This window comes from Arvicanthis niloticus, chromosome 17 (genome assembly GCF_011762505.2).
Source record: "Arvicanthis niloticus isolate mArvNil1 chromosome 17, mArvNil1.pat.X, whole genome shotgun sequence".
In the NCBI taxonomy this organism is placed as follows: domain Eukaryota; kingdom Metazoa; phylum Chordata; class Mammalia; order Rodentia; family Muridae; genus Arvicanthis; species Arvicanthis niloticus.
This window is the reverse complement of record NC_047674.1, coordinates 25,172,698-25,244,786: the sequence shown is the minus strand read 5'-3', so window position 1 is coordinate 25,244,786 and position 72,089 is coordinate 25,172,698. Positions and strand designations below refer to the sequence as shown.

Below are 72,089 nucleotides of genomic sequence, written 5' to 3'. Positions count from 1 at the left end.
ATTTTAACAGGAAGGGTGATGTGTAGGAGGAGCTAAGGTAGGAGGAGTACTGAGAGGAAGAAAAGGAGTAAGAAGAGAAGAAGAAGGAGAGGAGAAGCTAGGTGATGAAAGAGAGGAAGAGGGGAGAGACAGGGAGGCAGATATTCATGTATCTCCACCAGTCAAAGATAGTTGTTATATCTAGGTTGGTCAGTGGGTTACACCTCTGATTGAACAATTCCAAACTTATAACGCTTATGATTAACATTATTTTTAAAAATGTATAAATGCAAAAAGGAAAAGGGGGCATGGGATAGGGGTTTTCTAAGGGGGGGGAATGGGGAAAGGGGATGGCATCTGAAGTGTAAATAAAATATCTAATGAGAAAAAAACAAAAAACCAAAACAAAACAAAAAAAAAAAACACAGTGTTCTACCCCTTATGTATCTTAAGTTTGGCTGTATAAATTTTCAGATCTGAAGCTTCAACACTAACCATGTATTGTCATTTAAAAAAATACAAACCCATGCTTGAGAATCCTCTCTGCTTATAGACTACTAATTCTTTTAAAGACCCTGAACTATTTATGCAACAAATACTGCATCGTCTACTTATAAATCTCTAGGATCCGCCCCTGGGAAAGCTCCCTTCAAACTGAAGGTCCCTTTTATGATAGTGGAAGAGCCAGGAATTTTTACTGCTGAGGGTAATTTGTAGTTTCCTTTATGTCCTCAAAGGATTTTAGTTTGAAGTTTATCCTTATAATTACGAAAAAATTATACATTCAAATAAAGTACTTACAGTATACAGGGAGAAAGAAAGATTGCCCATCTTTACACCTCACTAAACAATTATCAGTAGTACTTGGGTGTTTACTTGAAGAATTTTAGGAGGCTTTTGAGCATAACAGTGACTAAAATACCTAAGTTCTTGTTTCCCATGTGTGCTCAGAAAGCTAAAGAGTGAAGCAACTAGGTCCCTTCCACTTTATGTCTGGGGATCTCCATCTGGTCTAGTACAAGAGCTTTATAGTGTATTATATAAAACCAGCACCCACTTCAGTGAGCCAGAACCCTGGATTTGTGTGTGTAACCCACATATTAATTCTCCATATCTTGCTCATGAACAACAGAGACAAACAAAAGTGAAGTTAGTTCTAGACAACATTCTAACTTATTTAACAGCAAGGATATCAGTACACTTAAAGCCAGCTAATAGAGAGCCAGACTCTAGTCAGTCCTCTTTGGACACTTAGCAAGCTTCCTGAGAGCAGCTTCCTGATAGTCAAACTTCTGTGACGAAGGGAATTTTCAATGGAAATGTGTGCATTTGATGAATGCTAATGACATGGTTCCAAATCTTTTTTAGCCAATCCATTTGCAGCTGTTACCGGAGTTATTTATGAAATGTCTGAAACAGCTGTCAACATTCTGTGAGGGAAGCTCTTCAATCAATGAATTGACAGAAATGCAATACTTGGAATATTCAGAGCAGAAGGCAAGAGAACATAATATACATCTATTGAATGATGTACCCAGCAATGAAAGGGAGGAATTGATATTGTCAGTGGATTTGGAAGCACTGAAAAGAATTCCATGCTCGTGGGTATAGACAAGGGAGTAGAGCGTAGTTCTTGGGTGGGAGACTGGAAAAGTCAAATGAGGTGTTCCAGTGTCCTAAGGATATGAACGATGTTATTTTCTATCAATAAGAATGCTTGTAGTGGGGCAAAGTAGCCTTGTAAATCATATTTTAATTAAAATTTTAGTGCTTGTTGATGTTATTTTTATTGTCTCAATAAAACATTTTTTTTAACAGATGACATCTGGACATTTTGTTTTAAGTCCCTCTCTCTTCTCTATAAAATTCTTCAGTAAATTTAATTGTCAAGAAAGTCATCAGACTGACAACTGGAAAATGGAACCTTTTATTCAGTATAATAGTTTGGGTTTTGAATGTCCCCCAAGGCACGTGTGTTAAAGACTCGATAAGCAGGTGGTGTTATTGGAAGATGGTGGAACCCTTGAGATGTAAGGCCTAGAGGGAGGTCCTTAGGCCAGTAGGGTCATGTCTTAAAATGAGGTCATAGGATCCTGGACCTGAATATTTCATTTCTTCCTAGCCATCAGATGATTGGTTTTACGACACACACACCCCTCCCCCATGCACACACCAAATACTCTTTGTGAGTTGACTACCTTGGGTATTTGTTATAGTGATGGAGACACAAGGTATGAGTCCAACCTCCCTGTTTAGAAAAGAATGGCTCTTGTAATGTTATGGACCTCCCTTCTCAGAAGGGATCACTACTTCAGAGAAGTCTTAGGTCAGTTTTAACTCACTGTAGTGTTTGCTTCCTGGCTGGGTATATATAACCCTAAGTGGCAAACAGCCATCCTTTAGAGCATGCTTTTCAGATCTTCGTAACAGGGATTAAATTGAACCAACCATGTCAGGATCTCCCAGGGGTAGCTACTTAGGAAACCTGGAGTCCATTGAAGGTCTCAAGCTTCCAGAAAATTATGATTAGTCTTTGGTCAATTTCAGCTTTCAATAGTATTAGCTCAGACTGCGTAGCTGTGTGTATGCTGGCTGTGCATGCATTTTTCAAAAGCCTGAATGAGACATAAGGATCTCTCTTTCAAGCACAGAGGCTCTGCTTCTGATTGCCACTTCTGATCCTGGAGGAACAGGCACAGAAAGCATGCAGCCATCCTTGTAGGATTGTGTGTCAGCTCTCCTCCCTTCAGTCTGAAATAGCTTCTGAGAGTGTAAAGGGCCAGTGACTTTTACATTTCTTTTATCTTTTCTTTTTCTGTGCTTTCCTCTTCAGCCAGATATTGAAGACTAAAACATTTATAAGTCACAGTATTTATGAGGAAGTCAGAAAGTGGTCATGTATGCTCAGGGGACAGTGCTGCTAAGAAAAGCCTTGAGGAATAATGATGACATGCCTAACTACAGAGAAGCTGCTGGGATCCATAGCCCACAGCCGTGACATGCAACTGGTAATGGGCAATTTAAAAAGCTAATAGTCTGGCCAGGTGTGGTGGCCCACGCCTTTAAGCCTAGGACTCTGGAGACAGAAGGAAGTGGAACTCCTAGTTCTAGACCATCGTGATCTACAAAAAGAGTTTCAGAATAACAAGGTTACATAGAGAAACCTTGTCTCTCAAAAATAAAAGACAGAAAGGCAGACAGAAAGAAGGACAGACAAAAAGAAAGGCTAATAATCTTTGCCACATGTTTATGCCTATTTTCCCTACATAACTGAAGATTCATACTTAAAAACTAATTATGAAACTAAAGTCAATATTATCATAGCTGTCATTGGTATCTCCACGCTTTGTTTTCTGCATAATTTAAGAAATCAATGAATAAAACACAACAAATATGTTTTTGGGTTTTGGATCTACAATGTAAAAAGTTATAACTTTATGATATTAATAAATGCAATACGGTTAAGGGAGAAGAGTTTTATATCTTATTGACAATTTTAGCAATTAGATGTAATTCTCTTGGCAACAACAAAGAACATATTTATAGAATGTACAAGGAAGGAAAGATGGAATTAAGATGTTTTATTGCAAATAATAAAAATCAGCCAAACAAAAATATAGGAAATGGGCAGAAAACTGTAAAGACATGTAGAAAATAGAATTATTTTGAATGTAACTAAATTAAAATCTCCATTAAGAGCAAACCAACAAAACAGTGTAAATATATATCCTCTTTAAGAGATTTTGGATCTAGAAGTACAAGTAGGTTGAGAATGAGCTTGGAAAAAAAATCTTCCACGTGAACAGTAGCCATGTTGCATTATTATTTACAAGTGAGAACACGGAGCAAGCAAGTACCCATCAACAGATAGACAGACAAGAAAGTCAGGGCAATAGAAGTACACCTTTGTTTGGTTTTTAGTTTTTGGTGCTGGGATTGAACCCAGGACCTTGGGCACTCTGGAAAATTTCTCTACCAAGGAGCTACACTCAGACGACATGTAACCTGTACAGTCTTTAAAATAAAGGAAATCCTGTCACAGCAGAGATGAACTCCAAGGACATTATGCTAAGTGAAATAAACAAACCAGTCACAATTACACAGAATTGGTTTCACTTTTTAAAAGTACTATTATCTATCTATCTATCTATCTATCTATCTATCCATCCATCTATCTATCATCTATCTATTGATCTATCTGAATATATGTGTGTATACCTACATGCCTGTATGTGTACCACATATGTATAGTGCCTGCAGAGGCTAGAAGAGTGCATTGGATCTGAAGTGCATTTACAGTCAGGTGTAAGATACTCAATATAGGTGTTAGAAAACAAGCCTGGGTCTTCTGCAAGAGCAGCAAATGCTCTTCACAGCTAAGCCACCTCTCCAGTCCCTGTATTCCTTTTTTTGAGGGAACCTAGTCACATTCATAAGGACAAAAAGTAGAGGTTGCCAGGGGTTCAGGGAAAAGCAATGGAGTGCCAATGGACTGAAAAGGTGGTCCAGTTGAAAGAAGTGCTTGCTTTGCAAGCATGGGAACACGTAGTCCATCCCCAGCACGTATAGGAAAATCTACACATGGTTGGATGCATTTGTAATCACAGCATTTGGGGAGAGCAAAAGGGAAGCATAGATGAGTGCCGGCCAGATTAGCCTAATCAGTGAGAGACACTGTCTTAAAAACAAACAAACAAACAAACAAACAAAGATGAAGAGCTTCTATGGAAGAATACCCAAGGCTTTCCTCTGGTCTTCATAAGCATGTGTGCATACATGTACATACACATACACATACACACACACACACACACACACACACGTGTTACAGGTTCTGGATACTGCTGGGGAAAATGACCTATACTAGAGCAGCAAGCAAAATAGTTCAACAGTTACTTCTTTTATTTTGCAAACATGAAAGTCCAGAGCTCCAGATGTGATCCGGTGTCTGCTCTCGGAAGCACTCCGATGCAGTTGGAAACTGTAGCTGAGTTCAGTGTTTGAGAGTAGGTGGGCTCAGCTCAATTATCCCCGCCAAGGGAAAAGGCAACGAAGGTGCCGGGCTGGGAGGCGCTCCCAAAGTTCAACGGTGGCTAGGGCCACCTTCCCCTTTAATGATCATGCAAGGTAGTGAACACATGGGTGGCAGTATTTTCCTTTCCACTGCAACTAGTTAGAGCTGTTTCTGCTGCCTCCAACTGGCCACACAAATGGATGCAAGGTGTTTTTAAAAATGGCCACACCCATCATTGAACAAGACCCCCTTTCTGCTACTAGCAAGGCATGCATCTGTAACATTTGTTTCCATTTTTATTTAATATTTGTGTGTGTGAGTGTGTGTGGGGGGGGAGGGGAGCGTTCGCATGTGCACTCCTAGGTTACAATGTGGATATCGACATAAGAGGACAACTTTAGGAAGTTAGTTTTCTCTTTCTAAAAAATATTTCCAGGAACTGAACTCAGATCATCCGGCTTAGAGGCAAGGGCCTTTACCCACTGAGCAATCCCACCAGCCCTCATTATCATTCTTGTTATTACCATATGCACAAATAGAATGTCAAAGGCTAAAATTCCATTATGTTTCTCAAGGTCCTTCTTTTCTACAATAGGCCAAATGTGTACATTTTTGTTTTTAAAATGTAGAACCCATACAAATTCATGTTATCAGTTTGATCACCCTACAAACAGTATGGGCATACCAGTTTGTAATTGAAATTTTGGTTTATAAAACACAAACATCCCGAATGAAAATGGAATGACAAAGAATATAATTATTTGACAGCTGCTTGCCCTGAGGTCAGCCATGTATATTTACTGTATGTTCAATATATAATTAGGATGACAGGAAACATGGAGTTTTTATATAAATATAAGTATGTCTAAGCTTCAAGGGTCATTAAGAATGTATCCCTAACCAGCTTGGTTGAAAAATGATATGCTTATTTCCAGAAATCCATATTTCTCAGGATAAAGTGTTCCTTAAAGACAGTCTAAAGTCAAAATAGCATCATGCAGGTGTTTACAATTTAATCACAGCAAAACCTATTCATAAAGAGTTTAATCACATGCTAGGCAGTGATACGATCTTTGAAATTGGACACAATTTCAGATACCAGATCTGATTCTTAATTTTGGAAAAACACTTCGAAAATGGCTGGGAATGTTCTTCAGTGGAAATGGGAAAGGTGGCATGCAAATGTTGAAGAGTCATTTAAGGATATTGAAGGGTAATTTTTAATCACATGATTTGATGAATTGAGACAGAAAATTCTACTTTGTAGGTATAAAAACGGGATAGTTGAATCACTCTTGGGAAGTTTAGAATTAGTTCTGCACCGAAGTAGAGAAATGAATTAGACAGTTTCTTTATTTTGATTTGCAGCTCTGTAAAACGTTTAGGAAACAAAGCCATCTTGATCCATTTGGCAGGAAGCAATGTTTTCCTTCTTGCCTTCTTAAATTACTTTGCAATTCTTTCATGATTCTATCACAGTTTCTCTAGAATTATATTTATGTGAATACACTCCCCCCCCAAGGTTATAAGCCTCTGAAAGTCAGGTTTCATCTCACTACCCAGATGGTTCCTGTCACCAGAGCCTCTCAAAAATATATTTCAATACATATTGATAAAGATTAAATAGACCTTGTGCAGATTAACCTCTGACCTCAATTTTTGAAATACCCAACTTCTACTTGGCAGCTGGGCAGCCAGATCAGCAGGAATGTTGAACAGGCTATCCCATATCTTCAGATCATGAAATAATCGGTTTCTTGGAGGACCTCTCTAGAATCCTTTGGACTTCGGAATTCCAATTCTTTTGGAGAAAGCCAAGTGTGAGCAGTCCTGAGGCTCACATTTATAGAGAGAAGAACTTGGGAAGTGAGTGTGTTGCCACTCGATGTAGGCCACAGAAAACAAGGGTGAAACCCGAACTTGAGGGCAACCTGATACAGGACACCAGGGAGGAAAACGGGAAGGCCATGGTTGAAGTGGTATATGGTCAGCTGAAAGCACTCACATATATCCAAACACTGCCTGACAAAGAAGACATAAAACAGGAGGTCAGTTTTTGACCACTGCAAAGCCAGCCAGCTAAACATAATGTCCTAGGTAGACACTAAGGAGGATTCTGACAGTACTTGACACAGGAGAGTAAGACTGAATACAGAAACAGAGGTGAACTTGGTCCCTGTAAGGAAGGTACTGATTTGCAGTTGCTATAAGGAAGCGCACCATATTTGGCATTAAGCAGGATTGGTTTGATTGTAGGTGCTCCGGATCCCAGATACATGTCACTAGGCCCCATACCTTCTAACGTGAACATTTCCATGCCTCAGCTACTGACAAAACTTTCTTCATAGGGAAAATATTAGAACCACATGGTATAAAACCATTAAGAAATTTAGAACAGTGTTCAGTAAATGCTGCAGAATGCCGTTTTAAAAATACTTATTTTCTTTTATCTGTATTATTTCCTTTGCATGTGTGTATATATCTTTGTACGTATATCATGTACATGCCTGGTGTCCAAAGAGGCCAGAACATTGTATCAGATCCCCTGGGACTCGACTTAAAAGATAGTTATAAATTGAAGTGTGCTTTTGGGAATTGAACCCAGGTCCTCTGCAGAAAATGCGAGTGCTCTTAATCATTGAGCATTCTTTCCAGTCCTTATCTAATGTTCCTTATGTTTACACTGATACACACACACACACACACACACACACACACACACACACACACACACGATACATAGATAGATAGATAGATAGATAGATAGATCTGATATATATATATACACATTAGATAGATAGATAGATAGATAGATAGATAGATAGATAGATAGATCTGATATATATATATATATATTGTCGTTAGGTTCATATATTTCTTTTTCACATGTCTCATAACTATCCCGACAGTCCAACTGAATCCCTATCCTATTTCTGAAGAAGACGCATGATCCCTCTTGCCTTTGTCTGTACTTCCTTTAAAGGCTGACAAAAGTCACACTTGAGAATGTTTCTTACTGTGCAGGCCTGGGTTGCTGCCTCCTTCCCCTTATTTACATTTTCAGGTGCCATCATGTCTCATGAGCAGTGCACTCTTTAAGTCACCTTCCCTGCTGTGTAAAGTGGTACCTCCTCCATTTGTCCTGAAATAGTCTCTTTTATGCCTCAAGGGGTTTCACTATAGGTTCTGGTTTTCTGGAATTTTACTATCAAGTCTATTTTTGCCAAGTCTTTTGTGATTTTACTGATTTCAATTATAATCGTTTCTCTTTTGGTTTGTAAAAGTCCCAGCACCCTAAATATTCTAGTGAACAGTATTGGTCATGTACCTCTTTTTTACCGGCTCTTCCTTGTGTCCGTTCAGCATCAATCACAGTCATAGGGGAGTTTGGTACCCAGTCTAAAGCCATGCTCAAGGATAGAATAAAGAGATATCTATTTGAGGCTGTGGTGTAATTCAGTGACAGAACATTGTCTAGAATGAATGGGGTTCTGAGTTAAATCTGCAGTGTGTTTCTCTCTCTCTCTCTCTCTCTCTCTCTCTCTCTCTCTCTCTCTCTCTCTCTCTGTGTGTGTGTGTGTGTGTGTGTGAGAGAGAGAGAGAGAGAGAGAGAGAGAGAGAGAGAGAGAGAGAGAGAGAGAATCAGGATGCCATGCATTTTAGCCAGTAGAGGAATTACTCATGCATGTGATGTGCACAGGAGCCTGAGGAATATCTTGGATATCACACCTCCAAATCCATCTACTTTATTTTTCATTACACGATTCCTTATTAGTATTTGAGATTCACTGGTTCAGCTAGGCTGGCTGACCAGTGAGGCCCACGGTCCTCCTGTCTTCACCTCCCCAAAGCTAGGACTACATGTATGCACAACTATGCCTGGCTATTTGTGTAAGCACTGGAGAGCAAACTCAGGTCCTCAAGTTTGCATGTCAAGCACTCTACGTAACGATCTATGCACCTCAGCTCTGAAACTTTAAAACCCATCCCCTGATTGTCATAGCTTCTTTCAGCATTAACATGCTTTTGTATGGGGTGGGAGTGGGGTGGGGAGATATACTATTAAGAATCAAACACTAGTCCTTGTACATGCTAGGCAAACATCCAAACGCATCTTTCATAATGACAAAGCCTGTCCAAAGGAAGCAGACATGGTTAAGGAATCATTGGGTCCAAGCACATCAACTCCGAGCTTGTGCACACTGAAGGTATTTTGTCACACAGCGAAATGGCATGTTTGGTTCCCCTGTTTGTACGTGATTTGTTTTATTTTTGATAACTGCGTCTGGAGAAACGATGCTGGAAGCATCACAACAGTGTTGAATGACAGCTCCCTGTGTGTGTTGTGTCTTTCATAGCAAACAGAATTGACAGCTCACAGGTAAAGAGCACAAGTGGATGGATTTGAGCCACACTGTGAATAAAACCAAAGAATATAAATAAAAGTAAAAATAGAGCAACTGTCTCCTACTTTCAATCTATCAAAATTCAATTAATATGGCAATAGGCATGCATCTTGTGAGAACAGATTCAAAAGCTCCGACAAGATTTCATTCTTTAAACTATTATAGAAACTTGACATACAGCCTTTCTGTACTGAAATTGCTTCCTAAATATTTTACCATTTCAGGGAAATTTACATTGCACATTTTCTTATCCTACACATACTGTTTATTTTGCTGGGAGGGATGTAGATGAGAGTCTTTTCTATTTTTTAACTTATTTTTATTGCATATTATATTTACATTTCAGATTTTATCCCCTTACTTCCCTCCCCCCCACCACCCAGGAACCTCCTATCCCATCCCCCCTCCTCATGCTTCTATGAGGATATGCCCCCACCTACCCTCCCACTCCTACCTTCCCACTCTCGAATTCCCCCACACACTTGGTGTTCATCCTTCATGGGACCAAGAATCTCCTCTCCCACCTATGCCCAACAAGGCATCCTCCCCTTCATGTACAGATGGAGTCATGGGTCCCTCCCTATGTGCTCCCAGGCTGGTGGTTTAGACCCTGGGGAGCTCTGGTTGATTGGTATTGTTGCTCTTCTCATGAGGCTACAAAGCCTTTCTGCTCCTTCAGTCTTCTCTCTAACTTCTCCATTGGGAAACCCTTGATCAGATCAGTGGTTAGCTGTGAACATCCACCTCTGAATGTGTTAGCCTCTGGCAGACCTCTAAGGAGACAGCTATATCAGGCAATGAGAGACTTTTCATGTTGTTGATTTAAATAGAATGTAGAGTTTCTTTTCTAGGCATTGCCTGTGTTGATAGAAGTTTTAAAAATAATCTATTCATATTAAAAAACAAAAATTCTTCAATTGTATTACTAGGTATATATTCAAAGGAATTAAAATCTGGAGCCAAAATAGATATTTGTAAATAATGTATCCACATCCACAGCAGAATTATTTATAATATCAAAAAACTAACAAGAATCTAAATGTCTGTCCGTTTACCATCAGGCAAACAAAATACATCTGCACAAAGGGACATTATCCAGAGTTAAAAACAGAAAATCTGGTATATTCTACAAAGTGGCTGAAGTATTAGCTCATTGTGCTTCCTTTATATGAAGTAAGACAGTCATAAAAAGACAGACATTGCACGATTCCATTTATATAAGGTCCCTAAAATGGCCAGATTCATACAGAGGAAAGAATGGGAGTCTCAAAGGGTCTGGGGATGTAATGAATGAGAGCCGATGTCCCCAGTGCCTGATGGGGACAGAGGTGAAAACGGGAACATGGTGGTGGCAGTTGCACAGTAAAGAGACTATGTCTAATGCCATTGAATTATACACAGAGAATGGATAAGATAATAACGTTTGTGTTTTATAATGCTTAATAATAAACAACATGATGGAATCTGAAAATAACTGTAAATGAATATACTGTAAATGAATAGATCAGTCCTGAGTTTTGTGAGGGAGACTGAAGAATTTGCATTTTAAACCATGTCCCAGGTTGATGAGTTATCTATTACTACATAAAAATTATGTACTATTTTAGTGGTCTAAAATATTACCTCACAGTGATGTCACCCAAATAGTCTATAGTTCTGGCTCAGGATGGCCCCTGATGTGGCTAGATGCTATGGACATAGGAAGGCTTGATGGGAGGGGTCAGTTCTGGGATGGATATTAGTGGAAATCTTTTGTTTCTTGCTAGTTAGGTCTCTGAAAATAGAAAGCTATCTCAGGAAGCTATATCCCAAAATATCTCTGAGGAGAAAAAGAGGAGATGGGAAACCAAAGAATCAGTTGTGACTAGACCAAGAAGTTCTATGCCAGAACTTCCATGCTGTGGTGTTCTTCAGAGGAAGATAATTTGATCCAGCTGATCCTTAAAGGAAGGGTTCTACCTGTTAATCAAAGGGGCGCCAGATACCGAAAGACAGTTTAGTTACCAACACATTAGTTGTTTTGCCGTGACTTGTATAATAAAGTACCATAAATTGAATGGTTTCAACCATATAAATGTATCCCTTTTTATTCCTTAATGCTGGAAATTCAGTATGTCAGTAAAATTGACAAACCTTCCCCAGGCTCCTTCTCTAGTTTCTTGTTCAGTTTTTGTTTCTGTTTCTGTCTCTCTCTGTCTCTCTCCATCTCTGTGTGTATGTGTCTCTGTCTGTCTGTATGTCTCTGTGTCTCTCTCTCATGTGTGTATCTGTCTCTGTCTCTCTTCATCTCTATCTCTGTCTCTGTCTCTCTCTTGTGTGTGTGTGTCTGTCTGCCTGTGTCTGTCTGTCTTTCTCCATCTCTGCCTATCTTTGTGTCTCTGTCTCTCTCAATCTCTGCGTGTGTGTTCTTCTATAATCAATGATACCCTTTGTCTTTATGTAGTTTTTTTCTCTGCTTCAGTCTCTGTGTTCTGCTTTCATTTTTATTTTTTCATATTTTGTGTATAGGAAGGCTATAGATTTTTGTGAGTTAATTTTATATCCAGCTGGTATCCTGAAAGTGTTTATCAGGTATAGGAGTTTCCTGGTGGAATTTTTTTCAGGTCACTTACATATACTATCGTATTATTTGCAAATAAAGATACTTTGACTTCTTCCTTTCCAGTTTGCATCCTCCTGATCTCTTTCAGCCCCACCTAGGGCTCCAAGTACTATATTGCCTAGGTATCAAAAGAGTGTACAACCATGTCTTGTTCCTGATTTTCGTGGAATTGCTTTGAGCTTCTCTACATTTAAGTTGATGCTGGACATGGGCTTGCTCTAAACAGCCTTTATTATGTTGAGGCATGTCCTTTGTATCCCTAATTTCTCCGTAACTTTTATCATGAAGGTGTGTTGGATTGTGCCAAAGGCCTGCATCAGGAACATAATGAGATGTTCCTGTAGTTTTATAGCTTTCAGTTTGTTTATATGGTGGATTACATTTATTCATTTACATACATTGAACTATCCCTGGGGTTAAGCTTGCTTGATCATGATGGATGAATTTTTTTTTGATGTGTCCTTGGATTTGGTTTGCAGGTATTATTTTATTGAGTATTTTTTACATTTATGTTTATAAGGAATTTGGTTTGCAAGTATTTTATTGAGTATTTTTACATTTATGTTCCCTAAGGGAAACTGGGAATTATAATTAACTGGCCTGTAATTATCTTTTTTGTTGTATCTTTATGTGGTGTGGGTATCAGTGTAACTGTGGGCTTCCACAATGAATTGAGCAATATACTTTCTGTTTCTATTTTGTGGAATAATTTGAGGAGTATTGGCATCAACTCTTCTTGAAAATCTGGTAGAATTCTATGATTAAACCATGTGGCCCTAGGTTTTTTTTGTTTGTTTGTTTTGTTTTTTTGGCACAGGGTGCAAGATGTTGCTTCTATATCAATAGAGATTATGGGTATTTAAATTGCTTATCTGATCTCAATTTAACTTTGGCAAATGGTATGTCTCAAGGGAATTATCCATTTTAAATTTAATGCTCCAGTTTAGTGGAGCACAAATTTTAAAAATATGTCCTTATGATTCTCTGATTTCTTTGATTTCTGTTATGTCTGCTTTTTCATCCCTAATTTTGTTATTTTCAATTTTCTCACCTTTTAATTAGTTTGGATAAAGACCTGTCAATCTAATTTATTGTTCTCAAACAATCAACTTTCTTTCATTGATACTTTGTATTGCTTCTGTTTGTTTCTGTTTTTATTAACTTTGGCCCCTAGTTTGATTGCTTTTTGCCATCTACTTCTTTTAGATGTAATTCCTTTCTTTTTTTCCTAGAGTTTTCAGGCATGCTGTAAGTTATTAGTATGGGATCTCTACATTTTTTTAATGTAGGTACTTGGTACTGTGAACTTGCCTATTACAGCCTCTTTCATTGTGCACCATGAGTCTGGGCATGAGGCATATTCATTTTCATTCTATTCTAGAAAGTCTTTCATTTCTGTCTTGATCTATTTTTCATTCAATCTTGAGTTGTTTGGTTTCCATGTAACCAAACATTGTAAGCTTTCTGTTGTATCTGTTGTTGATATGCAGCTTGAATCTGTGGTGGCCAGATAGGATAGGGTGTAATTTCAATTTTCTTGTATCTGTTGAGACTTTGTATATGAATATGTGGTCAGTTTTAGAGAAAATCCCATGAAGTGCTAAGAAAAAAAGTATATTCTTCTGTATTTGGGTAAAATATCCTGTGGGACCCATTTGGCTTATAAAGTCAGTGAGCTAAAGCATTTCTGTTTAGCTATTGGCAAGAGCTGAGTATCTAAGTCTCATACTATCAATGTGTGATGGTCAATATGTGGTTTAAACTATCATAGTGTTTATGAACTTCGGCACACTTAGGTTTGAGGCATAAATGTTAGGAATAGAAATGTCCTCTCGGATGTTTCCTTTGATGACTATGTAGTGTTCTTTCCTATCTCTTCTGACTAGGTTTAGTTTAAAATCCATTTTGTCAGATATTAAAATGACTACATTTGTTTGCTTTTTAGGTCCATTTGCTTGTAGTATCTTTTTCCAATACTTTTTCTGAGGCGATGTTTATCCTTGGTGTTAAGATGTGTTTCTTAGATGCATAGAAGGATGGAGTCTGTTTTCAGATTCATTCTGTTAGTTTGTATCTTTTTATTTAGCAAATAGAATAAGACATTCTGTGATTAAAAAAAAATCCAAGCACTGTCTATCTACAAATCCATTCCTGTAGAAAATGCTAGATGGAAAACCTTAACCAGAAGAGGTTAACCACACCCAAGAAACATAAAAATCAAGGAATAATAATCCTAGACCATCAACTCAAAAGAAACACAGATACAGATACTATAAAATCAAAGTAATATGTCTCACTGGTATTAACTGGTCAACAATAAATGTTAATAATTATTTTATATTAATATTTATTATTTCATTGATAATTATTAATTGAAATAATTATTAAATCAAATAATTCTATTGTGAGTGAATGTCTTGATGGATATACTAATCTGAAATGACATCTGTGTTCTTTTAGAGTTTGTAGAACATGAACCTAGCCTGTTTAACTTTTAACATCTGCATAGAGAAATCAGGTGTAATTCTAACTGTCCTGCCTTTATATGTTACTTAATTTTCTACCCTTATAGCTTTTAATACTCTGTCTTTATTCTGTACATTTAGTATTTTGATTATTATGTACTGAAGGGAATTTCTTTTCTGGCCCAGTCTGTTCTGTGTTCAGTAAGTGACTTGTTCTTTGATAGGTAACTCCTTCTTTTGGTTAGAAAACTTTTCTTTTATGACTTCATTGAACGTATTTTCTGTGCCTTTGACCTGGGTTTCTTCGCATTCCTCTATTCCTATTATTTTTAGATTTAGTCTTTCCACAGTGTCCCAGCTTTCTGGATGTTTGGTGTCAGAATTTTTTTTTTTTTTTTAGATTTAACATTTTCTTTGACAGAGGCATTATCCTCTTTATGGTATCTTCAACGCCTGAGATTCTCACTTCTACTGCTTATATTTTGTTTGTGAGGCTTGCCTCTGTCTGAGCTTCTTGTTTGAGTCCCTAAAATTTTATTTCCAGATTTCTCTTCAGTTTAGGTTTTCTTTATTGATCCTATTGTTTCTTTCAGATCTTGGACTGTTTTATTGATTTCCTTCCACCTTTTGTATTTTCAGGTTTCTTTTAGGGGTTTATTAATTTCCTCTTTAAGTATCTCTATCATACTCATGAAGGTTATTATAAAGTCTTTTCATGAAGTATCATAAAGTCTTTGCCTTCAACTACATTTCAATTCTTAGGGCCTATTGCTGGGATATAATGGAGACACGTTGACTTGGCTGTTTTTTTTTTTTTTTTTTTTAATTGTGTTTTTATGATGGCATCAATGCATCTGTGTTTGGGGATGTTTGTAATTCTAGGTACTGATATCTGGTCTTGCCTTTGTTGGGTGGGTGTTCTTTTCCTTAGCTTCTGCTGTTTTCTCTGGTTCTTAGGAGGCTGTGGTGGCTGTGTGTTGCCTGGTAGGAATGCTTCAGAAATCTAGCTAGTTGTGGCCACTGGGGGGTTCCAGGTACAATGTGTTGCTTGATATTGAAAGCTGACATTTAGGAATGAAGATGGGCTGGGGGTAGGTGAGGAGGGTCTGCAGAGGGAGGGAAGCAGGGTGTTCTACGGGGGGTCTGTTTAGTCCCCTGGGAATGGGGTCAGAGTGAGAAGAGGCCACAGCAGGTCTTCTACTGAGCAGGAAATAAGACTGAAGGATTGGATTTGGAGGAACAAAGGGAGAGGCAAAAGTCTGCAGCTAACCTGCCTGCTTTCCTGGCCAGCACTGCCTCGCCTCTAACTTATTCTTGTTCTCCAAATACTAGTCCTTGACTTCTGCCACTGACTAAAGAGATTTTCACTAATGTAAAAGGTAACAAACAAAGGAAAAAAATAGTGATTTTCTCCCTTTACTACAAGCATCCTATTTGGAGTTTTTTTTTTCTGTTTTTTTTTTTTTCCCGAAATTATGCAATTTCTATTTCCCTAGAGCTGTTTTGTGAGCTGACAACTGTATAATGCCCGCACTTACTTCATAACTTAAGAAACAGATTTCTATTTTATATAGATAAATGTTTTGCTTGCATGTATACGTGTCTGTACACCACAGACATGGCTGGTGCCCTTGAAACACAGAGAAGGCTTCGGATTGCCTAGAGCTGTAATTACAGACAGATGTGATCTGCCACATGAGTGCTGGAGACTAAACCCAGGTCCACTGAAAGAACATCAAGTGCTCTTAAACGTCCCAGCCTCTTACTTGGTCACTTTGATCTCATTTTCTGTGTATGTTTTAAACTTCTATCGATCGTTTCAACATGTTTGGAAAACCGCTTAAGAGTGGTTTATTCAATCACATAACTTGTACCTGGTAGAGATGACCCTGGGACTTACTGTTAGGAGATACAAGTTTCAGAAGGTAAAGTCAATTCGTGTTTCTGCAGCTACTCTTAATGGTTTTAAGGCTCAGAGGTAATGCCATAGGGAGAGTTGTGAAGCTGAGCAGAGAAGTGATTGTCTTCAGCCTGAGTCCGACAGCTAAGAGTCAACAAAAGAGTGGGTTGGAAGCCAGAGTGGTTTGCCAGTTCCTGGAGGAAGAAGGTCTTGACATAGACCTTGAAAACTGGCAAATTCAAGAGGAGAAGGCCCTTCCGGGAGGGCAGGCGGACACAATAGCCAGCTTGTAAATTCGTGGAGTGAGAAAATGTGTGCGGAAGGCTTGCCTGAGTGTGGGTACCACGAACTCAGGACTAAGCTGAAAGCTACATGCAAGTCAACTTGCTGCCAAAGCCCCGCGTACCCAATCAGCGGTGAGGGGCCGGACTGCAGGGCACCGCCCCTAGTTGCAATTGCTAAGGAAGCGCTTTCGCCTGTGTGGCCTGCGCCTGCGCAGTCTCTAGGCTCCGCCTCTTTCCCCCTCCCTCCAGGATCTTTCTTACGGCCAACATGGCTGCCCCCTGTATGTCTTGTGGCCGAGTGCTTTCCCTTCGGCTCGGTCACACGATTAGGGGTACCCTCTGCCAGAGGCCCGGGTACTGGACATCCTCGGCGTTTGGCTGGCAGACGGGGTCCAGGGCTCAGGTAAGATCCTAGGAGCTGGAGATGGCGGTCCTTGTGGTAGGGTGACGTGAAGCCGGCCCACCTTCCAGGGCTGCCACTGCCCTCAGGTAGAGGTCGGAGGTCACGCGTGGGAATCGCGGGGTCGGCCGCGGACGAATCCTCTGCAGCCTCTCCCTGGGCCTTGAGCAGCATGGCTAGGCAAAGGGTTCCGCAGATGGAGCTGGGTGGCTGCCTGGGTCTGGTGATCGGTCCCGGGTAGAAGGGGAGCCGAACTCTGCAGCGACCCGGAAATTGTCGTGGGTCGAGCCAGACTGTGGAGTGAACAGAGACTTTTTTTACAAGTGCCCCGCGTTTGTGGAATTTCAGTTTTCGTAATTTTCCATGAGACTTTCTTGTGACAGAAGGCAGGATTTGTCTGCTTCACTCAATCCTGAGGGCAGTATGAAGCTGGGATTTCTAGCTAGCCTTTGCTTGTCACCCGCTTATATGAGTCACTAAAAGAAGGAGAAGACAAGTTTAGTTTTGGCTGTAATTTGCATTCAAGGTGTCCGTGGCATATTCCACCGGGCATTTCCAGTAGATCCTTCGGTGGGTGTGCCTTTGACACAGGGGGAGACCTAACTTTGAAGTCCTGTTACCTTGTAGGTTCTAACAAAAACTCAGCGCGCAGAGCGTGTACAGTGCATTAGTAGGCAGAAGATCAGGACAAAAGAGAGATCTCAAGAGATGGTGAATGCGTGGTCAAACAAGTGGGGGTTGGAAAACAGAACAGTCTGAATAGAAAGAGTACGGAATGCTGGGTAAAGCAATACTAGCAACCAGATATTGCCGAGAAGATAAATACTGGATCTTAGAACCGTTTTGCAAAATGACTGGCCATCTTTTTGTTATTTGGTGTTGTAGCATAAACCAATCTGTCCATTGATCTGTTAAACATCTGGGTTTCTTGGTTTTGAAGATTGGAAAATGTGCTGGACGTTTTTATTTCTTCTATATGCCTCTTTGACACACATAATTGCACATGAGAGGAACTGTAGCATACAAAATATTATTGTTGGTAATGTTTATATGGGGCCGGTGGCTCTCTCTCCCTCTCCTACATTCTGAACCTAGTGTCTACCCTTCTGTCTTTCTCCTTATTCTTATAATTATGTGTAAACAAGCACACGATTAAAAGTGGGCCTTGCTGGGTCACATCCCTCTTACTTTTTTAACTTAAAAGGGAAATACCCGTGTCTTTACGTCTAAAGCACATTCTAATTACTCACTACTTTCTTTCCACCGATGCTCCAGGTAACCATCTTGCTCTGGTTCTGTGCTTCATTCCTGTGGGGGAGACTTTTTAAAGTAAGGTTATAGCTGCAAATGATGTATACATTCTAAACTCACTGTTTCATATCACCATCCCCAAAGGCTGTGCACAATTCTAATTTCATCATTAAGGTAGAGTGTTCCTTTTTCTACCTTCATCAGGATTTGCTTATTTATGTTGTAAGATGGCTAAACACTGGTCTTTGCTAATATTTATTTCCTTATCCACTTTTGAAATGACTCTTCACCCAACCCAATATGCCAGTTGTTTACTGAGCACTTCTGTTGAGCCGGATACTCTGTTAGACAGATGCCTACGAGAGTTCACCCTTAGCATTCTCAAGGAATGATTCTCTTGGGGTTGATCTAAATTCCCTAATACCACAACAACATAACGTTTTGCCACATGAAGTCCATCTTAAATAAGAACTGAAAAATTTAAATGGCTTTGGATCCTTATTCATTGCATGCATACACATTATCTTAGTTACTTTTCTGTTGCTTCGAGAAGACACCGAACAAGGCAGTTTATAAAAGGAAACATTTAATTGGGAGCTTGCTTACAGTTAGTAAGTAACGGTTAGTCATGATCGTTATGGTGAGAGGCATGGAGACAGACAGGTATGGCAGTGGGGTAGAAGCTCAGAGCTACCACTCCGATCCACAAGCAGCAGCAGAGAGAGATGGAGAGGAGGAAGAGGAGGGAGAAGGACATGGGGGAGGGAGAGACTGGGATTGGCACAGGTTTTTGAAATCTTAAAAGCCCAGCCATACCCCCCCCCCGTGACATATCTTCTCCAACGAGCCCCTCCATCTCTTTCTCACACACGCAGTACATGCACGCACACAGCGCACAGCACACACGTGTGTATGTACACACAAAGACATTTAGAAAGCTTTTTTTTTTTGTACAGTGCCTGTCTGAAATACTGATGTTTCTTAATGTTCATATTAAAAACTACTTATCCACTTCTGCATACAACATTAATAGCTGTATTTCTCTTGGGCCCATGTTTTATAAAAAAAAAAAAATTAATGACTTTATGAGCAAATAAAACACTATCCAACTAACTCTTTTCCTCATTTCATATTTGGGTCATGTCCCATTAATTATGGAATCTCTTCAAAGGTCGTAAACGGCTTGAAAGGAGAAGAGGTAATAGAATAATAAAATGCATTTTATAAAGTGTTTTCATGTTTTGTTTACAGTGGCAAGTGTATACTAGGGAGTGATATCAACAGAAACTGGGTGACAGTAAAAAATTTTTGCAAACACTAATGCCACTAACAAAAGGAAGCAAGCTTTACTTGGGTGTGACTCCTGGTTCTCAGGACTCTTGCTAGCTGGCTTCCTCTGCTGTTCTTACAGTATTTATGGGTTCTTACACATTTCATATTATGCCTCAACACAACCACAAACTCTGAACATCACAAGTTATAGATAGCAGTCACATATGTGAGTTACCAAACTTTTCATAAAGTATACCCACACATATTAGGAATCTATAATGTGATGTGAGAGATTTACAGAGATAATACAGAAGAACTACAGAAGGGTATTTACCTGATTTAGTCTAGAGTCAATAGAGACTTACAGAGGTGATTACAGGCAGCCTGCCAGGGGATGTGACAGTAAAGTGGATGCTTCAGCAACAATTAGTCACTTCATATATATGAATGTACTTGCATGAGCTATTTATATATTACCTATAAATATTTTGTACTTATTATGATCTAGAAAGATAGAATTGCACAACAAAGGGGTACATTATAATCAGAGTAGGCTCTAGCAACAACAGGTAATTGGTTAGAGCTTAGGGACTGAGTCAGAGATTGGAGTTACCAAACCAGCCACATTGTCCCTGAAACAATGCATTTTGAGGAAAAGATTTGTTCACCTTTCAGAGCAGTGGACACAGGAGAGCAAGTTTCAACCCTGCTTCCCTGTGGTTGGACTTTATAGTATTTATGAGATAAAGAGTACAGTTGTCTGGAGTGTAAGAAAGGTACTCAGAGGTGGGTGCCTCCATAGTGGTGGTTTGTCATGTATACTCAGCTTCCTGGGTCTTCACACAAAGTATTTTCTTTGTATTGCTGATTAAAAACCCATGACCAAAAGCAAATTGGGCTAGGAAAGGGTCTGTTGAGATTAGAAGTTACAGTCCATCATCAAGGAGGGAAAGTCAAGGAGCCCCAGCCTTACAACATCAGTCAAGAAAATGTCCCACAAGCCAATCTGATGGAGGCGGTTCCTCATTTGAGGGTCTCTTTTTCCAGATGACCATAGCTTATGACAGTCTGACAAAAACTAACCAGCACATTGGCCACGTCAGTATGAAGTCCAAAGGTCACTTGTTATTGGACAAAGAAAGAACTGCCTTTTACAAGATTTGAGTTCTTTACCAGTTCTTGAAAAGCAGCAGTAATCTTGTGATTACTTGTCGTTAGTGGTGTAATGTATAAGCAATGGCATCAGGGGTTGGATGTTTCCTTAAGTGTCGGTGTGTGCTCTGCTCTTTCAGGTAGTGAAGGAGTTTGGGTTTTTTTGTTTGGTTGGTTTTGGTTTTTTTTTTTTTTTAAACTTGTCACATAGTGTTGGCATTATTATGAACAGTTCCCTTTTATGGTGCTCTGGAAAAACTACCCATGAGTTTAAAAACCCTCTTTGATGATAGTTTAATAGAGAGGGAATGCTATTTGGCTTTTTATATATCTATAGCTTTTTAAGTAAGAGTAGTAAACCCACTGCTATTTTGAAAACTGTCGCTGCAAAAATTTGATGAGATATGTTTTAATTTTTTGTTTTCTATTAAACATTTTATTTAGTACCTAGTTCCTTACTCTTCACCAAACCCAACTCGATGCCGTTGCTGATTTGGATGGTCTCCCAGAGAAGGAGCATCACTGGCCTAACCTTCTGGGTTATGATTTCATAATAAACTCTTTCTTGTGTCTGTGTAAGATACCTGTCCATTTTATTCTTCATGAACTCCCAACAATTGTAACTTCCTATGTTTAGCATATTTCCATGCTGGTCTAAGTAAGGGCTTTATAAAAAAAAAATTATATTTTAATTAATTGCCAAAGGTGCTTTGAATGTTGCATTCTAAAGTTGACTTGCATTGTAACAGACATATATTCAGTTTTGTAAATTGTTTATCTTCCTTAGATAATTTTTGAATGTTAGTATTATACATACACATATATCAAAAGTACATAGATCAAACTCTGGGCCTTGTGCATGCTACTCAGATATTCTGCCCAGTCCTTGAGTGTATATTTTTAACTGTAGTTTTTTGGTAGTGGGAAAGATAGTCTCTTTTGCAAGGTGTGTGTTCCCTTTAAGTTGTGTTCCTGTCCTAGATAAACTTTAGTGCATCTCTTATTGCCTTAATTATAAAAGTACCTGTTCACTAAAATTGATGTTTTCCTTATGTAGCCATTTTAAAATTTATTTTAAGAAAGCTTGTTAATAGATGCTACTATCATCCACATCTCCTTATCTTGTCTTTCTCTTTTTCTACCTTCCACCCGCTCCGCCTCCCCGGGGTGGTTAGTGTACATCCAGACATTCTGTTATCCGACATACGTCTCTAAATAGTCCATCTCTAACAGAATCAGCGTGTTTTTCTCCTTTAAACATAGTTCCCATACAACAACTGTAGCTACAGTGAATAACGATTTTCTCACAGCATTGCTTATCCTTGTCATAGTCACATTTCCCTGACGGTTGCACTCATAACTTTTGATTGTTATTGGGTTGTTTTAATCATTATTCAGATATGGTCTGTATGTTTTATTTGATTGGTAAGTGTGCTGAGTGTCTTAATAGAGGTGATTGTGGAATGAAAATGAGTGGTGAAGTTTTTGTTGACAGTCTAGAAAACTGCAAGCAGCAGTCGTTTCTCCTTCATGGGAGCACCTCTAGAGGAACCCAGTGTTTGGGGGTTTTGTTGTTGTTGTTTGTTTGTTTTTGAATTTGTTCCAGAAGAACTGTAACCTGACCCAGCTTAGCATTCCTAGGTAATATCTCTTGAGATCTTGAACATAAGAGACAAGATAGTTGGTGTCCCAGTTAATCTTTTTCTTTTTTAAGGGTTTTTTTTGTTTGGGGTTTTGGTTTTTTGGGTTTTTTTTTTTTTTCTTGTTGTTGTTTATTTGTTTTTTTAATGTATATGAGTACATTGTCACTGTCTTCTGACACACCAGAAGAGGGCATCAGATCCCATTACAGATGGTTTTGAGCCACGATATGGTTGCTGGGAATTGAACTCAGGACCTATGGAAGAGCAGTCAGTGCTCTTAACCACTGAGCCATCTCTCCAGCCCTATCTCATTTAATCTTAATGACCGAATTCTAATTATATTGAACCTGCTGTGGATCATTGGGCTTTTTGTTTTTTCCTTGTCAGAGAACTCCTCAGCCCTTGTCTGTTTTTACATGTTATTGTATAGTCTCTTTTTCATTAACTTTTTTTTTTTTTTTTTAATAGAGTGGGAGAAATGGCTCAGGGATTAAGAGCGTGTGCTGCTTTTGCAATGGAACCGAATTCAGCTTCCAGCCCACATGCCAAATGAGCACAACTGCCTATAACTCCAGTTCCAGGAGATCCAGTGCCCTCTTCTGGCCATGAACACCTGTATGCATGCGGTGCATATACAGACAAGCCAACATGCAGACACATTTTTAAAAAGCTATTAAAAACCATGAAAGTAAAATGCTCATTAGTCTATGTTATGTAAGATAGGATTCATTATCACATCTTCATCCATATTACTAGTGAACATTGAGCGTCCTCCGTGCCCCACCCTTGTCGGCCCCCACTTGTCTCTTCCTCATCTCATCTAGCTGTCCTTTTATACTTCGTTGGTTTTCTATTTTTTTCTGGTTTTATGAACCAGGGAGTTTCATTAGGGTTGTTTACAGGAACATGGGCACCTTTTACCTAGTTAAATCAAACAGCTTTCTTTTGCCTACATCCAGAAGCTTCTAATTGATACAACTGTACATATATTCAAAAAGGATACTCATAATTCCTCTATTGGAGCCCCTATACAATTTCTTTCCATTCACCTTTTTTTTCTAATGTAAATTCAAACTTTACCTTTTTAAAAATTCCTAAAAAGAAATTTTAAAGGTATTTTTCTACCTTTCCTATTTAGATTAGCACCACAGTCTTCTCTGTTTCCTCTTTAGCCAATTAAAATAAAAAGAAACCACATAATAGTGCTATAATACCATTAAAGTAATGTTGACACTGGCATTTGGCCAAATTTGGGACATCATAGGTGTCAGGATGTGTCTATCTCTTTGGCAGCCAGCTTGATTGAAATTATAGTTGTCTGACCCACTGATTATCTTTAAAAAGAAACAAATTTGTTACATTGTCTCTATACTATTCCTTGAACAAAAGACTGATGAAAATTCTGGCATTATCACTCTGCATTTGGGGAAGGAACCTATAGCTGATTCTGTCAGGATTGTTTCTTAGTGGCAAAGAAATTTTCTTCTGGAATTATGTTTGGCTAAAGAGCTGCTTTTCTGCTTTGTTTTTCATTTGGCCTCACCTTAATGGACTGTACCAAAGAGTAGTGGGCTCTGGTGTGTGTGTGTGTGTGTGTGTGTGTGTGTGTGTGTGAATTCATTGCTGGAATAATTCAGATCTTTAAGAAGAAATGTATTCATTGGGCTATTTCTTATGGTATAAGAAGTATTATAAATTTCAGGGTGTTGTATTTTTATGTGTTTATGGAAAGATCCTAAAGAGCTTTTATGAAAAATGTTCCAAATTAGAGCCATCTCCAAAACTCTACTTAAGTGAACAGTAAAAACTTTACAGTTTGTAAATATATTTAGGCATCACTTATGTTAAAATTAGGAAAGCTGTCATCTCGTGTCACAAACTCCAGAGAATATGATTGACAAGCGAAGAAACAAGTCAAGTAAGGAAACAAACCTTCAAATCAACAATCAACTCTTTCACTTCAGAAGATGCTAAAATGTGGGAACCAAAGAAGTAAGGGAACAGTGGCCCGGATAGACAATGAGCCTGTAAACGGATGCTTTCTCAGTAGAATGGAAGCAATACCTACGGCAGGCCTGCAATAGAAGCTCACTCAGCAGAGTGGAAGCACCTACAGCAGGCCTGCAATAGAAGCTCACTCAGCAGAGTGGAAGCACCTACAAACAGATTCTCTCTCAGTAGAGTGGAAGCACCTACAGCAGGCCTGCAATAGAAGCTCACTGGGCAGAGTGGAAGCACCTACAGCAGGCCTGCAATAGAAGCTCACTGGGCAGAGTGGAAGCACCTACAGCAGGCCTTCTCTTTTGCACTTTCTATTCTGTGTGCTCCCAGCGTATTTGCCTTGACTTTCAATAGACCACATTTATAGAATTTTTTCTGTCATGGTATATAGCTAGACTTGTCCATGTTATTATGAATTACTGTTGGTAATCTACTGTGTCTGTATGGAAATTATAATAGATAGGAGCTGTCTGGGGTTTCAGTTACCCCTGGGGGCTTGGAATGTTCCTCTCACATAAGAGGTAACAACAACAAAACAAAATGCCCCCCACCCCAAAAAAAAACCAACCAAAATACCCCTCTTATTTTTACCACAGTCATTTTACATGCTCAAGGACATTCCTAATAAGTTTGGGTGAGGGAGGGCTCTGTGAGTTGGGGCATGACAGGCGATGCTTAAGGGAATGGAATTTGAAGATAGACCAGCAACAGAGCTAAAAATGGAGAGATGCTGCAGAAAGTGGGGAGGACTGCAGAAACGAAAGTTTAAGAGCTGTACAGAAGGCAAAAACCAAGACCAGGAAAAAAAATAGACCAGGAAAATTTATATATGGAGAAATGATCGTTGCCATGACTGCAGTGCAAACTGTCGGGAAAATCGAGGGTATTATTTAATTTACAAAGTTGATAGAAAACTTAAAAACTGTGAACATGAATGATAAGATAGCAGCTATTAAAACCAATGTAAACAGGATTATTATTATCATGTATTAAAAACTCAAGTTATACACATATGTCCACACATACACACACTAGGGAGTGGCTAGAATTTAAATGGAAAGTACAGACATTGCTATTCCAGGGCAGCATAAGTAGGAGGCTACCAGGGTTGCATCATGAGCCTACTGTTAAAGTCAAGGTGAAGTGCTTCATAAGGTAGGCGAGGTTTTAGTGCTACAGGGTACTGCGTGCTAGCATGCAGCCTTCTTCAGCTACTGCATCCAGTATAGCACCGTAGCATATCAGTTGATGGGAAAAGAAAACTGACAGAGAAAGTATTGCAGACATGCTATAGCTGGACCTCTGGTTCACACCATTATGAAATGCTTTTTTGCAGTTTCTCCATTTGTACTTTAAACTGTATTACTGCCTTCTGAATGGGAAGTATTTGGTGCATTACCCCCCCCCCCCACTCCTCTCTTAATCACCGCAGACTATCTCACCCACTCCATAAGGAAGACAGTAGTGATCTGTTGGCTGTAAGCTGTCTTTTTACATGGTAGACTTATCGTACTGGTAATTCATGTTTGCCATTTCCCATACTCCAAGTTGTAAGCATTATTTGTCAAGCAGTTGTGACCTTTTTTAAAAAAAAAAAAAAAAGATTTATTTTTATGTGTCTCTGTCAGTATATGCCATGTATGTGGGTACCTGAGGAGGCTAGAGAGGGTGTCAGTCCCCTGGAGCCAGAGCTATATTTAGCTGTATGCTGCTTGATGTGTTAGGACCAGCAGGCTGTTCTTCAGTGATAGGGTTCTGACAGAGAACCAGGAGATCAAAAAATAAGGGGATAGAAAAGTTTGGGATCAGGAGGTCTTGCATAAGCTATGTCTTATGCCCAGCAAGCTTATTAAGAAGAACAGCTTCTTATAGTTTTGCAGGGGGAAAAAGAGGACAGAGTCAGCAAAAAGCTGACAGTGGGTCAAAGGTCAGTGGGGAGCTAATTGAAGACTGTTGCACTAGAAGAACGAGGACTTCTGACTGCTAGCAAGTAGCCCTTTAGGGTAGGAAGAGCTGAGATTTCAGGATCTCAGCTTCTCTAAGGCCCTGGCCCCAGGCTATTACTGACTCTGCAGACTATATTCCTGGTTTTAGAGAAAGAGCTATGTTCTCCATACATCAGAGCCTCAGGGAAAGCATAGTATTAGCCTAGCCCTCAACAGTCTGGAAGAGCAAGTTCTCTTAACCACTGAATCATCTCTCCAACCCAAGTTGTTTGTTTGTGTGTTTGAGATAGGCCCAGGCTTACCTCTGACTTGGCATATAGCAGTTAAAGTTGTGTGTTGTCATGTCCAATTTCAAGTAGATTTGAACAGACACACACCTCTATCACAGATCTCTCCTGTGCCATCCACAGAACCATCTACTTTCTGGGATGTTCATCAGACGTCTCAACCTCAGCTCTCCTGCAGTTGGACTAGAACTTCACACCTGATTGTGCCTCTCCTCTAGAGTCCCTTACTGCAGAGCATGGACTCTAGTTCACCTGAGGCTCAGATCTGGAGCCTGTGATGGATGGCTGCTGGGAAGTGTAGGGGTAGTAACCTGAGAGACTGGCTTCTGGGTTGCTGTAAACCTCGGGTTCATTCAACTGCATTTGATTGAACTCTCCTCACCATGGCCAGAATATCTGTTTGTACTGTGTGTGGATCTTCCTGGTATTTATTGAGACAGTTTAAATAGTAATCTATTGTATTGCCTTTGCCCCAAAATTCATCCTTTTGCCTGGATTTTTGAAGCAGAAAAACATTTTTTATTGCCTACATAATAAGATTCTTCATTGTTGAAATTAGACCTAGAATCATAAAAACAACCAGCTGAAAGAATATGTAAGATATTAAACATCTTACATGGTAAAATTCCTAGATTGGAGAAATGGGTACACTAGACTGCAAGCAAAGCAATTAAAGTAGGCTCTGTCTCTAAAACAGGTTGGCTCTGTCAGCCTCCCTCCCTATGAGGGGATGCGCTCACCGAGCTCTCTTCATGCCCATGCCCAGCTCTGCATATGCTGTGCTTTCCCAGTTACATATCTATGATAAGGCTTACCCTAGAGCTTAGCAAGCATAACTAATAACAAAGGACAGCAGTTACAGATAGCAGTATGTAAGTTAGGTGGATACATCTCTCTCCATCAGAGAGTAAACGTGTCATGCTCATTCTCTCATCCTCAGGTAACTGAAACCAGGAAAGACAAAGCTAGGCAGGAGAGACTGCTGGGACCTGAGCTCCTGGGGTCTTGTTTTTACTCATTAATGGTAACACCATGCAAAGTATTGTATGAGAATATAATTGTTGAGTAATTATATTTTTCAAAGGTAAAGCTCTGCTCTCTTAAGCAAAAATAAACTAAGGTTTTATGGAATTTTAAATTGCTGTTTCTTGCCCATTAAAGAGTGGGTTAAAATAGTTTTCACTCAATTAATCCAGGGGCTATTCAGAATGTAAGTTTTACTGTTAATTGGGTATTGTAATATTTTCTGTTTTTTTTTTTCTTTTTTGTTGCAACTGTAATGGCAAATTATTGTAGAGTGTTCTGAATTTAGGATTCTCAGAAAGGAAGGAGAAACATATAGGAAGGATGGGCCCTGTGTGTGTGAAGGAGATTTTTAATGTGTATGAGGTAGGAAGTAAGAGTATTACTGAGATTGTGACTCTGAAATCTGAGTATTATTAGCAATGTTTGAAGTTGCTGGGGCAGAGACAAACTAGTATAGTTCATATTTTAAGAGAAGACTAGAAATGTATGTCTTAATATTTGACACTGTTCACTGAAGGTGAAGGTGAAGGTGAAGTGCTACTGCCTTGGAAGGAATTTCCTTGCATTGTAGCATAGGAGAACCAACAACAGCAAGTGTGTGATTACTGCTTCGTCAAGAAAGAGAAAAACAAAGGACAGAAAGCCTTCATTTGCACAGAGAACATGTTGAGCCAGGTTTACCAGAAATCTAACATTATATTTGTTTTTATAGCTGTATGATACATACGAGAGAGGAGAAAGGAGAGAGGGAAGAGGGAAGAGGGAGAGGGAGAGGGAAAGAGAGAGAGAGAGAGAGAGAGAGAGAGAAAGAGAGAGAGAGAGAGAGAGAGAGAGAGAGAGAGAGAGAGAATATAAAGTCCTAAGTCACACTTTTGTGTTTCTCCTTCAAACAAGGGAGTACCCACAAGGCGACAATACTCAACCCTCTCTCTTATCTGCTTGAGTCATACATTTGCCTGTTTGTATTTTGAGAGGTCTGTTCTGGAAAACTTGTTCCGTAGACCAGGTTGGTCTCATACTTAGGGATACACTCCGCCCCCCAGCACCTTTGCCTTCTGAGTGCTGGGTAAAGTAGCTGGTTTTGTAGGTTTGTTTGCTTTAAGTGGTGATTTCTCCTTATTCCTTATGTATCCAGCATTGCAGCTCACTGTCATCACCAAACAGGACCAGATGCGTACTTACAGTCAAGAGGCACAGCATACTGCTTGCAGGACTTTTTACTCAGACATGTTGAGATGCTACTGAATTAATAATGTACTTACAAGGTTTTGAGCAGAGGTTAGTTCTTGGTTAGGTGCTAGACCTCTTTTTGTTGTTTCTGAACACCTGTTAACTAAGGATGACAAATTATACTTTGTTTTATTTAGAGACAATGGCCTATTAATTCACTGTTTAATTTCAAATACTTTCTTTTTTTTTTCCATTTATGTCCCTTAGCTATTAAAGCAAATACATACTACAGTTGTAACAACAAAGAAAAATGCCCAGGCCTCAAGACAGGAATCATATACAGAGGATTTTATTAAAAAGCAGATTGAAGAATTCAACATAGGGAAGAGGCACTTAGCCAACATGATGGGAGAAGACCCGGAAACGTTTACAGAGGAAGACATTGATGTGAGTACAGCTAACTCCAGTGGGAAGTGATTCTATAGGGTTGTGGTTCTGGACAGCACTGCTTTTAGCGTAAACTCCTTGGCTCTGCAAAATTTACATCAGGTTAACAGAGTAGGGGAAGACACCTCTATGTGACAAATTGGAAGCGTATCTTTTTCTTTTTTCTTTCTTTTTCAGACTTCACGTTGTTTTAGCAATTTTTAAAATGAATTCTGCTTTGATAAATTTACTTTGGCTTATTTCCTATTTGTTTTTATTTTCTGTCTTCACCGTGCCCTTCCCCTTGGCTAGAGAAAAATAAGTAAACAACTGAATATTCAGAACCATAATTTCAAAGAGATATGCCACTCTATTTGAAGTTAAGTTTTCTATCCAGAAATGAGTTTTCTTGATTTTTTGATTGAAGGCCATAGACGCCTCTGTAAGTGCTTGTACAGTATTTGGGAATGTTACTTTGTTGTGTAGTTTAGATGATTATGTGTGTTGTAATAGAAGTAGAGACAAGGAAAATCTCATAAGTAAGTCTTTGCCAATGTGTTTATTAAGTATATATTTGAATTTTCAAAATGAGGATGTGTTCTATGTCAGAGCATTTTGCCTGTGTGTATGTATGTTTACCAGTGCACAATTGGTGCCCATAGAAGTTAGAAAAGGGTATCAGATCTCTTAGAACTGGAGTTGCATGTGGTTGTGAGTCACCTTTGTGGGTGCTAGGAACCGAACTTAGAGACTCTGCAAGAGCAACAGGTACTCTCAACCACTGAGCCATTTCTTTAACCCCTGTTTTTTCTTTGCAAATTTTTATATGAGTGCTATTATTAAATAATTTATACCCTTCCCTCTTCCCATCCAGCTCCTGAATGTCCCCTTCCTTTCAAATTCATGACTTCTTTATCGTTTTACACACACACACACACACACACACACACACACCCTACTGAATTGGTTTAATGTTGCTTTTATGTACTTGTGTTTAGAGATGACCAAAGCCCTTGGGATTGAATAACCTATCAGGGGCCTTTTACCCGGAAAACAAACAAACAAACAAACAACACCGATGTGTCTGTCTGTCTGTCTGTCTGTCTGTCTGTCTTATTTTCCCCTTCTACCCGCTACTCCCAGCAGCCTCCTATTGCCTATAGGGATGGGCCTTTGTGAAATGTTCCCTAATTACATTAGCGTATTGACTGGTAGCATTGTTAGCCAATCTTGTTAGCAGTGATATTGTTGAGATTTCATGGGTGCAGCGTCCCTGTCCTGTGTAGATACTACACATTAGGCACCCGGTCCTATGACTCTTAAGTCTTTCTGCTCTCTTTCACAATATTCTCTGGGCGGTAAGTGTAGGGTTATATTATAATTGTATCATTTGGGGTTGTGTATACCATTGCCACCCACTTATTTTATACATTTTAACCACTTGCAGATCCCTGTGATGGTCTTCAGCTAATGCAAAAAGAAGCTTCTTTGATGAGGGGTGAAAGCTACGCTCATCAGGCTGGGTGAACCCTAGCTCGCCATGGAGTGTGGGGGTGGCTGGGTGGGGAGTACTTCTAGCTTTGCTAGACACCCTGAAGAAAAAGAAAGCAGGGGGATTTAGCAACTCTACAGCTGGATCTTACTTTTCTGGTTTTTTGAGACAGGGCTTCTCTTTGTAGCCCTGGCTGTCCTGGAACTCACTCTGTAGATTAGGCTGGCCTGGAACTCAGAAATCCACCTGCCTCTGCCTCCCAAGTGCTGGGATTAAAGGCATATGCCACCACCACCCGGCCTGGATCTTACTTTTTAAAAGCAAATTCTGATATTGTCTTATATTTTAACTGAAGAATAACATTTTTTAAAATTTTGCATTGGTTCTTTGTGAATTTCCTATCAGCCTCATTTACTTCTCCCTTCGCTCCCACCCGTCCTCCACCCTTGCAACCTCCTCCCCAACAGGGAAAATCTCACTGTGGAAGCTGTAGTGTGTCACAGTGTGTCTCACCGTACACCCCTTTCCTACTCTTCCCTGCTTGTCGAAGTTCATTGCAATGACTTGTTTTGATCTGGTATGGGGCCTCTGGCTTCTGCTACTCTAGCGGTACTGGAATCTTACTAGGATTCTTCTGTTGTTGCCCTGTGTCAGATCTGTGCATCTGAAGGACCAGCCCCTTCATGCACTCCAGCAGTTCATCGATGGGGTAGATGTCGGGTAGTCCAATTCAAAGCCCAGGATCTGGGCCTGAGGGGTATCTGAGCTGGTCAGCCCGCTGCCTCTCCCGTTCTCCCACCCTCAGGGCCAGCTCACTACACCCACTTCAACCCTCAACTAGGACCAGCTCTACTCTGCTGCCCAGGTGAGGTACAGGGCCTGCTCTCCCAAGTTTTGCAGCTGGTGAGATACTTGGCCAGTTTTCCCACTGTCATGACTCCAGATCTAGCTCTTCTGCCTGCCTTATATGGCAAGGGACGAGGGAGGGGAAAAAGGTGTTTCTCCCCCATCTATATATACTACCACCCAGCAGACAAGAGGCAGGACTGGTTCTCCCACAGTTAGGCCCTTGGGGGCTGGCTCACCTATAATACTCACATCCAGGGCCAGTTGTACTGTGCTGCTCAGGTGAGGTGTAGGACTTGCTTTATAAGTGCTAGGCCAGGGCCAGGTTTCCTGCTCTGATGACCTTAGTTCTCCTGCCTGCCATTGGTAGCAAGGGGAACGTGGGGTGATGACAGCTCCTACGCTGCCCGCCCCGCGGTACCGAGCTTGGGCGTAGGTCTGGGGGGATTAAAGAACGACTCAGAGGCCAGGGCAGTGGTGGCATACACCTTTAATCTCAGCCCTTGGGAGGCAGAGGCAGGTGGATTTCTGAGTTTGAGGCCAGCCTGGTCTATAGAGTGAGTTCCAGGATAGCCAGGGCTACACAGAGAAACCCTGTTTCAAAAAACCAAAAAAAAAAAAAAAAAAAAAAAAAAAAAAAAGAACAACTCAGACTCGGGTCATCCGTTCTGAGAGAATGCCAGTGCCTTTACTGGGCAGGTCAATATATACACCAAGCCAGGGAGGGAAAAACACAAACTCAGGAAAAAACAGGAACTCAACTGGAGGGCAATAGGAAAAAACAGGAACTTAGTTGGAGGACAATAGGATGTCAAGTGTAAATTCCCTTTCTGGGGCACCATGTATTAGGATGTTCTGATCCCAGAGGAACCACAGAATGTTTAGACAGCAGCATACGGAAAGTCTCAGCCAGGGATGATGTATGTGTGTGTATGTATGTACTGTATGTATGTACATGCATATGTATACATACATATATATATACACATATGTGTGTGTATATATATATATATATATATATATATATATATATATATATGCCAGAAGACATCAATCAGATCCCAACTGAACCCAGTACCAGAAGAGGACATCAGATCCCAAATGAACCCAGGTCCTCTGCAAGAGCAATAAGTGCTCTTAACCACTGAGCCATATCGCCTACCCTTAGGCATCCACTTTCTATCATTTGCTTGTTTGGGAACTGTTGTATAAATAGAACCATACAATATTCAGTCTTTTGCAACTTAGCACAGTGGTTTCAAGATTTGCTCAGTTTGTAGCAGTATGTACATTCCTCTGAGTTACTGGGTTTCCACTGTTGGGATAGAAAACGTACCTATCAGTTGATAGGTGTTTAGACTGTTTGTCTCCTGGGAATACTGCAGCCATGAGCGTGTGCTGTGAGGACACACTGTACTGCAGCCATGAGCGTGTATGAGCGTGTGTGCTGTGAGGACACACTGTACTGCAGCCATGAGCGTGTGCTGTGAGGACACACTGTACTGCAGCCATGAGCGTGTGCTGTGAGGACACACTGTACTGCAGCCATGAGCGTGTGCTGTGAGGACACACTGTTGTGTCAACATTCTTTTTACTTCTATCATTGCTACACTCAAGTCATGAAGATTCGTCTTCCTCTTTTGATGTTGGGGTTTTATGATTTTACCTCTTACATTTAAGTTGTTGAAAGAAGAGGACCAGTGTCTTCTTTTACATGTGGATACTTAGTTATTCCAACATCATTTGTTATAAGGAATTATTTTCATTCATTAAGTTCTTTTGTCATTTTTACCAAATATCAAGTATGTAAACATGTGAAGGTTTTATTTCTGAACCCTCTGTTGTTGTTGTTGTTGTTGTTGTTGTTGTTCTTCTTCTTCTTCTTCTTCTTCTTCTTCTTCTTCTTCTTCTTCTTCTTCTTCTTCTTCTTCTTCTTGCCTCTCTCTCTCTCTCTCTCTCTCTCTCTCTCTCTCTCTCTCTCTCTCTCTCTCTCTCTGTTGTTTTGGTTTGGTTTCCAAGAATGGGGTTTCTCTGTGTAGTCCTACCAGACTGGCCTTGAACTCATAGAGAGCCTGCCTCTGTTGGAATTAGAGGTGTTCACCACCACCACCCAGCTTATTATTTATATTTTTATTCTATTGCTAGTTTAAGTCTGTTTTGATAGTTGTAGTTTTGTAGTGTATTTTAAATGGGAAAATATAGATGTTCTTGTCTCCTGTTCTTGTAAGATAATTCTGGTTATTGTCCGCCTGTTGAATCTTTGTATGAAAATTTAGGAGTAGTTTGTTGCTTTCTGCAAAAAGCCACATACAGTTGTATGGAACTTTCCTGAATGGCTATACCAGTTTTGGAGCTGTTGCCACATAAAGTTTAAATTCTGATCTATGAGGGGAATAGGTCAGGCTAGTTTAAATTTTTAGTATCTCTTAGTAGCATTTTATAGTTTCCACAGCCTAAGCTTGGTATTTGTTAATCGTATTTCTCTTTCTTTCTTTCTTTCTTTCTTTCTTTCTTTCTTTCTTTCTTTTCTTTTCTTTCTTTCTTTCTTTCCTTCTTTCCTTCTTTCCTTCTTTCCTTCTCTCCTTAAAAATACTATATGTAGAATTATTTTCTTACTGTCTTTCTGTATTCAAGTATGTAAAACTGATTTTTTTTTTTTTTGGTACAAAGATGTCTGTTTTATAAGTTTACCTTAAATCTGCAGTGTTGCTGAGATGATTTACTGAGCTTTCATTTCCTAGGATTTCTGTTGTTTCACATACGAAATACATAAAGTTGTATTTGTTTTCCATCTGAATAGCTTTTAATTTTTTTCTTGTCTACTTTTTTTCTAATGGAATAGAATGTGAGGGTAGACACTTCCATCTTGCACTGGAACTTAGGAGAAAGTGCTCATTAGTTTACAGCTCTGTAGGAAGCTAGCCCCGAGCATTTTGTAGCTGCTCTGTCACATTTGGCAAGTTACTTTACATACCTAGCTTGTACAATCTTTTTGTTGTTAACATTATGAATATTGCTTAACACTTTCTCTGTGACCATATGTTGTCTTTTATTCTATTAATCCACCTAGTATATCATGCTAATTAATATTCAGATATTAATATTAACATCTGTGTTCATGAGATAATTCCAGTTCACCAGTTTGTGTAATTTTATGTATTTATGTATTTGGTTTGTGAGCATTTTGTTGTGTATTTTTGATTCTGATTCTAGTTCATAGCCCTTTGGGTTTGGGGTCTGTTTTTTGAGACAAGGTTTCTCTATGTAGCTCGAGGAGGCTTTGAACTTCTGACCCACGGGCCTCAGCCTTACCAGTGGTAGATTATAGGTGTGTGCCAACATGTCCATGTTAATTACCTTTTGATGTGCATGGAATTACCTTTTGCTGTGCATGGAACATAAGTAGCCTTTTGAAAGAAAGAAAATCACTCAACAGTTTCATTGTTCTATATAAAGAATAAGCATTTTCTAAAAGCATGGCAGACAATAAAGAGCCAGTAGACAAGCCTTCCTGATCTGCCGTGTGACCTAACCAGCTTCTGAATGTGTCTGGAATCCACTGAGAGGGCCGGAGAAGTAGTGAGGAGATGCTGTACCAGCTAGTGCGGCCTTGAAACAAAGTGGTGTCTCTGTGGCTGTCAAAATTGTTTCTGTGCAGCTTATTTTATTTTTGTTTAATCAAATAAGGAGAGGGTTTATCTATGGAGGGGGAGTTAAACATTTTCACACTACATTAAAAATGAACTATGTGTTTTGGAGTTGCTAGTTTATTGCCTACGTGTTTACTTTGAATATTAGTTTGGGAAGTTAAAACTTTTTGGTAACTGTTTACATACTGTAACATGCTATAACTTCATTCAGTTACCTAGTTAAAAGTTCATGATAGCTATAGTTTTCACATAGGTAAATTAAGTGACATTGAGACTATTAATTATTTTACAATTTTCTTAGAAATTGATTTGCCTTATTACTTCCAGTGCTGAAGTAGTATGACTCCCAAACATGTTATGTATTAGGCAGATACATTTAAAACTTAAAACAACTTTTTATGGAATATAGTATCATAAAATGTTCTTGTTGAGGTGTAAATGACACATACACATTTGAAGACCATTTAGTCTGTTGTTTTAATAACAGCTTTAGACAATTAAGCAATGAAATCATGAGTTAATCTAAAAAATACCCTTTGCTTTAAAAAATAGACTTTTAAAATGGAGTTGGATTTCTCTGAGGAATATAGATGCACTGTGTGCAGAATCTTGATGTTATATTGGTTCATGTTGTGATAAACTTGTTAGAGTTGAAGCAGTACAGGAAGCAATAATACCTAGGCTGAGAAGGTTCCTCACAGTGTCTCTAGCGCAGTGATGTTTAACATCACATTGATTTTCTCATCAGAATATAAGGAGCAGGAGCATGATATGATGTTACTGTTATCAGAATTGTAGTGACAAATAGCGGTTACTGCAGCTAGAGCATGGTACAGTGTTACTGTTCTCATCCGTACTATAAGAGCAAATGCCTTCTCCTGCAGCTAGAGCCATTACATACGCCCCAGTTACTTTGTCACACGATGCCTTCCTCAAGTGTGCATTAGGCGGAACCACTTGAGATACTGTTGAATACAGTGATTTGCCATTGATTGATTTCCTGGTCTCCTGTAGGATGGTGTGGCTTACCTAGATCCATACCCAGAAGCCCATATGGAAGTGAGCGTTTGCCATTTCCTCGATACCAGTGACATAATTCTGCAGTGCTAGACTGTGCTGCATGTGATTGATCAGCTTCACTGAATCTCACATTTTATTACAATTAACTCTTGGCCTTTCGTTAATTTAGTGGATTCCCTTTGGCATTTTAGGAGGAGATGTAAAAGCAGACGCTGACAGTGACAGCCAGCTCTCATCAGAGTATTGTAGTTATCTATTCTGAATCATTTCTGTTTCCTCTTATCTTATAAAAGGCTTGGATATATATATATATACAGACACACACACAAACACACATATGTACATACACTGAAAGGAAGACAGTATAGGTCATGAGCTATATTTGGCAAATTCCTCATGAAAAGGTGCTTAGGTATTTCCAAAGACAAAAACAGTTTATGAAAAAAAGAATTTTAAGCAGCCATTGCATTTGCTGTTATGTATTTAGACATCATAATGCTTTCTCTAATATGTATTTATTTCTCACATATGAATTAAAAGAAAATACTGTAAGTTTTCCCCCCTTTTTTTTTTTTTTTACTATGATCAGGAGTTGAATATTTCACAAAGGTAAGTTTTCCAGTTAAGGGGAAGAACTACTGCATATCAGAACCCTCTGTGTGTGTGTGAGATGCTGTCAAGGAGCCTGATCTGCTGCCACAGATAATCTTCACCAGCAGCCCTGAGGTGTCCTCCATTGCAAGCCGTGTCTGAAGGCTGTGCTTCCGCAGTGTTTGGGGTTAGCAGCTTCAGAAGTCAATTGCTGTCTCGTTTCATAGAGCAGAATGAGCTTAGTGTCTGCCTCAGGATTTCCCTTTCCGCTCTGACTGCCGACTCCTGGCTGGTAGTGTGTGTTTGTCCCTGTTGTGAATGGCCAGGCTTTGCCCTCTGTTACTGATTCTTGCCGTCTTTTCCTGTCTGTCTGTCTGTCTGTGTATCCACCTCTAGCTTAGCTTCTGGCGTAACTGAATTTGTTAGGAATGTAAAGTACATCGGAGAGCAATTGATTTCTACTTTACAAAGTTACCTTAGAGAATCGAGCGTGAGTAGAAATCTGGCTTCACTGAATGTTGCATATATAATTTATGTGTGAAAATTATATTCAGCTGATATTACTACTGTTTCTTACAAGGCATTTTAAAGGGTACTAAGTGTCATAGCAAAAATAAAAAGAAATCTGATGAATATTTTCTTTTAAATAAAAACAGTTCTTGACACTATTTGTATTAACTTTAGAATTATATCACTTGGAAGATCTGTTATTTTTAAGGCTATAGTAATATGTTTGGAGTTTCTTAGTAATTTGTATTAACTTTACAATTGTATCACTTGGAAGATCTGTTATTTTTAGGGCTATAGTAATATATGTTTGGAATTTCTTAGTAATTACTTGCTATATCTAGCTATGCTGGTACAAGCCTGCAATCCCAGTATCTGCAAGAGGGGTTTGGAGTTCTGGGGCATTTGGTATATACCAGGTGTCAGGCTAGCCTAAGCTACAGCAGACCCTGTCTGAAATAACAACAAAAGTTTTAAAAACTTTGCTATAATTGTTTTTAATCTTTGTATTAAATTTATGTGGGAAATGTATTTTTAAATTTTTTTGAAGTTTACTTATTTTTATTTTATGTGTATGAGTGATTTGCCTGCATGTGTATCTGTGCATGCAGTGCCTGTGAAGCTAAATGAGATGTTAGATCCCTGTGATTGGAGTTACAGAAGGTTGTGAGCTACTATGCGGGTGCTGGGAGTCAAATGACGGTCCTCTGAAAGAGCATCCAGTGCTCTAACTACTGACCCATCTTTCAGCCATCATCTTAGTATAATAGCAAATTAAAATGAAATTAATAATTGACAGGTAGAGATTGTCCCTTACTTCAATATAATAATTTAATTCTTGCCTACTAACTTTAAGAGTTATATTAAAAAGAAGCATAAGAACCTTTGGCTCTCACTCACTGAACTGGCCTGGGCTGCTGAGAATACTCAGAAGTGGAGCAGGAGAAGGTCAAATATTGGAAACAGTTGGTAGTATGTGTGCTGTTGCCCTGGCTGTTCTAGAACTCACTATGTAGACCACAGGATACTGCTGTATGTTGATAGGTGTGTAAAATGATCTGTCAGGTAGAAGAGTGAGCTGGGTGGATTTGTGTAGTGGGAAGGAGTTAGAGAAGCGCCATATCTGTGGACTGTGAAAGCTGTAACGAACTAACAGTACATGGGTGTGGGACATTTGACAGTGCTCGTCCAGTCTTCTTCCTGAACTGAGGGCAGAGATGGACTGGTGAATGGTGTGATCCAGGACTTGTAGATCTTCTGGATGCTGGGACACACTGTCCATATAGAACAGACATGAGCAACACTGATTACTGACCTGCCAGTCTGCAAGGTGCTAATGAGTCTCTTAATCTTTCATCTGCATCAGAAAACTATTGTATTATAGTCATGCCCTCATACTACATTTTCCTTTTGACTAAGCACATAGTGGTGATAAATTTTAGGTTGGAGACATTGACTTAGTATTAACTATGGTGAATACAGCCGTGTGCTCGTATTTACTAATGCCTTTACTTGGGAATTAGAAGTTAAGTTGTACATTACTGTAGGATTTCAGGAAGAAAGCCAGCAAACTGATGTATAACACTGCTGAAGTCTACCAATTACTTTTTAATTGGTATTATAGACCTCATTCTAAACCAGAATGTTTTATTCTCCTTAGTGCGAATGTGCTGTATGAAGTTTCTCTAATTGATTTGCTGTGCCCATTCCATTTGATGTATCATTTTTCACAATATTTCATAATTTGTGCTCACTTCTAATGAACAGAGTCGTTAGGACAGGCATGTCTAAGTACAACTGACAGCTAACATTAGGTGCCAGATGCAGTTTATAAAGCTATGTAGAACTGTGGAGAACAGTTTAAATAAATTAGCACCTGTACATTAGTCTCACTTGCTGGTAATTTATAAGCGAATCAGTAGAGATGACATTTAGGTAAGTCATTGATCAAGTTAACAGCTGCAAGCCCACTGCCCAGCTGGGATCCCTAATTAATAGAGATTGCATTCCTGACCCAGTGCTTCTGGGCTGAGCCTCCAGTTCATTCTAGACTTTTGACTGAAGCCTAAGAATGTAGTCAGATACAGTGCCTGCATTTTAGGAAACTGTTGAGTTGCCAGAATATTATGATTAAAACAAAAAAAGATTTTTGCTAATGTTGCTAATTTTGTTACATGACTTACATTTTTGCAGTTTACATTCTTTGTCTTTTTGGTCAGCCCATTTGTTTGAGATTAGATAAGATTAGATAATTAGACATCTTACTGTAGTGTATGTACTAAATATTTAAGGGTCCTTGTGTACTTAAACGGAGTGTGTTTTCCTCTCTCTCTCTCTCTCTCTCTCTCTCTCTCTCTCTCTCTCTGTGTGTGTGTGTGTGTGTGTGTGTGTGTGTGTGTGTGTTGGGAAGAGGAGGGAAGCCAGTCATTGAACCTAAACTTTATGTGTAACAATTTCTTAACATGTGACATTAGTTTACAGCGTCAGAAAACTTTGCCATTCATACAAATTTTGGGACTTAATGTAAGAACTATTAAACCAGAACCCACAAGAAAATGCCTTTTGTTTTCTTTTTCTCTAGCCAACATTTTCTTTGGGTGAATTTAAAATGACAGCCTTAATCGTGGGCTAGGATAGAGGTTTTGAATTGTTTCAGGTGTATGAACATATGTATTGGAGGTAGGTGAATACTGGTATATAATGCAGGCCACACCCAGAGCCTTGTTCTTACACTGAGAAATAATCTCTTAAAACACACTTACTAAGTCAGATACAAACAGGCATTTGACCAGCTGTATCATTTGAAGCTACTTGAAGAGTCATTGGCAGAGTTCCAGCTGACACCTCCAGTTTTCTTTTTGTGGAAAATTTGTTATTTCCTAGTTTAAGTAACTGCTAAGTGTAACTATGTTCAATGTAGATTGCTTAGGAGAGAATTACAAAATTTTGGTTACTTCTGTTGTAGTTGGCAAACTTGCTCCAATTAGACCTAAATCACAATTTGGAAATAAAAGACCCCTTTTGTAAGATACTTGAGGGATACATGACAGAGCGGGCTCTGTCATGACTGCAACCTCCCATAGCACTGGGGCTCGAGCAGTGGAAGTGAGCAGGCGGCTCAGGGCAGCTCAGGGCGGCAGGGCATTTCCCTCACTCAGCACTTTGCCCCTGTGGGCTTCTGGCTAAGCAGACATCACCTATCATAATATTGAAATGTTATATTATTTGTTATGCCAATGTAGATTATTGGGAGGAACATAATCTTTAACCCTAGTTAAAAATACTATTTGATAACAGCTTTCTGTCTGCAACTGTATTTGTTATTTATTCTTTGTAATAATTTCTTTATTTGAACTAACTCCCTGGGTGTGGTGGTGAAGACATGTGGTCCCATCTAAAAGGCTAGCTGTTCCTAAGGTTACATAATCTTCAGTATAGATTTCTTAGAAAATTATGAAATTTTGGGAGGCTTGGAAGGTGTGGCCTGTTGGAAGAAGGCTTTAAGAGTTTATATTTCAGATTCAAGATGTACATTGTCAGTTTCCAGCCATAGTGACCACGCCTACCTCTCAGAGCCACATCTCCCTGCCTGACAGACCCTATTCCCTTTAAGCTATAAGCCAAATAAACTTCTTCCCTAAATTGTTTTGGTGTATGGTGTTGAATCAATTGCAGGATTGAATAATGGTGAGGCAGGACAGAAATCAGGAAGTAGGTATGTATACCTAAGGACAAAATTGAGTTTGGGAATTAAGAATTACATATTGGCCTAAATGCCACCGTGATTTGGACAGTCTAACTGAGATGGTTTATTCGCATTAGTCTGCCCACCAGCGTGACAACAGTTGGAATGTTGAGGAATCTTTGTGGTAGCCATAAGTCACATTGGTGTTGCTAACAGTGACAGGGTGGGAAGAGGGCACTTCTTTGACAGAAATGCAGAGCATGGGAGAGTGTGCAGAGCTTCCCACCCCATGGGAGGAGGAAAGGTAACTGAAGCCACGTGCACGGAAAGTGGAAAGTGAAACTGTAGTGTGGCAAACACGGGTCCTTGTTAGAAAGAAGGAGCTGAGTGGTAGAAAACCCAGGAGGGAGGGGTTGCTGTAACAGTGAACTGATGTGTTTAGGTGAAAGTCAACTCCCGAGTGACACTATAAAGTCTTTTGTCTCCTGACAGAATGAAGTTGGAGGCTATATCTTTCTTATATTTCCAAAGTGGCAAGTGCCTACAATCAGGTTGGGATAAATCTTTGTTAAGTAAAACTTAACAAAGTAAATAGTTCATTTCTTTGGGAATTTTCTTGTTAATCTTACTGCTCAACTGCTGTTTCCTTTACAGCCAGTGAAGAAGTAAATCTGTGATCTGAGAGGCTATTCCAGAATTAAATCACAGGTTTCAGTTCTGACTCAAGGTATTTTTGGAGTGTGTATTGTTACTTAACTGAAGATTCAGCTATAAAATAGAGTTAATAACCTATGACTTATTCTTTTTTTTAATTAATCATTCTATTTGTTTACATCTCAAATGATATCCCACTTCCCAGTTACCCCCTTCAACAACTCCCTAGCCTATGATATCCCATTTCCCAGTTATCCTTCGACCAATCCCCCATCCCACATCTGCCCCCCTTGCCTATATGAGAGTGCTCCCCCACCCACCCACATTCTCCTATCCCACTGCTCTAGTATCCCCCTACTCTGGGGCATCCAGCCTCCCAGGGACCAAGGGTTCCCCTCCCTTTACTGTCAGGCAAGGCCATCCTCTGCTACATATGTATCTGGAGCCATGGATCCCTCCAGGTACACTCCTTGGTTGGTGGTCTAGACTCTGGGTAGTCAGGTCAGCCTATGCTGCTCTTCTAATGGAGTTGCAGTCCCCCTCCGATACACCAGGTTCCCTGAGTTCAGGCTAATGGTTAGCTCCCAGCATCTGCACACTATTCTTAAAATAGTATGAGGAATAACATGATTTCTACAAACTGAGAATTTTGTATTTGTATAATATTTATCAAGCACCCACTTAGTCCTGTCTTTTTAAAGTATTTTATTTATTTACTGTCACAACCAGCAATCAGATTCCTGGGGTGGTGGCGCCTGAAGCACACAGGCTCGGGCGCTCTCTTGTCTGTCCTGTCTCCTTCAGGTTTCCTCTATGATGCCGAGAGTGCCCAAAACACATGGTAGGTTGTGCAACACAACACTCATGAAAAAGCTTGTTCTTATAATTCATTATTTATTTTAAAGTGCATTCACCTACGTTGTAACAGCTCTGTGCTAACTGGTTATTAAATGAACCCAGAAAGCAACAGAAAAAAAAAAAATTGCTTTCAGTAAAGCCAGTGGATCCTTTGTTTGCTTCAGAATTTGTGGGGGGAAAAAATCTGCATAGAATGCCCATAGGAGCCCGATGGAAGTAATAGGTTAGGTCACTTCAGTACTGTCCCGTGCATACTAAACAGATGCAGGCTGCATGCTGAGAGCCTGTCTTCACTGTTGGGGTTGTTTTCTTTCTTGAACAACTGGGTTATTTTATTTACTATTCTCTCTTATTCCATTTTTATCCATTGCCCACCTTTTAATCTTTCAACTAGATTATAACATTGGGTTTCTCTCTAAGTTAGAACTGCCTTTCACTTGGATTTCATAATTTTTTGTCAGGGTCTTTGTTCACTTGTTTTTATGTTTGAAGAGGTTTTCTCTCATCCTCGACGAGGTCCTTGCAGTGGGTTTCCTTTTCTTTTTTAACTACCCTCTACCAATTAACCTTCTCAGATTTTCCACTGCTTACCATGCTTGAGAAATATAAAGTACAATGTTTGCATCTCCCTTTAGGATTATTCAGTGATCACATGGTTCAGTCAGGCTCGTGCTTGAAAGTGATGCCCGTGATAGCCTGCTGCTTATTGGAGGATGAATGGCTTGTGAGCTGACAGGCGTACTTAATCTTCTGTGCCTGTGCACTTCTAACCCGGCCCCTGCCACAGTGCTGACAACCTTGGAGTTGCTTTGTGGATGTGAGGACAGGCCTTGCAGATGCTTTGGGCTAGTCTTCTTCAGAAAGCAGGTTGGGTGTGGGAAAATCTGTATTATTTAAATTTTTTTGTTTTACATTTTTCCTACCTTTCAACTTAGAAATGTTTCAAATTTCCACGAAATTTGAATGTTCATTGAATACATGGTCTTCAAATGGATAAATCTGACAGTGTTTTCCACATTTCCTTTGCTTCTGTATAGAAAAATTTTGACTGACCCATTGAAAATTAGGTATATACCCTTCCTGTCAGTGTCTCGTACAGTGCAATTGTTGCTTCTAATATAACAATTCTATTATGTCATTTATGTAAATGGTCTATATTTAGAATTTCCAAATTGTCCCTCGTTGTCTAGTTGTTTAGATTCTAGACACCTGCTTGGTTGTTCTACTCTGCAGTTGTCTTCTTCCTCATGCTCAAGGTTAGGACATATGGAGGAGCTCCTCCCAGCTCCCCCTGGGAGGCGCAGCCTCTCCCACTGTGGAGGATGTGACTGCTCTTTGCCTTCAGAGTGGTTCCACTAGAACTCTTGGAGAAGCACCCTTTCCCCTTTGTTCCTATCAAGTGATGATCTGGAGTTACGGTTTGAATGAAATGTTCCTGATAATGTTCTCATACTTGAATCCTTGATATCCACTTGATGGCACTGTTTGGGAGGCTCAGGAGGTCTGGCCTCGTTGAAGGAAGTGCGTCACTGGAGGTGGGCTTCCAGTTTTAAAAGACTTGTGCCATTGCTAGTTTTATCTTGCTTTTTGCTTGTGGTTTAACATGAACTGGGAGATGTTACTCCAGTTGCCTGACTGCTGCCATGCTTCCCACCATGATGTGATGGACTCTGACCCTCTGGAACTGGAGGCCAGAATAAGCTGCCTTTGTCATGGTATCTTGTCACAGCAATGGAAGAGTAACTGACAAAGCAGGGTAATGTTTGAGTCTGAGCTTTCTGGTCTCTGGTGTCCTGTCAGCCAGGGTCTTAGTGATCTTTGCCTGGATCATGACTGACTGGGAAATTATAAAGTAATGGGCTTTCTGCCTGTGCCATCTCTTCTACTCTTAGGGTTGGTACTGTTCTGTTAAGCAGTTTTCTTTTTTTCCCTTGCCTCTTCCTCCAGTGTATATGTGTACCTGCCTACGAGATTACATCCATGTACACCTACCTGCTTATTAAGAGTGCTGTAGGGCATTGTTCATTCTTTTTGATGGAGTGCAATTTGTCTAACTCTGGTGTAAATGGGAATGAGTGAGGAGTGTTCAGCGATCTGTGTGAGGGGAGAGTATGTCTGCAGTGGCACTAGCTAAGCCAAGTCAGTCACATTTCTTCTGAGGAATGTGCAGAAGGAGGACTTGTTTGAAAAGTGTATTTAAAAACTCACCAGGACCAGAGTCGATCAGTGTAGGGTGTGTTCAGTGTATATGAGAGCCCACATTCAGTCCTCAGGATCAAGATAAAATCTCTAAGGTAAAATATCAAGGGAGCCATGGTGGATACTCTGGTGTAAGTGAGAACGGCCCCCAGATTTGTGTGTTAAGAGCTCTGTCCCAGCTGGGTGGGATGCTGTTCAGGAGATGGTAGGACTCAGCACCTGGGGCCTGCTAGAGAAGTAGGCTCTGTAGGGTATCCCCGGCCCTTTCTGCATTTCTCTCTGCTTCCTGGGCACCATGAGGTAAAAGGCCCTGCCACACTTTCTCAACACAATATTCTGGATCTGCTCAGAACTGACACACCTGATTGAAATGAGTCAAGATAAATTTGTCCTTTAAACTGTTTGTCCCCAGTATGTCACAGTGACTGAAACACAAGCCTGCTTGCTGCCATGTGCTGGGGTTGGAATGACTGCCCGTGGGCACAGTGCACAGGGCTGTGTAGGAATACCTCTAGTCTTTACCTGCAAAGGTAGACTTCTTCTGGTATCACATTGTAGGAGTGACACCTTCGATGTGGACACTTGAAAGTTGTTAATAGCCGGGTTAATAATTACTGCATTTGTTTTATTTTTTTCTTTTGGGGATATATGTGTAGTAATTGTGCTTTGCCATTTGAACTGACATAATACATATGAAACTTTAGATCAATGTCTGGTATACAGTAAGCATTTCATAACTTGGTTATAAATTGAATGTGTTTTTATAGCAGTTGTTGATTAACCTTTGTATATGTTTTCAGAGAGCTATTGCTTACCTTTTTCCAAGTGGTTTGTTTGAGAAGCGAGCCAGGCCAATGATGAAGGTAATCCTAAATACTGTTTTAAGAATGTCTTCTACGTTTAATAGACGTTGCCTAATAACACCTTACATTTATCTTACAGCATCCCGAACAGATTTTTCCAAAACAAAGAGGTAAGTTTTCTCAAGACTGAGATGGTACACTTTTCTTTTTCTTTTTCTTTTTGCTTTTTTTTTTGAAAATATGCCAATATTGCTAATATTGTCTGACATTGCAGCTAAATGTATTTAACAATGCTCCTTTAGAAATAGCAGTTCTGCTTTCTGTTCTCAATCTTATTGTACTTTTTATATGATAAATCAATTTGTAGGCATTTAGAAAAATAACGATGGACTTTACATTTGGATCGATTGTGGAACTTGTACCATACTACCATTTGGTTTACTGAAAGATGGAAGCTTCTAGATTGAGTTAACATAAAACACATGTCTTGGTAAAAATATTGGGGGAAAATAAAGATACATGCCAGGTTGATGACAGGACCAAGAAGGAGCACTGATATTAGGCAACCTGGAGTTGGGGGAGCCTGGAGAATGGTTCAGTGAGACAATAATGTTAATTTATGTTGAAAAAAAACCTGTTGTCCAGTAAGTGGACTTGGTGACCTTGAGCCTTTCTGTACCAGTCACTTAGCACTGACAGATTAAAAAGCAGTGCTTTTAACTAAAGCTAAAGAATTCAAATAATGTGTGATAGTTTTGTAGTTGTAGACACAAACCCAAAGAATATGTTTTCTATACAGATGATTACCAAATACTAATACAATTATGCATGGTAAAGTGAAACATTGAGAAAAAAATAAACAAAGGCCCAAGAGTAGAAGTTATCAGTTAAATTTGCTGACTTAAAATCAATAGAACTGTATTACTGTTGTATTAAAGAATCAAAATTGAAATGACCCACTATTTGTATTTGACAGTTTCCATCAAGTCCTGTGGAATATGATCATTATATCATGCAGATACAAAACATGTTAGTAATTGAGAAAGACAAAGTAAAAGAAAAATTGAGCTGATGAGTAAATGGCAAATTTAACAGAGGAGATATAACACTGATCACTTTTGAGAAAGCCAGTGAAGTCAGTCAAGAATAATATTACAAATATTTGCTTCTGTTCATTACTCTTCCTTTGTGTGTGTGAGTTAAACCTTGGGTCTCCTGTATGCTAAGCAGGCACACACTTTACCACAAAACTGACTGTGGCCCAGTATTAACACTTTTAAATGGCAGTATTTACCTCTGCTCTAAGGACATAGATGTCTATGTTGTTATTGTCTAAATATGAAACCATAACTTCATGCTAACTAGAAAACTCTTCCAAGTAATAATGGTAGCATTTATTGAACTTGAGAGTAGGCCAGTCACAGTTCTAAGTGCTTCATGTTTTATCTCAGAACTTTCTAACTTTTTGTTTAGGCACAAACTATTCTTTTCCCCATTTTTAATTTCCAAGGATGCCCTGACAGGAAATGGCTGGGCATGTATTTTGGCTGAGGCAGTGATGGTTCATGGTACAAATGTGTGGCCCACACTCTCAGACAGATAGCTTAGAGAGCAGTGTGGTTGCCACAGTTACCTCAACCATGACAGTTCTGGGTAAACTAAAAAACAGCCAGGCCACAAGTCATGAGCTTGCTGAAAAAAATACTGTCCCAGCAGTGGGCCAGTTAGTGATTCCTATCATGCCTTGAAGTAACAGAAAACTTGTTATTATATATATTGTTGTAGACCCAAAACAAAACAAATCAGAAAAAAAACAATGGCTTCTAGTTCACTTGCAAAATCACATGACTAAATTTGGACATGACTTACCTAAAAAGTGAAGCTTTCTTTCTCCACTCCTACCACTGGGAGAACAGGATCTCACTGTATATTCCTGTTTAACCTGAATCTTGCTATGTAGAGCAGGCTAGACTCAAATTCAGAGACATTCATTTGCCTCTACCTCCTGGGTGCACAAATAGAACATTTTAAGAAACTACCAGGGAACATAACATTTTTCTTAGAATTTTAAGTATGGCTTAACATTATATTCATGTAACTGTTTTTATTCAAGGAGAAAAACATTTATATAGAGAAAACAATTAACAAAATGGAGCCTTTTGTTTTTGGTAAAAGGGTTTCAACTAGAATGTAAAGAATTTTTTTTTGTTGTTTGAGTAGGACTTTTCATAAGAAAACAGAAACACCAAATCTTTAAATGTTTCATTAAATCCATTGCATTCAGAAATAGCATACATTATTGACAGTTATTTGGAACCCTGACCATTATAATCTTATAAGAAACATGCAGGACTGGATGTTTATGCAGCTCAGTTGCAGAGTGCTTGCCTAGCGTGCATAAAGTTCCATCCGAAGAACCACAAAAACTGTATCAAGAAAATAGGTCAAAACCAGATAACTAAGGAAATTAATGGCACACGGTGTGGCACATTCAAGGCCACAGAAGACACAAGCTGTGGATGCAGATGAGTGATGTATGGGGCGTGTGCACGGACCTGGGTGCAGATGGGTGATGGGGTGTACTGAGCATGTGTACGGCCCTGCTCAGTCCTCAGCACTGCACAACAAGCAACAAGGACACCAGGAAGTTCAGTTCTGTTCCATAGATCACAGTTGCCTGCTGGGAGGAACTGATAAAATGTAAACAAAAAATGTGTTAGAGCATCACCAGGAAGTTATTGTCTGGGTGTGTGAAGTCACAACATTAAAATTAAATGGTTCTAAAAATTTAAATCATGTCCTTTTTAAAAGTTTTTATACCACAGAAGAGTTAAGGATGAAATGTAAAACATGGAAATTATGAGGATCTTCCTGCCCAGTGGCATCAGAGTAGCCAAAACCACACAAGGAAAAATCACTGTGGAATGGATGTAATACTAGTCTTACGGATAGCCCATGAATTGCTGTCTTTCTCTTTGGGGAGACACAAACCATCTTTATGTTAATATATATATATATATATATATATATATATATATATATTTGTGTGTGTGTGTGTGTGTGTGTGTAGACATGGGGAAATTTGTGGGTCATTTTAAAGAATATTGACAAACAGATATATTCAGATGATGAAATTTGGGTTAAGATGTTAACAACATTATGTGTCAGATTCTGGAGTCAAACATGGAGGCTCAGCTCTATAATCCAAAAACTCAGAAGGTTGAGGCAAGAGAATTGTCAAGAGTTTGAGGTAAGCCTAGGCCACAGAAAGAGGCACTATATCAACCTCAAGCCTCTCCCTCTTAAAAAAAAAAAAAAAAGGAAAAAAAAAAAGGAAAAAAAAAGAGATCAAAGAAAATGGGCTCTCTAGAACAGTAGATGGATAATACAGATAGTAGTATTTTATTTTGAGTATGAATGTGCTTGTGTTCCTGTTACCACATTCATGCAGTGCCCATGGAGGCGAGAAGAGGGCATTAGAGCCTCTACAATTAAGAGTTACAGACAGACAAGAGCTGCCTTGTGAGTGCTGGGAACCAACGTCCTCTGTAAGAGCAGCAAATGCCCTTAACACCGAGCCAGCTATCAAAATGACAGAAAATCAGAAAACACAAAAATCATAAATTAGTTTCAAGGTTAAAACTTTTCTTTGACAAGAAGACATCAGAAAATCTACATGAGCTATGTATGATATAGGCTTGGTTTTTAAAAATAATCAAGAAATCTTGTATATTAGCCTCTCCTCCCCCCAAAAACAAACTCAGTGAAAAAGTAAGCAAGAAAGCAGCATGCAGCTTGTACATGAAAACAGTAAAAGTAGCCAGAAGCACTTGAAAATACCTAAGGTCAGAAATGGGGCCCTGCAAGAACAGTAACACAGGACTTGTTTTTTTGTTTTGTTTTGTTTTGTTTTTTAAGGAAGTATAAGCATTATGAAAGAGTTATTAGAAACAATTTAAATATTTATCATAAAGTTCCTGAATAAAATCTTAGAATCATGCCATCATACAGGCGGTAAAAGTATTGTGTTAACTCATTAGTTTGGAAAAGCAACTAAAAAATGTTGTAGTGTGTAGTGTAAATACAACAGAATGCCATGTTTGTTTACAAAACCTCAGGCAGACTGTGTGACTGACTGTGCATGCAGGAGGCTGGCAAGGGTGAGGCCAGCCTTCATTACATGGTGAGTAGTGAGCCTCACTGCACAACCAGACTGCTGAAACCCAAAATGAATAGAGCCAGCAAGATGGCTCAGCAGGTGAAGACACTTCCCACCAAGCCTGACATCCTGAGCTCAATTGTAGGACCCACGTGGGAGAAGCAGAGAATGGGTTCACACACCTTATCTCCCCCCCCCCCCATAAGTAATTGTGTATCAATTTTTGTAAAGCAAATACAAACTACAACAACAAATAACTAGGCAAATGCTGTTGCATTTTGCAAGAGTTCATACATAAATGCACAAAAAGAGTCTACAAGTGTTAACTTTCACCTTGCCTCTGGCCAAGAAATCCTTACTTTTAATCTTTAATAGAGTAGTATGTTACTTGGGTAATTTAACTTACCTGTTTTGAAATCTATGACAGAGAACTAAATGGGAGGGGCCTGTATCAACAGCAGACAAACTGCATATAACTACAGGAACATGAACAAGATTTTCAATAAGTGAACACCTGTCTGGGGGTGGGGGGAGTAAAGAGAGATAATAGCTCAAAGTTTCTCCTTACCTTTTCCTTCCCTGTACTGGAGAGTGAGCCAAGGAGAGCCTTATGTTTAGATAAACAGTGTCACTGTAGCCCAGCTACATTCTTGCTGGTTGCCTAGACTAGTTTTCAAATTGCCTATCCTGTTGGATCCAGTTCTGTCTTCAAATTTACTAATTGACCACATAGTAGGCATTTGGGGGAATTCGTATTAAGTTTGAAGGTATTAAGAAGTAGTGAGGGGTTTTGTAGGAATAGTGAGAACGGCTTGCTGTAACTATCAGAGCTCTGATGAGTGCCAAACAGAAAGACAAGTAACAAGACAGCAGCCTGCAGCAGTGATGCTTAGCCAGACATATGAGTTTGAAGCTTTTCACATGTTAGCAGCTTTAAGAACAGAATGCACCTGAAAAGTACTAAGTTCTGATGCGTGCTGTGATGTGGTAAGCTTTGCAGTCTATAGTAACAATAGTAACAGTAGTGCATCTCAGACTCCATGGTACTGTAGATTCAGTTAATCACGTATGTTTAGCAAGAATGTATGTGTGTATGTATATTTTATGAAGTCTAGATTTGTGAGCACAAATGCACACAGAACTGTGATTCAAGGTTCTACCCAAACTTAACAGTGGTCTGAGCATAACCAGGATGCCTGTCTGGTTTTGTTGGTTTGGGGTGCTTTCTGACTGAGGACCTGAACAGTACAGTGAGAATCTCTTGCATACTGCAGGTTCAGTACTGGGTAGTGCAGAAGACACCGTGGAGCTTGTGGAAAGACCTTGGAAAGTATTTAAACCACCTTAACTCATTGCCTTGCAACAACATGGCTGTTCTTTTCAGTCTAAACCTTTTCAATATTCATTCACTGTTGTTTCTTCATTTTAAGTGTATTCACGATTCAATAATAATTAACCTCAAAGAAGAAAAATGTCCTTCATATACAAGTATTTCAACAGAAAAAAATGTTTAATATTTAAAAAGAAATAAAGGCTTTTCTGCTTCCCAAGTACAAATTCTAGATACATTGAATACCAAAATATGACAGTGATCAGAATTCCAGAAAAAAAAAAAAAAGAAAAGAAAGAAAAAGAAGTTTAACCCAAAGCCTTTAAAAGCATGTGTTCTCATGGAGATGGCCATTGTCTCAGAAGGGTAAAGGAAGCCTGGCTGTACAGGAGCTTGTGGCCCTCCAAAGACCCACAGCACACAGCAGTTGTAAGTGTATATGCTGTAAGAAGAATATTACATGTCACAAGAAGCCAGACAACCAGGCTAAACCTTTCTGAAGAGTGAGCTCGGTAGTGAAGACAGGGCTATGAATACTGACAGGAAATACCAGATCCCACTGTCTGATACTGATTGTAATGATACTGCAAGTTAAAGCAATAGGAAATAACAGGCAGGGGGAGCTTATATGTAATAAGCCAGGGAATATGATTTTTCTTTTTTTCTCTTGACATAAAGTTTTCCTATGCCACCTGCGTTGGCCTCAAAACTCAGAGTCCTCCTTTCTGTGCTTCAAGGGATTGACATTACACTTGTGCTTCACCACACCCAGACAAGAGTCACTACAAACAGTTGAGAGTAAGCAAAAGAATTGGAGTTTCTGTCTCAGTTTGTTGGTTGGTTACTTAAGTAACTGTATTTCAAAAGAAATCAGGTGTAACTCCTTCCTGAGGCCCCTTATGTTGTGGCTGTTTTCAACTCTCCGTGGGAGCTTACAATGGGGTTGGAATAAATGATGTAACAGGCAGGCTGTGCTGGGCCGCCTCAAACCTCCGAGTACGCCCACTGACTTATTGACTCATTTTTCACTTGAAAAATGTGGAACCTGGATATTTTTATTCTAACCAAAGTAATTTGTGTTATCTTATAGATTTTATTTAAAACATATGAAATAGATCTTCACGATGGAATAGTTTATTAAATACCGAGATTGTTTTATGCTAATATGAAACAATAACTATCCTTAGCATTTACATATTAAATATGCATTTTAAATATGGATAATTTTGTTATTTTAGATACTTTTGATATGTTAATCTGAACCACAGATGTATCCCGTACCGCAGTTAGACTCAAAGTTTGGTTTATCTCTGTTCATGTTTTTTGTTTTTTTTTTCATCAGCAATCCAGTGGGGAGAAGATGGCCGTCCATTCCATTTTCTCTTCTATACTGGCAAACAAGCATACTATTCATTAATGCACGTAAGTATATTTATTTATAAGCTATAAAACTATTCTGGAGACTTCTCTCCGTGTCAGAACTGTCTCTCAATGGGCAGAGGACTTGAGGTTTCTGATGAGAGCCTCCTGTGCTGGTTGCATCAGAGTGTTTATCCATCAAGGTGCTCCTGCTCACAAGGTCAAGTCCTGTCTAGGCAAGGGGACCAGTGTGCTGACAGAATTGTGAAGTTTTACATCTGTGTCCAGACAGCTATTTCTGCTTTGCTCCTGCTGCTCAAATTACAGTTTGGACCTTCCAGTGGTCAGTGCGGTGTGAGAGAGGACCCAGGTCACCACAGACCTAGCAGAGAGGTCCTACTGTGCTTTGGCTTTCCAGTATACTGGGGAAGTTTTGTTTTGTTGCCTTCAGAGAGAGCTGTTTGATAGTATGGGAATTGGAGAGTGGTCCCCAAAACTGCTATTAGAAGAAAAAAAAAAAAGTTGGATGCTGGTATCCGTTTTTTAAAGACGGAACACATTATATTTTTAGAACATGGTGTCAAGTTCTATTTTATCCATACTGTGACTTTTAAAGCTATAGAGATATCTGTGGGGCTTCCCCATCCACAGTCAGGCTGGGGCCTCTGCACTCGTTCCTCTGCCTTTAGACCTATCTGCTCTTTATTTGTGCTTCACAAACCCAAAGGACAAAGTCCCCACTTGTCAGGTACATTTATTTCTTAGAAAAAAAGAAAACCTTCTTTTTGCTTTTTGTTGACCTTGGGCAAATGAGCTTCGTGCCCTGGCAGAAATGAAATGAATGACAAATGTGGAGTGTGTCTTTGCTGAGTAATGGGGCTGAGCTCCAGCTTCCGCGGAGCCTCCCGCGCACAGCCTGCGGCTGCCCGAGGACCCCTGCTGCTCATTTAAATAGGTATGTCAAATCTGCCTCCAAACGCCGCTGGTTTGATCTGTGGTAATATTTGTGAAGGTTCCATATGGACTTGAGCCCCCTGCAGTGCTAAGAAATAATGTACAACGCTTCATGGTGCAGACGCAAATTTCCCCTGAAAAGGGATGCGGCGCCGCGTTTTAGCTGTCGGAGGGGATGATGGAGCTGACGCGCTAGGCCTGTCAACTTGTTACACGGATGGGTTGCACGCAGCGAAGCTGTGGAAAATCTGTGCCTTTTAACTTTTCTACTTAATCACGGTTGTAGCATTGCCTTTAGACTGTATGCTACATTAATTCTCTTCCTGCCTTCTGCCTTCATCCCAAGTTTCACGGAAAAAAGTAAAGGCGCAGGTCTTACAGAGGAGCCTTATCAAACAGCTGTCATCTGACAAGCCATTTGCATTTGTTTTGGCTGAAATGGAGCAACCCAAGGGCAAGATCTTTTGTTGCATTCCATCATAATGAAGAAATTACACATTGTGTAAGAGGCCTGGCTTTATTTTTAGTTTGCTTGTGTGCTTTAAAAGGTATTGCTCCAGAAACTGATGGGCTAGAATTTTACCATACTCTGACTGAAATGTCAAATTATATTTGACTAATAAATGCTCTTCCTCCGGGTTGGGCTGAGTTTTGTTGCACATGGGAGAGTTCTTTGGGCTTTTAAATTTCGTTAACTCAGGAAACTCTGTTTGCCAGTCACAGCAGCATCACTTCTGGCAAATGCCATTAATTAGAGCTGCAGTCACACCCGTATCACCTCTTAGAGCACACACATCACTGGCTTCTGAGGTGCTCGGACTTTGAAATCGCAGCTAAGTGTTCACTGCTCAGCCTGCAGAAGCACTTTCATGCTGAAGTGAGCACTGCACATAAAGTCCAACAGAAGCAGACTGGCTCACCAGCTTTCTCTCCTTTGTTCTGCCCTAACAGCCTGCAGTGGGGGTGCCTTCCCTCTGCCCTGAGGCAGCGCAGGAAGCAGCCCCCGTAGAATGACAGGCTGAAAAGCCTTAGGAATGAAGCTTTGTTGCTACCATTTGCTTTTGCAGATACAATTTTCTCTCAGGGTGACAGGGGGAAAGACACTTAGCCAAACAGCCTTTCCCATGTCTGTGAGCAGCTGTAATTGTGTGAGGCAGGACAGTCCATGGTCAGGCTTTTGACAAGGAAACTGATCTCAAGCCTGTGTGCAGCTGTGTGAGGAGACCCTTCTGAGCTCTATTAACCTTTCTTATTGTTTACAATCATACTGAGTCTTTCTAGTATGGGTGGCTGTTTGCATAGTAAGTCTGTGTACCTCATTACAACTAGTCTAAGATAGCTCTGACGCATATTACAATTAAGAGCAGCATGTAAGCTAGACATGGTGATACAGGCCTTTAACACCAGCACTTGGAAGGCAGAGGCAGGTGGATCTTTGAGGTTGAAGCCATTCTGGTGTACATAATGAGTTCTAGGTTAGCCAGGACTACATGAAAAGACCACGCCTTTAAAAAAAAAAATAAAAGGAAAAAAACAGTGTATAGCTAGGCATGAGCCATGAATGTAAGCTAAGCATTTGCAGGACAGGTGAAAGAGGATTGCTTCAGGTTCAAGGCCAGCCTGGTCTACACAGTGAATTCCGGGGCAGCAGAGAAAGTTAGCAAGACCCTGTCTCAAATTTTTAAAAAGGGTGGGGGTGGGGAAGTGGTATATAATGCTTTAGTGAGTACTGTTTCCAGTTCCTGTAGCGCTGGCTCATCGATTTTTAGGACATAATGAGATTTGTGAGGAAAAATGACAATTCAAAGAAACATGTAGTGTGTTTGTTCCTATGAGGAAATGAAGCATGCTGGGCAAGTGTGAAGTGAAGGGAACCTTGGATCTGTGGGGTGCTCCCCATGTCCCCATGTCATACTCTAAGGGTGCATTTGTAGGTCTGTTGCACACCTAACGTTACTGTGGACATACTGACTCCTGTGTCTTCAGGATCCTGGGAAAATCAGTAAGAAGCCAGTTAGCAAGATGTACATATATATGATGAAAAGCTATAAAACAATCTTGACACAACTTCTTAAACAATTAAAAGTGGTTTCAAGAAGTGAGAGGCTTCCTGGGTTTTCAGAATGGCGCTGAGTAGCTGAAAGGGACTAGGTGCCTGACAGCATTGGCTCCACCTGACCTGCCTTCTCCATTGAAACTTTATGGTTACCATTCTCTCAGGAGCCATTTAAGCAGTAAGACTTGTATACTTCTCAGGCATGAGAAGCTGCAGCCTAGGTTTCAAGAACAAAAAACAGGAAAGAGAGAGAACAGAAATTTCCTGAAAACGCTGAGCAAGGGACAGAGGCTTCTAAGAGTGTTAGATATGTGTTTGAAAAAGAAACTGGGTTATAGCTCTGACAGATGAGGCTCTGGACCGCCATCCCGAGCACTGTGGAGTGAGATCGCTGCAGAGCAGATATGCAAGCAGTGGCTGGTCTAGAGCGACCTTTATATATGACTCAGTGAGATGGACAGAGGTCTGGGCCAGGAGTAAAGACTGCTATGGCCTCTGACCTTAGCCCTGATTTCCCAGAGCAGTGTGAGGCTGCCCAGGTGGGAGATGTGGTAGACTGTATTCATGGAATTCACTTACTAAAAGTAAGTTGAAAATTGTGTTAGCTTTTTTTTTTTTTTTCGGTATTAAAAAAATTACCTATGATAACAAGATGTTTTGTTGGCACAGGTTTGGGAGTTTTAGTCAATGGTAAGTTGGCTGCTATTCTTTTGGGCCTGTGCCAGAAAAGGCTGTTCATCTTGCAGTAGAGAAGTGGAAAAGGAGAGCAGGGGCCATGGTTGCTTTCAGTCACTGGAGAATGACTAGGTGTTTTATGGGTCCCAGCTTCCTGTAGGCATCTCCTCCGATACTACCACCCTGGAGACAAAGCCTTCATACATGGGCCCTCGGTTGAGCAATGTTACAGTATCCAGACTGTAACAAGCCATTTACAACTCACTAGGGGAGGTGGTTATCTAACTCTGACATGGGGGCCCCTTTGTCTAATTTAATTACTAAGACACGGAGTGCATTTTACCTGAAAAGCCCTTCAAGAAAGGGAACTTCAGACTTAGTTTGGAAGCGCTGCATGTTGTACACTGGGGACCTCTACTAAGGGTACACAATATGTGGAGTGTCACTTCAGGGGAAAGTGAGTAAAGGAATCTATATCTTATACATCATTGCTCAAGAGGTATGGCCTGCAGTCCTTTGTACCCAGAACACTTTGATATGTCCCATGAAACCTGTGCTGGGACAGGCAATGTGAGTTTTTACATACATAAAGTTTGTTTGCCTTGTAAAAGAAGTTACTGGCATTTCAGAGCTTCTGCAAATGTTTTTTCTGAGAACTTAAGTAACCCCAGCTCTTCTGCCTAAGGACAACAGCCCCTCCGGAGTGGGCTGCCTGATTAGGCCACAATAGACTGCAAGCCAGGGTCCTGGGATAAAGTGCCATGGCATTTGCACTTGGCTTAAATGTTTCTAGATGTCCCTGGTAATCTTGTGAATATTTAAACCTCTTGGATGTAATGCTGTTGTCTTTAAAAGTGGAATTAAAATAACTGTTAGTGAGTAATTGTTTAACAACTGTGTGGAGTGATTGTTTTTAAAAAGCCATGTACTGGGCTGGAGAGATGCTTACTGGTTGTACTGGCTGCTCTTCTAGAGGACCTGGGGTCCGTTTCCAGCAGCCACACTGTGGATCACAGCTGTCTGTAGTTCCACCTGACACTCTCATACAGACATAAACACAGGCAAAACACCAATGCACATGAAATAAAAATAAATAAAAGTTAAAACACGCACACACACACACACACACACACACACACACATACATATGCCTATTTAAGACTTCTTGGCAGCAGGAATTAATTCAGTCATTAATTCAGCAGTCTCGAGGTATCTTCATTTTCTTCATATATGAATAATTGCTATTGTATAACTTATATACTCAAAGTGTATGGTTAGGAAAATAATGTTTTAAAAATAGGATTTAACTTGCTACCTCTGTTAATTCAATGAGATTACCTCTTTTTTGCACATATTTATAATATATGGCTTTAATTTAAGATGTAAAACTCTATGGGATGTATGTCCTAAGCACTCTGATGTCTTCACTGGTATCCCAAAGTGGTTCATATGACTTGTAGCAAAGACTCTCGCCATTTTTTGTTGAATGGCCTTTTTGATAGGTAGATCATTTACAGAAGAGTGGCAGGGGTCTGTAATAGAAGCATATGACTTGCAACCTGCAGAACATCAAAACCTTTCGGAATTATATTGGTGCTTATTTCTGTGGTTTTGTTTATACCAGTGGTCAAAGCACTTGGGGTGCTTATTACTTAAGAGGTTGATTCTCTGTGATTCTTTAACAGATTGCAAACTGTGATTGAACTGTCTAAGCTGGAGATTACCATTACTAACTATTTGGTATACCAAATGCGATTGACTTCTCCTGTGCTGCCCTCCAATGCACTGTTATTTGTTTGCTTGTCCTAAAATTGGAATTTTCATATCATTAGTATAACCCAAACAAATTGAAGGATACTGAGATTCATACTGTTCAGTCTCCGGGAAGGGCTGTTAGTTTAAGAATTTCTTTTTCAACCTGAGCATCTGGTATTTTCAAATTAAGGCACCTTCTAAATTTGACTCATACATTATGGAAATCTGATGGCACAAGGGGTGGATAGGCTTGCTTTGATTTTATGAAATATTAATCATAGCTGTGATTAATGATTCAGCATTTCACATCTGGGTTATTCCTGTCATACTTGAAATTACACTATTAAGTACAGTATATAAGCTTAGAGTAGGTGGGGTCATTCTAATTCTCTAGTGTCCCTAAAAAATCAAGTGGAAATGTAATAATATACCAAAAGCTACCAGTGATAATCTGTGATGTTGACAGTTCCTGGCATATTTTATGCCCTCAACGATTTCTCTATGCAAATCGGATCATATCTCTTATGGGAATTGAAGCTATAGAATTTACTTCCCAGAGAACTGATGTTTTTAGCTGAACTACAAGGCAGACTCTTGAGAGTCGTTTCTTACACTAACAGAGAGAATGAGTGGAAGTGAACACCAGCATGGTGCTTTTACTAACTTGACTCTAGACAGCATCATTGGTCACTGCTATAGGCAACCACTGTGCTAAGTTCTTTGCATGGATTTTCTTATTGAAGAGTGTTTGCAGCTGAGAGTATAGATCAGAGAAGAGGCACCTGCATGCTCGAGGCTCTGGATTCATGTCCCAGAACCTCCTGCTCGAGAAACTCAGGGAGCAGCAAGTTGTTGGGCTTCACTGGTTCAGACATTTGTCATCAGTAAGTGAACTCACTGTGCTTGGCATTTGATGCACACTTCACCATGCTCCCTTTGACATCTCTTTTCTTAAATCATGTGTGAGTGATTATGGATATGAACAATATCAGAAGGAAAGAGTATAGTGAAAGAATACTTATAGAAAAATGGAGACTTCAAGTGCAACTTGGACAGATAAGATGTCTCAGAGTGAAGGCACTTGCTGAGTTCACTCCTGGAACCCATGTGGAAGTGGAAAGGGAGAGCTGGCTCTCCAGAGGCATCCCCTGGCCTCCACACATGCACCCACATACAGACCATACACATGCTTACACAATAATAAGTAGAAATTAGAAAAAGATTTTAAGTGAAAACTGCTTGAAAGCCATTGGAAAATGGTTACTATGACTTGAAACTCATGAGGAAGGTCCTCTAGTATTTCAGTAGTTGCTTTGGTTACTCTAGAAAATTAAGCCTTTCAAAGAGAGGAAGGTGTGTTCTGACCATGCTAGTGTTCTGACCATGCTAGTGTTCTCATACCTTTCACATCAATGCCTGCATTTGAAGCCATGTCTCTAGCCACTGCAGCCTCAAGTCCAAGGGCTAGTTGACTCATTCTTTACCTGGGGCACCAGCTCAGGCAGCACCATGTGCACTTGAACATGCTGTCTGTCCACTTGGTACAGATGAGGAAGAGTTTACCTGTTGAAGGTGTTGAGAAGTATTGAGAACTACTTTTTAGAAACCAGTGTGCTGAAAATGTTTTGATCTTGCTGCCCTAATGCAGTGCTTCTCAACCTTCCTAAGGGTACATCCCTTTAATACAGTTCCTCATGTTGTGGTGACCCCCCCCTCCAACCATAAAATAATTCATTGCTACTTCATAACTCTGATTTTGCTGCTGTTATGAGTTGTAATGTAAATATCTGTGTTTTCCAATGATCTATGAAAGGGTTCTCCCCTGAGGTCTCAACCCACAGATTGAGAATTACTGCCTTAATATGTTGTGTTAGCTGCTGAGAAGCCCAGTGGCAAAGCATTGTTTAGCATTAGAAGATCTAAGTTTAGTCCCTAGTACTACACACACCAGATAGAAGTACCCTAACCACAGTCAAACAGTCTGTTACAATCTCAGATTTTAACACTGTTAGGCAGTCACTGAGCTATAGATGCCATAAGTTTACTGGCTCTAAGTGTAAAGGGTATATTGTTTCATAAATTAGGATATTCTAAAAATGAAAATCTGTATTCTATTCATGAAACTGTAAGGAAAAGACATAGTTTTCAAGAGTTTTGTTATTTTAACCATCCTCATGGATGTGAAATGTGGAAGTTGTTGTAGACATTTTTAAGTCAGTTAAATGTTATAAATTCTTATTGAAATTACTGCCCCTTGGTTCAGATGAGAACTGTTTACTCTGAAGCTAGAGTGAGGAGGGAGTCCTAGAATAAGGGGTGCTTGGCAAAAAATGATAAACTTTATTATCAGGAACACTGTTCCATCTCTCTCATTTTGGTTGTGTATTTTGTTTCCCTTAGGACATGTATGGAAAGGTCGTCCAGCTAGAAAAGCACAAAGGTCCACTTTCAGAAAGCACTGGGTCCAGGTGAGTCTTTATCTTCCATTACTAGCATGAGGCCTAAAGTTTGCACAGTATGGCAGCATTAGTCACTAAAGTTGTTTCTAAATAGGTGATTTTTACTTAAGAGAAAACATATTGAGCTTATTTTTATGTTACCTCATTCCAAATTTATGGATTAAGTAGTATTTAGTCATTCTTTTGGGTTATGATATTCTCAGTGTTTTCTGTATAGCTGATAAGTCATCCCCATTAACCCGTGCATCCATCCAGCTTATGACAGACCCACTCATATATTTATATTTGTTCTTATACAGAAGACACCTTAGTCGATTTGTCCAGCCTGTGTCTGTGCCTATGATTTTTTTTAATTTGGGACTTTATTACTACTTCCACCAGTTGATAAGAAAATACTGTCTTCTGTAAGCCTTCTGTGTAAATTATACAGGCACACTTTTAAGCTTTAAAGAATCTGGTAGCTTTTAACTGAAGTTTCATAATAACACACTTAGTGCTTAAAGCAAAATGTTTACTCAGAGTGTCTTTTCTCAGGTAGATTGAAAGAATGGAGTGTTTCTCCAAAATGGTGTGTGCAGGAGTACTCCTGCCTAGCATGAAAATTTGACTCCACATCATGAATTGCTACTGTATGTAGGATCTTTTGTGATATAACTCTAATTGCATGCTTAATTAAAAATATATGTGATATTTTAACAGAGACCTGATTGGCAGCAGATGGCTGATTAAGGAGGAACTAGAAGAAATGTTAGTGGAAAAACTGTCAGATCAAGATGTGAGTAATTAATCTTTTTAATTTAAGGGGACCTGTGTCGTGAGAATGCAGACAATTGCTGTATTAAGATCCTGATAGTCATGCTCCTCAGAGCCAGGTGTTCCCCAGACACTTACCCTTGTTCTCACACAGCCCTTGTTGATTTCTGCAGTCAGAGAAGTGACACATCTAGTCTCCAGATCCTCCTTCTCCTTTTGTAAGTGCCCTCATGTCTTCTGCCAGTTGTTTTAGGGAGTAAAGCAGATGTTGTTTTTTGTTCTTTTCCGTAAGACCAATAGTTATTGTATAAGCTAATGATGAACGCGAGGAGCCATCAAGTTGAGAATGATTCAGTGCATGGTTACCTTCATGCAGCCTATGACTTCCGGGCTTACCTCATTCACATGCAGCTCTGTGAGGGCGGTGTTTGTGTCTTGGGACCTGCACATCCACTGTTTCACAGACACTAAGAATGATGGCTCTGAGCTGCATTTTCCCAAACCTCACCTCAGACCTGACATAGAGTCCTTGGAGAGCCGTCCAGGAATCCAGGGTGAACAAGCGCTCTCAGTGGATCTGTGCCCTGTCAAGTTCATGACCCCATTTTAGGTCTTGATTGTGCTTTACTGCGTTGAGTGTCTTAACAGAGCTCTGCATCATCCAGGGAAGTTGGATGTATTAACATATTTAGATCCTGCTGTGGCAGTAGCTACACCTACAGTATAGTGCCTCACCACCACCATAGGTTTTAAGTTGTATCCATTGCTTGTTCTCATCTAATATTAGAGAAGTTGGTGGCTTGGGAAAGCAGCAGTTTGCTTAGATAAGGTGTCAGGAATTTGTTTGGTGGCAGATCTGGAAGTGATTGCTAGGATCCCAACCGCTGAGTCCTGCTGTGCTGGAATTGAACTGGAAAGATCTCTTGTTTCTTCAGTGAATGCATTTTCTTTTTGTTTTCCAGCCGCCACTTTGATTTTTGTAAAAAGTCTGTGGATTTTTTTTGTCTGTTTTTTCCACTTTGGAAATGCTCCAAGAAGTTTAATAACAGCATATAGCTATAAAACCAAAACACAGCATAGGTAATAATCCTCTATACTTTCGGAGTGGCTGGTATTAACACAAGTCCTGGAACTTGTGCCTATGATAAAGCTGAGGGCAACAGGAACTGACTGTGGCTGCCTAAACCATAGCCTCGTTCATGACCGTATCCTACACAGAGCCCCGTTGACATCTTTTTAAAGGGTCAGAGAAGGAATGGTGAGAGTTGCTGAGTCCAAGGACATAGCCGGGGAGGAAGAGGAAACAGGCTAGCAGCGTGGCCATGGGTGTCTGGCAGTGTGGCCATGGGTGTGTAGGTTCTCCACCCTGACTTAGAATCTGCATGCCTTCCCTTTTATTGTGTCCCAGGAAGATATATGTATTTAAACAGTCATTTTAATGCTCTGGATAGACTGTTGAGAGTCTCAGATATTTCACATTATCATTAATGGGTTTTTCCCTGGAAAGGGAAGTGTGGCAAAGTTGGGTATGACTTTTAGGGTTGGCAAGGAACAAATAAGTCATCAAAAACTGGGCCCCACAATCCATATTAACTAAGGCTCTTAAGTATAGTTGTTTCCTTCTCCACAAACACTCTAGAGTGATTATTCTGGCTTCTAATTTTAAGGGGTTAATACCAAGTTGTTTACTTTCTAATCACATGTTCAAGAACTATTAAAAAAAATGCACAGAGTAGCAAGGATAATTTATTTCAAGAGGTTGCCCTTTAAGTCAAGTATCTCTTGAATTTTTAAATAGCTTGATTGTTCAGTTTTAAAGGAAATCATAAACATTAAAGTAACACAGCTTGAACAGCCAAAAATATATTTGCCAAATGTATTATGAAATATAACTTAAGGGGAACATTTTCTCAAAATCAGACTCTTCTGCTATTTATAACTGACTAGAAATTATTTCTAATGCTCCTTTTGATGCAGTTCTATTGACAGAATAGAAGTTAGACTTTTGAAGATCATCTAAATATTTTTTAAAATAAATTTAAATATCAATTTCATAATCATAATGCAGAGAAATTGATTTTCTTGAATGATAAATCCCTTTGTTTTTTTGAGAGGAAAGCTTAAGTACTGAAGATCCACAGGGAAAGTGACGCATCTGCATGCTGTTTTAAGAGCAGCATGAAGATGCAGAAGTGTCATCCTGTCAAAATTCATCAAGAAAAGCAGCATTGGAAAGATCAAGTATATATAAATAGCAAAACTTTAGCAAATGCAATTACACTTGCTTCTTCTAATGAATTCTATTGTCTGCAGTATGTACAGTTCATCCGACTGCTGGAAAAGTTACTGACATTGCCGTGCGGTCCTGCCGAAGAAGAATTTGTACAGAGGTTCCGCAAAAGCGTAACTATTCAATCAAAAAAGCAACAGATTGAACCCGTGCAGTATGACGAGCAAGGCAGGGCCTTCAGCACCAGCCAAGGTAATGACAGTCCACGAGTCAGGACTCAGACACGGATGCTGCCTGGGCAGCTGCTCGCCAGAACGTGCTCGCTTTGTTGGCTTTGCTGCTGCTACATGGGTTTCCTAATTTTAAGACTGTTGGGGGTTTTTGTTTTTTAAACTGAACTTACAACGTTGCAAGATAAAGTATGGGTCCATAGCCATGCAGTCATTGAACTGTTTCACCTTTTCATCTGGTAGAGTCAGCAACATATCAGCGATAAGGATTGCTCTCAAAGCCGCAGTGCTCATGACTCTGCATTTCAGATGGAAACGTAAAAACTTGAGGCCTCAACTTGAAATTTCAGGACTGTGAGTGAGGGCATTAGATATGACCTCTCTTTTGAAAATTGACCTGTTAAATATATTTGCAGGTCACCTTTGATTGTCACCTTTCCCAGGGATTCCTTTCATTTCTTCCAATTGCATTTCACTCTAGAATTCACATAGTTTTAGAAGTTTGTCTTGATTCACTTTTATTAATTAGAAGAAAAATACCGTCTGTTGGTTGCTGTTCTTGTAGCAAGACAATTTGAGTGTGAATGACTGGGTTTCTGAAACAAATTTAAAATCATTTGTGTTTCTGAAATGGAATTGCAGAACATAATTCCCTCACAGTGGGCTTCATTCCCTCAGGTGTAGCGTGAGCCACCTTAACTTTTGACTGTAATAGTTGTAGAAGGTTTCCCTGTGCGGGCTCACAGTCGGGAAACGTGATGCTGCTGTGGCCCTGGGAAGCCCGGCCCTGAACTCACCGATCTCCATCCCTGCAGGCCAGAGGAAGAGCGCCACAGCACAGGCGGTGGTTTATGAGCACGGGAGCGGGAAGATCCACGTGAACGGAGTTGATTACCTGCTTTACTTTCCCATCACACAGGACAGGTGAGGTTTGGATTCCTGCTTTCAAGGAAACCTTGCCTTATAATCCATCATCGTAATGGAAAGACCCAGAGTTTGCTGAGCGTTTATCTGGAGGATTATTTCTCCTCACCAATAAACTAGCTAAGTAGAAACTATTGCTATTTTTCTAGGTAGTTTTTCAGGTTTTTAGAAAAAAACCTCCCTAGGAGCCCTGTTAGTTGACTCATTCTGTCAGATCCTACTGGAGTTTGAGCATTGTGAGGTGTGTCTCACATTTGAAATGCAGAGCATGCCAGAATGTAAGGGAAGCACACACCCACCTTCTGATGGGAAAGAAGACAGGTGAGCACAGAAAGCAGCGACCCCAGAAACCAACTCTGGCAAAGCAGGGCAGGTGAGAGGAGAGTGCCGTCCGTAGTGTAGGCTCCTTTTATCTAATTGTGAACATTAGAGAAATGTTCTGCTGGGGTGGGGGTGGGGGGGCAATTAATTGTACATATATGGAGGAAGCAAAGAAACCTGTGGGATGTAAAGTCAAAACACGACTTTTGGTCTGTTCCTGGTTCCATGTGCATTATTCCTGAAGAGGTAGGCATTGTCACAGTGAGGCATTGTCTGTCTTCTGTCTATTCCCTGTCCTCCCCTGGAGCGCTGAGTGAACCGCCATGCAGAGCTCTTCTTGTTGATGGTGCCTCTTCCACTCCTTGGCTCTGTGCATACCAGGCGCTGCCTGATTATTTCCTACCTTCTCCTCCTGTTTCCAGAGTGTGTGGTGGTGTTTAAGGCAAAGGGCCGAAGCTCCTCTATGCCCGTGTTTGCATAAAGAAGCAACAGTAACTGCCTCAGGAAAGTGCATTCCTTGTGTGTTCCTGTGTCAAGAAGGAATTTGTTCTTAACTCTCTTTAATACAAATTAAACGTACTCAGCCATCATCCACACTGGAATAGATGGAGGGAGCTTAGGAAAAGCCAGAGAGAGGCCCACACCACAGGATGGTGACTTCACTAAAAACATCAAGGATGGGTGGCCTGTCTGTTACTTGGTGCTCAGACATAGTTGCCCATGATTTAACTGTAAGTCTCAACCATAGCTTAGTCTGGTAATTCAGTTACACATTAAATCTTACATCTCCCCATCACCCACCACCACCCCAGTTTGAGCCAGGGTTTCACTGCATAGCTCTTGCTGGCCTGGAACTTGCTGTGGGACCCAGACAAGTCTCAGAGGCATAGAGAGTCAGCTGCCTCTATCTCTCCAGCTCTGATTGAAGGTACTCCCACTACTCCTGGCAGCTCAAATTTTTAGTTTGAATTCAACCAGCAACATTGTCTGTGGCCCTTTGTGGAAAAGATGTCAATGCCAACTAAGATGATTCCTGCTCTTAGGGAACATCTGGTTGGGAAGCCTAGTGCTTCTGCTCTTAGTGGGAAGGGACACTCAGACCCTCTGAGTGACTTAAAATAGCTGTTGGGACTAAGGGGTGCCCTGCTAGCCATGAACTACCCTTTCCTTCCAGAGAAGCAGGGCTGGTAATTTCAAGTCAGCAGTGAAGAAACCTCTGTCATTGGGAGATGAGAGAAGCAAGGGCCAGGGCCTGTTTCTGAGCTCTGTAACTTCAGATATGGAGCTTCAAGGTCTCTGAGCTGCTGTTCTTAAAGTCACTGGAGCTGTTGGTCCTCCCAGGGTTATTTCTGTAAGGACTGCTGTTTTACACTGACGGAGAGCTGAACCTGTTGGTCCTCCCAGGGTTATTTCTGTAAGGGCTGCTGTTTTACACTGACGGAGAGCTGATAGTGAGGATGCTGCAGTGAGCTTCCCAGGGTCATCAGAATGTTTTTATTTGCTCTCATTTACAACAAACATGGATTGCTGAGTGCCTGGAATTTGGGACACAGGAAAAGCTGACAACCTTTCTGGAAAGCTGAACTCACTGATATATGTGCTGACCGCGCAGTAGAAGGAACATGTGTGCATTTGAAGGAACTACATACAAATCAGTGTCTGTATTTGGTACCAGAGGGCGAGCATTCAGAGAACATAGAGATGAGGAAATCATTTATTTGTAAATTTTTGAAGCATGCCAGTTCGTATAACCCAAACAAAGTCAGTCAGTGTGGTTTGTGTAGTGGAGGGTTTCATAGACGCTCCTGAGAGAGGAGGTGCTGAGTTGTGAGCCTGGAAGTATGTGCTGGTTTAAAACTGATAACCAGTGGAAGCATCATGACTAGTTGTTAAAGTTTGCGGGCGAGGTTTGTAGATTATGTTTTACACACAGCATCCTTCTAAATTCCAGCTCTGCAGACTTTTGTCATCTGTCTTACCTTGACCATTCTGCCTCCATGACTAAGATAGTTCCAGAAATTTTATTCTGCAGTTCTTTTTTTTCCTGAATTTTGGTCTGGCGATTGATTCTATAAGCATATATTTGGGAATCTTAAAACCTTGAGAATTGAGACAGATAAATATTGATGGTCCCAAACAAATGGTTGTCCAAAAGTCTCTTTTGTAGCTTTGTTGTCCCAAACTCACTTCCTGTCAGGTGATGCGGACACTTCCTCAGTGCATGCCTCAGACAACCCCACTCTGCCCTGCAGTGGCAGAATTTGGTTATCAGTCTCTGGTTTCCTTAGTTTCCATAATATGGCTACTGCTTGCAATAGTATGGCTAGTTTTGTTTGGTTGCCTTAAGTATTCTGTCAAAAAAGCAGGGTGGGCTTATATCTGTTGTAGGATTGGCTTGTCCTTGGAAGCGCCATTACAGAGACAGCCTGCCATGGCCTTGAAGTGTTTCTGTGGGTTCACTCCAAGGAGTTATTTTCTCACCTATTCAGTGTGAAAATGCATTTGAATCTCCAGCTGGGTTCAGCTCTCAGCTAACTGTACAGTCAGCTTCCTTTGGAAGTCTAGAGGCTGCAGAGGCAGACAAAAAGCCAACGATGCAATACAAATGGACTCCTCTAAGTAAAAGTTCAGGAGACACTGTAGCTCAGGGATAGCATGCTTCCCCGGCACCCACAAAGCCTTGAGTAAATAAATAAATTAAAATTAAAAACTCAGCAGAAATAAAGGCAAAATAACAAAATCCAACTCCTGGAGAGATGACAGCATTGTACTGACGTCATGATGTGAGCAGGTGTTTGTTCTCCTGGCTGAGAGGGTCTCAGGACCGTGCTTGTGTGTAACTGCCCTTTGGTGCCTACCTGTGGTTTGCTCCCTGGTCCTGAAGGGCAGGCCTGACTGTACATGCATCTTAGAGAACTACAGTAGGAATGTGTGGTTTGGGTAGAAGAAAGGTAGGCATGTTCACTGTGGTTTTAGTAACTTTAAACACAGTCTACACAGATAAGCATCGTCCATTCTGCAAAAGTGCATGCACCTCATTGAGGAAAGCCAAATGCATTTGAGTATTGCTTGAGAAGGCCTATAATTTATAATTGTTGAATGCAAAGGCTGGATTCAGTGGATTAATGGTGCTCCTTGGCTGTAAGACTTCATTACAAGATGGTTTTCACAACTTGCAAGGTTCTCATGAGATAATCAGTAAACAGTAAGAGTTGAAGTACTGCTCTCCTCTGTGCAAACCACCACCACCACCAGAGGAAAATCTTTAAACTGTATACATAAGCAAAGCATTCTAAACCCCAGGAGGACCGGTGTTTCTGTGAATAGTGTGAATAGTGAATGGTGGGCAGGTATCATTTGGTTTTTGAAACTATTCACAAAGTCACATCTTCATAGAAGGCTTAACCCATGTGTTGTGATGTGCCCTAGAGAACAGTTGATGTTCCCTTTCCACTTCCTGGACCGGCTGGAAAAACACGACGTAACCTGCACAGTCTCTGGGGGAGGGAGATCTGCGCAGGCAGGAGCCATACGCTTGGCGATGGCCAGAGCTTTGTGCAGCTTCATCACTGAGGACGAGGTTGAGTGGATGAGACAAGGTAGGGGTTGGGGGCTGGGGGTGCTGGGGACATGGGGGCTGTGTGGAGGTGGAGTGGGGGCGTTTTCGTTAATGCTCCCTTACACTGATAGGAGAAACCTTGCTCATGGGGTCTCAGGATGCCTCTAGCTCCTTCCATTCTCCAGAACCACGGCTACCGTTTTCAGGCTGGATTTTGACAATGTGAACCAAGATTAGAACAAAAAATGTCCTCCCTCCTAGCCATTGATGTTTGTCTCTGCTGAAATTCGCAGCCTGTAGGAATTATTTTGACCTTAAGGCATAATCTTTTGTGTAACCGAACCAGCCTATAACTATATTTGGAACAAATTGGATGTTTTACTTTATCATAAGAGTGGGTGATAATTTTTTTAGTTAGTGATAGATTAACTGTTTCCCAACATTATTAGGGACGTTGTTGTTGTTGTGATATTACAATTTTACTTGATTTTCCTTTTCATTCCACTTTGTGACTCTGTTTCCTGGGCAATGAATGAAGAGGCTCTGCATGGTAGAGTACAGAGTATACTTGGTTCTGCTAGATAAACTTGTAAACTGAAGCTGAAGGCGGCCTTTGCTCCGTCCACAAGAAGAAAGTTCTGTATGTGCAGCAGATATAATGGTTTGGAAGTCACCTAGTGCTTCCAGCCTCACCTCACTTCAGCCCATATAAAGTGGCCTCGCCACTGGGATCAACAGAGGTGGAACTTGTGGCTTAGGCTACTTAATTTTTAAAAATTCTCTTAGATTATTGGTTGCTTATAAATAATTTGACATTTTATCAAATTCACCAACTTGTAAAAATGTGTAGATAGTGAAGGGGGTTTGGATAGATTTCACTTAACCATTGTGCTCTTTGGAGCTGTGTGTATGTGACTTTGGGTTTAACATAGTACATACCTCTATTCTATTCATAATAGTTATTCTATTCCATGAATCCCTACTAAACACCACCATAAGCCATTAGCCAATAAGAAGCTTGCTAGCGTTACAGAAATAGAAGGGGCCAGGATCAGGAGTGCACACCATTAATCCTAGCAATAGGGAGGCAGAAGCAGGAAGATCTCTGTGAGTTCAAGGCCAGTCTGATCTACATGGAGAGTTCTAGGTCAGCCATAGCTACATAGTAAGATCCTGTCTCAATAACCAAAGGAGAACTAAAAGCAATGATCTATGTACATTATATAGCACTTGGGTTTTTCTGGAGTCTGTGATCTTGACTAACATTCCCCTTGGACCATACACTGAGAGTAATGATGATTACATAAGCTGCAGCTTCCAGCTGAAAGTGACTTTATTCTTCTAGAACAAATAACTCTCAACTTACTTAACTTCTCAAATAAAACACCAAGGAATATCATTTTACTTCTTTTTTCAAATATGTTCAGCAAACCCTGTTTGTGTATAGACCTTCAGCTGTGCTGTTGGCAGGTGTCTGTGCTTCCTCACTGACCAGGCACAGACATGCACCTGTGTCCTCAGCCTCTGTGAGACAAGAGCATGAGAATCAGAACTTCAGGGTCATCCTCTGAAACAGGGAGAACTCATTTCAGCATAGTAAATAATGACTGACCATAGAAGAATGGCTTCGTCCTAAGATGAGTATTAAAAACCAAAGAAAGACTTGTAACTCTCCTAGGCTACAGGAAAAAAGACTCATAAAACATTGTTGTCAGTTTTATCCGAAATTGGTAAAGTACCCCAGAGGGATGAAAATTGCCTCCTGGGAACAGGCTGTCTCTAGGATTTTCTTAGAGCAGTTGCTGTGGGTCTCATGCAGCTCACTTGTTTGTCTGCTGGGCAGCCAGCATTCCTCACAGTTCACAAAGGCTTCTCTGTTTATGCTGCAGCCGGACTGCTTACTCCTGATCCGCGGATCAGAGAACGGAAGAAACCAGGCCAGGAGGGCGCCCGAAGAAAGTTCACCTGGAAGAAGCGCTGAGATCGTTCACAGGAGAGTGAGGAGTACCACATCTGTGAGCACCACATCTGTGTGCCTGCCTGGCTCATGGTGGAGCACAGTCATGTGCACTGACCAAGGGAGGCAGCATTTACACATTGTCTTGGGATTAAGTTATGACATGATTTATTTTTTAGTGCTATTTTGTTATGGTTACTATTGAAAATAATAAAAAAGAATGTTAGTTTCATTCTCCTTGATTATTTTTTTAACTTTTTAAAAAAATACAGCAGTGTAACTTAGGAAATCTTTGCATATTGACCTTGTAAGTTACAGTTACCTCATTATGCAGGTTGGGCTCTTATTTGAACAGTAAAGCGGCCTATCAGAGGCAGACCGCTCACTGATGCTAGGTAGTTGTCCCCCACAGTAGTTCTTGCAGTGTGCTTTTGGGATTGAGAGCTAAGATTGGTTGGTTACAGCAGGAGCACAGCAGAGCTAGCACGCTCTGAGCTTCCAGTGTTGGGTAGCTGATGAGGCTACAGCCAGTGAGGGGCCAGTTTAGCTTTTAGTTTCTGGACAGAAGAGGGAAGAGGCTGAGCCCATTTTGGATTAGTTTGGAGTTTGGGATTTATAATTTTTTAATCATATATTTAAGGTATACAATAGAGTATTTTGGTATATATAATGAAAGGTTTAATGCAATCAAGAGAAATAACACATCCATCATCTCAAATGGCTCCCTCTATTGTACATGGAATGAGAAGCAGACTCCTGACATGCGCGCTGTGCTATGTAGACTCACTCTTCCTGTGGCTGAAACTTCTTACCCTTGACCACACATTTGCCCTACCACACTGACTCTCAAATGCAGTAACTACTGTTGTACTGTTTCTCACAGTTCAACTTTTATAGACTCCACAGCTAAGTAAAATTGTGTGCAGCGTCTTTCTGTGTCTTCTTGTTAAACCTATAATGTCCTCAAAGTTCATCCAAGTCAGGTGGACAGGATATGTTTTTAAAGTCTGAATTTACATATGCATACAAATGGCCCTTAGCACACACCTTTAAGCCCTCTGGCTGGAATATAGACACACCCTCAGTATACACATTTAATCCCAAACAGTGAAGATAACATTATTTTGGAGAAGCACCCATTTTTGCAAGTGATGTTGAATTGAGACAAAGTGACAAATCAGAGATTCCACAGAATAGGATAGGCCCAACTCTCACAAAAAGAGAGAAAAGGGAAGCTACGTAAGGAACAGTGCACAGAGAGTTATACCAGGACAGTTTTACAGAGAGGGTTGAAGAAAGAACAAGCTAGACACAGGTAAAGATAGCAGGAGCCAGAGGATGAGGAGTTAGAAGATTACAACAGATTGCTTGAGTTAGCTTGAGGCCAAGCACAGTAATTCAGTCAGAGGCTCAGAGAGAAGCCAGATTGAATCAGTCAGCATGGAGAGGAGTTTGTAAGTCAAGAAAGGGATGAGCTTATTCAGCAGCAAGGCTCAGTGGCCGAAAACATTTTAGGCCTAGATAAGATTGTACAGAGGCTAGAAGCTTCCAGGACTGGGCCTGGGTTAGCTGAGTGAGGCAGTAAGCCTCAGAAATGACAATTACTTCCAGAATAAAAGTTACGTTTACGTATTTATGCTTACCTTGTGTCAACTTGATGCAACTTAAAATCACATTGGTGACAAAGCTCTTGCCAGTCTATGTGTTCATTTCGAGTACCTCAAGCCCCTGCTGCCAGCCGTTCTCTGCCATAATACCCTGTACCCTCAAACCCTAACCAAAACAACAACAAAAACCTTTTCTTCTGTGAGCACTTTTCCTACCATTCCTGAGGCTCTC

The 72,089-nt window shown here is 40.2% G+C and overlaps 1 protein-coding gene across 1 annotated transcript; it reads left to right on the top strand.

Moving 5' to 3' along the window:
* Positions 1 to 16,877: 16,877 nt before the first annotated feature.
* Positions 16,878 to 70,482, top strand: Mrps9 (mitochondrial ribosomal protein S9). Its single transcript, XM_034522020.2, has 11 exons — positions 16,878 to 17,053; positions 29,066 to 29,245; positions 45,527 to 45,589; positions 45,669 to 45,699; positions 52,361 to 52,440; positions 60,218 to 60,285; positions 60,976 to 61,051; positions 63,343 to 63,511; positions 64,305 to 64,413; positions 68,164 to 68,333; positions 70,183 to 70,482. The coding sequence occupies exons 1-11, from the start codon at positions 16,919 to 16,921 to the stop codon at positions 70,272 to 70,274; spliced, it is 1,173 nt and encodes a 390-aa protein (XP_034377911.1). The 5' UTR covers positions 16,878 to 16,918; the 3' UTR covers positions 70,275 to 70,482.
* The last annotated feature ends 1,607 nt before the right edge of the window (positions 70,483 to 72,089 follow it).

Coding starts and splice junctions, on each gene's coding strand:
- Mrps9 (XM_034522020.2), top strand. CDS start 16,919: ATGGCTGCCCCCTGTATGTCTTGTGGCCGAGTGCTTTCCCTTCGGCTC. Junction 60,286..60,975: donor TCAGAAAGCACTGGGTCCAG/GTGAGTCTTTAT, acceptor ATATTTTAACAG/AGACCTGATTGGCAGCAGAT. Junction 68,334..70,182: donor GGTTGAGTGGATGAGACAAG/GTAGGGGTTGGG, acceptor TTTATGCTGCAG/CCGGACTGCTTACTCCTGAT.